Source organism: Marmota monax, unplaced genomic scaffold (assembly GCF_021218885.2).
Source record: "Marmota monax isolate L192 unplaced genomic scaffold, Marmota_monax_Labrador192_F-V1.1 WCK01_AAM20220418_F8-fsc00001, whole genome shotgun sequence".
In the NCBI taxonomy this organism is placed as follows: domain Eukaryota; kingdom Metazoa; phylum Chordata; class Mammalia; order Rodentia; family Sciuridae; genus Marmota; species Marmota monax.
Genome location: NW_026693777.1, coordinates 39,030,275 through 39,102,363, shown reverse-complemented (window position 1 = coordinate 39,102,363; position 72,089 = coordinate 39,030,275). Strand labels below are relative to the sequence as shown.

At 35.7% G+C, this 72,089-nt stretch overlaps 2 pseudogenes; one reads left to right on the top strand and one right to left on the bottom strand.

Annotated features, from left to right (window-relative positions):
* Window positions 1-24,594: 24,594 nt before the first annotated feature.
* On the bottom strand, window positions 24,595-24,671 carry LOC124104849 (U4 spliceosomal RNA; annotated as a pseudogene).
* An 8,937-nt stretch (window positions 24,672-33,608) lies between these two features.
* Window positions 33,609-45,640, top strand: LOC124104071 (translocation protein SEC62-like; annotated as a pseudogene).
* The last annotated feature ends 26,449 nt before the right edge of the window (window positions 45,641-72,089 follow it).

Genomic DNA, 72,089 nt, shown 5'->3' with positions numbered 1-72,089 from the left:
TATAGCTCAGTGGCAGAGTACTTTTCTAGCAAGCAGGGGGCCCTGGGTTCAATCCCCAGAACTGGAGAGGAAAAAAAAATGGCCTAGTACAGTTTAGCCATGACAATCACTCAAAACATAAGCAGTTTCATTAATATAGTAAAATCTATATGTCACAAACTTTGAGCAATAGAATAGCTACAATATCAATCTCAAATCTAGAGCATTCTAATCATTCTACACTGTATATGAAATCATTGCTTTGTTGATGGTTGGAAATTAGTAATATCTAGCTATACTTCTGTGGGCCCATACTACAGCTCAAAATCTTGAAGTATGCCTACACCAATTTTTATAATTCTGCACAATGAACATTGTTAGAAATCAAATCACACAGAAATAAAGCCATTTGTTTCTCATGACATAGATATGAAGTGTTGGATCAAAATTTGAACCTGGCTTCAAACATCAAGAAGCCTGGGATTGACAAGCTTGTGATAAACTGTGCTGGTGGTCTTCAAAAAGGAGTTTGGCTGAGTTCTACTAAACCACCACTGATGATTAGAGAGCCACCTAACCTATTAATGATTAGAAGGTTGGCAGATCATGTACATTTGTAAGGGTATGCTCATTCAAATCGCCATCAAAGTAATAGAATATAGTTATTAAGAACAGCAATTCTGGAGTCATTCAAGCTTAAACTGGGGCTCAGATCAATTTACAATAGAATTACATGATTATGGGCAAGTTACTTACCCTCAGTAAGTTTCAATATTCTCTTTAGAAAAATGGGTCTAACCTAACAAGTCTGTATGTTAGGCCTATAGCCTAATAAGTATGAGTATTGACATTTGTTGAGACAATGCATGTGAAGTCTGCTGTAAATATTTCTTGGTGTATATATAACACTTAGAGGTATATTGTTAATTATTATAGTAAACTGTAAAAGTTACAATATTCACTTATAAAGTCATTTATTTTATTGTAATACAAAAGATTGTTCATCTGAAATATTCTGAAGTGATACAGGATATACCACCAAATTGTCATCAATGATAATAGAATAAGAATGTTCAGGGTTGGGATGCCATAAATATAAGCAATAGGCCATGGTTCACAATGCATATTTTGTGCTCTATTCACATGATAGAAAGAATAGACTGCTGCTTGTAGTAGGTATTTCTGGTCACCTGGCATACACACTGGAAGACTTATTGATATTCAAAGACATTTGAAGAGAAATTAATACTTAATGAAAGTATCCATATTAAGCATTTACAGTATTCTTCCTTTTTCCAACTAGAAACGTGAATTTCAGATAGGGTGAACAGCTTGCCTAATATTCTGTAGGTGGCAGAGCCAGGATTCACCCTCAGGTTTATGCTGTCTCCATGACATTGGCTATGTAGTGCAACAATTGGAAAGGTTCAAGAAGCCAGGGTGGGTCTAGTCCTGCTCTACCACTTACGTGCCATGTGACGCTGGCCAAGTCCTTTTACTTCCCTGCGCTTCAGTTTCCTTTCTTTAAAAAAGAAAGGTTAAATTGACAGTGCTATTTTAATCTTTTGTCAGCTGTTGACTTTTTAAGTGTACTCTTATATTTTTGGTGAAGGCTTTCAATGCAGTCTAGGACAGTTTCCAGAAGAATGTTTAGTCTTGGTAGTCAAGCATTGTGATTTAACCCTCAAAGGCCCTTCAATCAGAATGGTAAAAGAGATGATTTTGGCCTTCTTTTTTTGCATTTCAAGTAACATACTTGAAGTCAACTGCTGGCCTTTTGGAGGATTTGGGCCTAAGATGAGGTCCACTATAAAAAAAAATAGGTAAAAATTGTGCAGTCCTAGAAGAATCAGTGTTGCCTGTTCAGTGATCTTGCTGCCCTGGGCTATTCCTCCCAGTGCCTCATGACTACTACTGAACTGGCCATCATTGAACTTGGTGTGGAAAATCCTGGAGCAGGTGATCCCTTGGGTCCAACCAATTCAAATGCTATCATTTTGTGGGACTCCTATTATTCTCCTAAATTCTTAGAATTTGTCCTTGCTAATCACAAGAAACTTGCAAAGAGATGGTGGGTGGATAAATGTCTTCAAAATGGCACTTTCAGATTTTCTTATATATAAATTATAATTTTTGATTAAAAATTAGGTGGAATCTTTTCTACTTCTAAGCTATTTCCTTAGAGAATACAATTAAGATGTCTAGGCCTCTTCTGGAAAAAAAAAGCTAACTTTTTAATAAAAAATGAGGCTAGACAGTTTTCTTTCAGTTCTAAAATGTATGATTTTAAAATTCTACAGGATATCCAATTTTAAAGTTTTAATACACTTTTAACCATCAAGTCTGCTTTCATTGTAGAAAATTTAGAAATTACCTGCAATTTTGAAGAAAATAAAAATCAAATATTTTCCTTCCATTCCTAGGGATCTATGGTAGCTATAAGATCTATTGTAGCTATAAGTCAGCACACAAACACATACATACGTGAATATATACTTTTAACATTAGGATCATATTTATAAGTAGCTTTGTATAGTTTCTTTTAAAAAATTTTTGTTCAATTTAGATATGCATGATAGTAGAGTGTATTTTCGCATATTATACGTACCTGGAGTATAAGTTCTTCTAATTAGAATCCTATTCTTGTGGTTGTACCTGATGTGGAGTTACCCTGATTATATATTCAAATACCAGCATAGGAAAGTTAAGTCTGATTAATTCAACTGTCCTTAGTCCCCTCTCCCCTCCCTTCCCTTCTTTCTCCTTTGTTTATTCAAATGAACTTCTATTCTTCTCCACTCTCTCCTCTGTTGTGGGTTAGCATCCACACATGAGAGGACACTTGGTTTTTGGATTTTGGGGACTGGCTTATTTCACTTAGCATGATATTCTAAAATATAACATTATTTCACAGTATTTTCCAATATTAATGACTATTTTAATTTTTTTCCTGCTTTTGGACACTGTTCTTATGTAACATCACTATATGAAAAGGTTACAGAAATCTTTGCTTGAATCTCAGATTTAGTATAAATTCCTAGACACAGAATGACTGGTTCCCAGGGAAGAAAAACTTTAAGTCTCTCAATATATTTTTTCTTTGAGAAAATCAGCAAGTTCCAACTAGAAGCACATAAGAGTGACTTGTTTTCTTCTTCCTCTTTCTCCTCTTTCTTACTTTTTTTCCTGCCCCCCCCCCAACATTTTAGTAGCAGTAAAGAAGGTTAAAAAGTGAAGCTTGTAATTAACTGGGTTGTGGAAGCCATGCCCCATATTTTCAAGAACTCTATTCTGTAACACTCACTGTGAACACTGCTCAGAGTTGACTTAGCTTTGTCTTTGCTACTGATGTGGGCCACAATTAAGATTTAGTGTTATTTCCTGGAAAGGACCCAATTAGGTTACACATCATAAAACCATTGTGAATTGGTAGAATCATGGGAAAGATTTTTTTATTCACATAGTTTTGTTTATTCTAGGCATTCTTTATTCTACATTCCTGAGCAGTCACCTAAGACTGACTTGACATGTGTACTTCATGACACAGAGGAAAGAGAAAGAGAAATGGAAGTATGACACTGCTTTTGGCAAAAGGACAAAAAAATAGTATTTCAATAGCAGGTGGCTGAACATAAACTACACCTATGGAGTTAAAAAATTTCCTCCACTCTTTAGAAAAAATACTGATATCTCATTTGGATGTTTTCTTTTTTATTGCAGTATTATGCGAGGAAAGTGGTACTTAAAAAGCCATAATCCATTGCTGAAGGCATTAGTTTCCTTTTACAGTTCAGGTGCAAATGCAATATGCTATGAAAGACAAGTTACATTCTTTAATGTTTCTTCTAATAAACAGGGTGAAATTGTGGTCCACGTGAAGTTTGAATCCTAGAAATTTTCAGCTAGAAACTGCCGTGAAGATAGAGATTGAAAAACCACAGCAGGAACTCAAAACCCAGCGGACACAGTCCATTATTAAAGGAGATACTTTCTTACATGAGAATAAACTTACTAAATGATCCTCTCCTTTCAGTTAGGTATTTAGGGAACAGTTTAAGTGCATGAAAAAAATGTTTTGTGGTATCAGAAAGCATCTGAATGTTTTGGGTGAGAAATTTAATAGCCACCTTTTCAGAGACGCTCAGGGATTTTCAGCAATTGGGTTAGAAACCTGTAGGCGCATGTCGTGTGGTTAGGCATGCTTTGCAGGCCCCAAGTACTACCCTCTAAACCTCAGTATTTTGTTTCTCCACCCTCCTTCCCTCTGTCTGCACTGTTTATGTATGTGGGAGAAGGCCTGTTGAGTGTGGCTGATCTCTCCCAGCTGTGGCCTCTCCATTCACCCTAATTTCTTTCTCCATAGCTCATTTGGACCCAAGCAGTGGTGAAATTGCTGACTGGCGAGTGTGTCCTGCCACAAAAGCCATAGGCAAGATGTGACCACAACCAAAAGAGCATGCAGGATGGAAAACACCATCTGGACCATGCAATTTAAATAGCATAAACTTCTCTTTTTTCATTTAAGAAAAATCAGCCATGCAGCCTTTTGTTGCTTTCTGCTGTGGCCAGAAACCACTTAGGTTGCAATCCTGTTAGTGAAAGAAAAAGTCCAAAGGGACTCTAGAATATGCACTGCCCGCTTTTCAAGTTTTATGCAGAGATTCCCACCCCCCTACATTTTTGTGGACTTTTATCCTGCTCGAAGCATAGAAAGTAGCTTCCAACTGTACATCTGTCATTGATCACCCTGAGAGGGCTCACTCCATGGAGATTTGTTTTCCAGTTGTTGGTAGACAAGAAGAGTTTGCTTTCTGTTTAGATACGACCCCAAATCCAAAACTGAGCAGGGAGTTTCAGATAGTACATGTTCATACATGGTTCAGGAAAAAAAAAAAGAAAACTTTTTCTGATTCTTCACCAAATTTAGTCATTTTGGGGGGCTTTTGTTCTGCAGCAAATATCCACTGAGTTATACTGGTATATTTTGATAGTAATGTTTTATAGTGAATGAATGATTTTGTTGGTTTTATTTTAATCAAGACCTACTCTCTTGCCAAGAGGGTGATTAAAGAATGATTTTCTCTAGTGATCTGGATTTATCACAAAGAGCATTCGTCTTGCCAAGGGAGATCAGAGAAATATTGCCATATAGTAAGCATGATACTGAACTGAGTCAGAGACCCAGCTCATGTCACTAACTAGTTGTGTAAACCTAAGCTTAATTCATCTAATCTTGTCTGCCTCAGCATCTTTATCCTGGATAGGGAGACAGAGATCCTCTCCTTTTTTGCAAACCCCATAATCTTATGTCTGAACCTTCTGTACCAAGTTGGGGAAGAAAGCAAAAGCTACTACCATTTAATGACATCTCCTAAATACCAGAACATAGAAAAATATGTGAAATGATCTACATTTATTGCTCTTTGCCACCATTAAAAGGAGCAGGTACTATTACTATGTCCATTTCTTTCTTCTTTTTTTTTTTTAGAGAGAGAGAGAGAGAGAGAGAGAGAGAGAGAGAGAGAGAGAGAGAGAGAGAGAGAGAGAGAGAGAGAGAGAGAGAATGTTTTAATATTTATTTTTTAGTTTTCGGCCGACACAACATCTTTGTTTTTGTATGTGGTGCTGAGGATCGAACCTGGGCCGCACGCATGCCAGGCCAGTGTGCTACCGCTTGACCCACATCCCCAGTCCCATATGTCCATTTCTTAAGTGATAAAATTGAGAACTAGTACCTTTAAGGAATTTCCTAAAGCCACACTTTTTCTTAAAGGCAGCATTGAAGTAAAAGCCCAGGTCTCCCTGATACCAAAGCCTGTCCTCTTCAAAATTGTTGAGCACTTATTATGACTGCAAAGATTCTCCTATATCAGTCCATTGCATCTTCAAAATAACTGTCAGATTGGTATCACTGTTTCTTTTATGAAAATACAGGAATTTTAGTTTGGGAATTTGAGAAACCTACCAAGAGTGGCATGAGAGACCTAGGACAGCAGAGCTGATTCATTCCTATTTTAGTCTAATTCTGGAAGCCCAGCTTTCTAATACCAGTCATTTGTATGGTATAATCTACTGGTAGATACCTAGGTGGCATTTTGTGAATTTTGAAATTTGATATTTGACATTCAGTTGGAAGGATCAAATTCATATTTCCAAAATTAGATAAGATCAAGCAAAACCTTGTTTTCATAATCTCTGGATATAGACCATACCGGCTAGACAAGGCAATAGGACAAGTTTAGGTGAGTCATCAGATGCCACACAATACCTAAGGAAGTCAGGAGTGGCTAGTTGTGGAGGGTGGTGTCACTAAGCTCAGATCCATGCTGTTCTTTTTTATTAAAAGGCCTTTTAAAAGTGAAATAATTTAAGAGCACAGAAGTTCTCTTTGGAAGAGATAAGTAGATGCTATCTTAAAATCAGGAGAATATTACAGAATATCTGATTTATGATTTTAAAAAATCTTAACATCACATTATTTGTTCATGTTTTTTTTTGGAGTTGAGGGTTGAATCCAGGATCTTACATATGCTAGGCAAGTGCTCTGCAACTGAGCCACCCTCTAGCCTTCCCAACACATTTTAAAATAAAGGCAAGACTATAAATAAACTGTATATTGAAATCTTATCAATTAAAACCTATCATAAAGAAAGTTTGCAGGAGTGGACATAATCAATTAGTATTAATCCAAACACGGTTAGCTGGCCAATAAGTAAAGTAGTACTCATCTAATACTGTTAATGGTGTCCAAGCCTGGTTTATCAGAATCACTTGGGAATCTTTTAAAAACTTCAAATTCCTGAAACTCCAACACAGTTATACTATGTAAATATCCCTAGAGAGTATGATAAGGACATATGCACTTTTTTTTTTTTAAAGCTTCCCAGATGGTTCTGATGTGTAACCAGGTTTTTGGGAGCCATTGAGCTGAGTTGGAGTCTGGTCTCTCAATAGTCCCTTGAAGGGAGTCTATGAAGAGGGATATCCCTGCTGTTTTCACTGTGTCTAGAAGGACTCTGAGGTCCTACAGAGGTATAAGGAGGAAAGCCACCTGGAAACTCATTTAGATGCTACTTTGTAACACTAAGGCCTCAGTCATGGAAAATCTCCGAAGTTTTTGTGATTATTTTTGGATTTGTGCAAGTGTAATTTTTTTCTTTTGAGTGAATACAGACATGAGGACAATTCAGTCAATGCTTTATATGTTCTGCAGTTAGAGAAGAACAGAAATAAACAAAACCTTGCTTTCATCCTGAAGGTATGTCAGACTCCTTTTGTGAAGAAACTTAGGTCAGAAAGCATTCCAAGAAAATTAAACCTTAGTTTTCATTAATTTCCTTGGGAAATATGTTTTAGAAATGTGTGCACCATATATCAGAATACTTTACTTCCTTTAAGTCATACCATGTACTTTGACATGCCCTCAATTTAACAAAATGCATTGATTCTAAAGGACAGCATTTCAGTATTGGTAATGTGCTTTAGATTTATAATGTTTTTTTTCCCATCGTGTATATATGCTTTAGGGTCCCCCCCCCAAGTTTTCTTTTAGCTGCAATTAAATAGGTTTGCATATGAGGTATTTATTTATTTATTTTTTGAAATGATGGAAAGGGCAAGAATTATATTTGGGTCAGCATGTGCAAAGGAGGAATAGAAATTTCCTGTGGATTATAAATGAATGAGCAGATTTAACAAAATGAAATGAGTGACCAGTATTGCAGATGTTCAGAGTTAAAACAGATTCTGGGAAAACCCTTAAATCAAAGATTGTAAGTTCTTTAAAATTTTCAAGTAACAATATACTTTATTTATAATGTTTTTTTTTCTCCCCTTTAGCTAGTTATGCTCAAGTTTTTCTTATCAGTTAAATTAGTCAGGGCAGGTAGATCCAAGAAAAAAATTCTCCCACCACTTTCCTTGTTGTGAATAATTTAGTCGATGTCAAGTTTTCTAATTGCTGTATATCCCAAGATCAGCATTTAATTTATGTGTGAGAAACACATACTACATTATTTCTTTTTTACAGCAAAGAGAAAATCAGAAGTCATGGGTCTCTTCCACTGATTTCAGAACAATTAACATACCTGTAGCACAGAACACTGCCAGAAGGGTGAGGGCTGATGACTGTGGGTCTGTGGCTTTCAGTCATTTAAATTTCATTAGGAAAAAGCACACGGGAAGGGACATGGAGAGCCAAACTGAAATTGTTATCTAAAATCATGTTATTGGAGAAAAAGACAGGGTAGACATCGAACTGTAAGTTGTGAATCATGTACAACTGATTCAAGTGCATTTCATACTTTCCATGAGGCCAATGATTTGGAATATCTTGGGTGGATTGCGCTCTGTTCCCAAAGCCCAAGTCTCCTCACACTTGGTTTGTGTGGCGACTCCCAGTGCTGCCCCTGGTGAGAAATACTGTATCAGTAGTCTGCTCCTGGTTTTCCAACTGGCCATAAGTACAGCACTGCAGGGCTCTGAGCTAGAAGAGAGCCTTTACTTTGTCCCGAGTGATTCTTTATTTTTCATTTCTGAGCAGTCACCTAAAGATGACTTCCACCTCTAGCTTGGATGGGGTAGGTATGTCCCTTTATATTTTAGTTCCATTTCCTGAGCTTAATCTAAGTGCTTTTTGATATGAGTTCCCATGCAAGCTAATTGACCTCACTGTGTTGTAGGTCCCATCTACATGTAATCACAAGTAGTATGTTTGAAAATGACACTGGTCGGTAAACTGTGTTAGAGAGCATGTTTGGCTAAGGAAAAATTCATCCGAGTTACCTGTACAATTCATTAGTTTATTTTCTGTTGTTGCAAATGATAATTTCATCCAGGGCAACATAGAAAAAGAACACTGTTACTACCTAATGAATGCTTATCAATCTTATAATAAATTTTTTTACTCTATAAAAGAACACTGAGGGTTGGGGTGGTGGCTCAGTGGTAGAGCACTTGCCTAGCACGTGTGAGGCACTAGGTTCAATTATCAGCACCACATATAAATGAATAAAATAAATGTCCATTGACAACTAAAAAATATTTTAAAAAAAGAACACTGAGTGAAATAATTTAGGATACTTGAATTCTCTGGGGCATATCTTCCCTATGTGTAGTGATTGGGATGCCCAAACACTATCTAATCAAACTTCAGCTACAAGTGAACAATCAGCACTTTCCAAACTTAACTCAGACCTTTTGGATGTGGTCAAAATCACTAATGACATAGCCATTAAGCTAATCTCTCTGTCAAATAAATAAGCCAATAAGCTTGTGAGAATGGCAACACCGACAAGGGTACAATCCATCAGACTTTGGGGTGAACGTCTATTACTGAGAAGCTCATTATATACATTATTATACACATTAAGAATTCTCTGGAATGCAGTTATAGCAGTGGTTCTTTAAGTTTTCTGGGAGTTGACAGTCCCAACAAAATAATTAAAATTTCATTTTTGCTTAAAAAAGCACATATGAGTTCAAACTATTACATTAATGGAAATAGATGTAGATGTTGAATAAGTTGCTCTTTAGAGAATTAAGTATTTATTTAAAGGAAAAAAAACTTAGATATGTCTCTCATAACCTTCCAGGAATTTAGGCAATTGGGGGGATGGGGGAGGCATTTCAAACGTCAATAATTCTGTCTTCATAAATTGATAATTCCACTCTCAGCTTGTTCAAGGGCATGTGTTCTTTTTTTTCTTTTTCTTTTTTTTTGCTTTTCTACAAGGCAAGGCCTGATGGAGTCACTATGCCTGTGTGTTTCATTATGTGTGACAAGAAGGGAGTCATGAATACCAACTGTGTGGCTAGCAGGAGGTGAATGAGTGTGGAAAGTGGCTCTTAAACTTAGTAATTAGAAAAAAAAATTAAGCATGAGAAAGACTATAGAAGTAAAGCTAGCACATGAAGGCTATTTGAGGTTTGTGAACAATTTAGAAATGATGAAACTTTGGGGAGTCCTATCTCTTGGAAACAAAAACAAGGCAAAGATTCAGGACCATATTTTCCACTTCCAACATTTTGATTTCCTTATTTTTCATGTAGCAAACTGTTATGGTTAATGCTTGGGTATTGGTATTAATATTTAAAGAAAAATGATAATTTTTCCTTTAAATATGTGATTTTAAAATATTTGGTGGGTGATTATGTATAATCTTATTATTCCAAGGGGCCATGTTTTGTTTTGTTTTGTTTTTTCACAACAGAATACATCTGTAATTGTTACCTAATGGGAAAATTGTATTTCCTTACCAGGACTTTGTTGTACAGATTTTCTGTTTGTAAGGACTCTGTTTTGTTAGATGAGGTTTTTATACAATGGCCTGATTGTTGGAGCAAATGTTCATTTCTTGAGTGACTGCCTCAAATTGGTATGAGAAAAACTTCTATAAATAGTGACCATATCTGAAAAGATATTCATTAAGATTACCAATATACTTAAAAGAAAGTAGGTGCTAAATTAATCTTCCAGCCCGAGTCTGCACATGCATGTCATGTGTCTATACACCACATCCATATAATACAAGGTAATATCCATGCCCTCTGTGTACTTGCAACATCAATGAATTTGCTTAGGAACAAAGGAAGTTTACAACAAATAATTTGTTCCTTTGTGTCCTGTATATGTGGAAATGTTCTTCAAGTCTGCCTTATTTTATATGAAAACATACCTAATTCTCCTTCCAAATGATCAGTTTCTCTTTTTCTTCCAAAAAATCCGAGAATAAAAAATCAGGCTGATTTAATCAGGGAGATTATTCAGGATTTTTTTGATAGGCCCAATGTAATTAAAAGAACCCTGAAACATGAAAATATGCAGAAGAGGAGGGCCGAAAGCTGTAAGGTGTGAAGAACCCTCCCCATCACTGCTGGCTTTGAAGATGGAAGGGGCCACGAGCCAGGAAAGTTGGGCAACTTTTGGAAGCGAAAAAAGACTAGGAAATGATTACTTGTTGTGTCCCTCAGAGCTTCCTGGAGAGAATGCCGTCCTGTTGACACATATTTTTAGCCCAGTTGAGACTCATTTTGCTCTTCTGATCTATAGAACATTAAGACAATAAATTTGTGTCATTTTATGCATAATTTGTGGTAGTTTGTTACAGCAAGAAAATAAATACAGGAGATATCAGACTTATACCCAGATCTGACTTTTCTGATTCATTTCTCTCTCAGATTTATGTGATTATGACTTAATTAAAGCAAGGACACTGGTGTTCGCCACAACCACTCTGACACTGGGCACATGTTCAGCATGGAGGCGCTTAGACTTGTTGACTCTGTGAACTTCACACAGTTCTTTCTGTGGCTACATGCTCTTAAGATTGGGCTACAAATTCAGTCACTTGGAAATCTGTTTGGTCAGTTTTACCTACACAAAATTGTAGAGACTAAATTAATTATCAAAAATATATCTTAAACAATTTGTTACAAATTTAGGAAGCTATGGCTGGCTCATTGGCTATTCTGATCAGCAAATTCCCATTTTATTGTTACCCATATAGACATAACAAATAAAGAGAGAGAGAGAAAGAGAGAGAGAGAGAGAAACGAGAAACTTCTCGGATTTGATAATTAATATCCTAACCCAGTTGACCTTAGTGGAAAAAGACTCAATTATGCAGTATTGGTTGAGAAATAGTTTTGCTGTCAAAAATCTTGTATTTGTTCTGATTGAATGTGATTCAGTGATCCCGGTGGGAGGGAAAAATCAGATAAAGTTGAGATTTGAGTGGGTTTGCATGACCAATAACCTTTCCAATTTAATAGACTAAATAGTGCTTAAGATATCAGCATTATCTAAAGCAGAATGAATTTATTTTGGAGCAATGATAGGATTCTCTGACTTCATGGTAAGGAAGACTGTTCTAGAATAGCATTTTGTCATCTGGATTCAGATGTACCACATGCACAGTGCAAAAAGCTGCTAGGACTAGCCCATGTTGCAGATGATAGTTCCACTTTGCTGTTTCTGCACTCTAGCATATCATATATCATCTCAGAGAGGTTATAGATTCCTTAAAGCACATTCATAAGCCTCCTAAGGTTAATAACCTATTGTTCTTTAAAACTTGTAGTACCAATGACTTGAACTTAGGTTCCTTAAGAGACTTCAGGACTCTGGTACTTTCATATTATAAGGGATGAATTAATATTAAATGTTAGCCAGTTTATGATCGTTTTAACCTCAGGTGAAGTCTGAATAATCATTTCTGTTTAAAGGCTGAGGTTTTATTTTATTTTGATTTAGTTTAGTTTTTTTTTTTTGTACAGAGAATAGGGGTGCACAGGGCCCTCTACCACTGAGCTACATCCAGCTCTTTTTACTTTTTATTTTGAGACAGGGTCTCCTAAGTTGCTGAGGCTGGCCTCGAACTTATGATCCTCCTGACCCACGCTCTCGAGTTGCTGGGATTGTAGGCATGCACTACTGTACTCAGCTAAAATTGAGGGTTTTAAATAAGCAGAAAGTTTGATAGAAAATGACTCATATGATTTAAACTTAAAGAAATCAGACAAAACTAAAAAAAGGGAAGCAGATTCTGAATTCCCTGACCAGATATCTGAGTGAAGTTTGAGAAAGGTAGGAAAGAAGTGGTCTTGACTAGCATATTGTAAAGGCAGGCAGGTTTACATGTTCCAGAGCTCTGGCTGGAGGTTCTAGAGGTGCAGAAGAGGAGGTCCTGAGAGCTAGGTACTGGAGTACTAGGCAAGGGATTTAGAGCATGATTGGGCAAGAAGTGCAGGGAGGAGAGTGACTAAGCAATAGTCTTGCATCTTGATTTGGAGACAGACATTTTTCGTGCATTTCTTTAATGACTGTTGGGACAAGAGGCAAGCTGGATTGAACTTGTGGGCATGAACAAACCTGCAAATCTGCCAAGGGTAGAAGAGTTGTGCTAAACAGGGCTCCAAAAATGTGGCACACCATTTTTGAAAAGCACATGAATTTCTCTATGAAGCCTGATTTTATATGAATAATGTCACATATATTAGTAGACAAATCCTAGCATGATCTAATGTCATTTATTCCATGGAACTCTTCTACATTACTCCCCTCATCTTAATCAAAATTATTAGTGATGTGGTTGAGACAAAGCCTCTGTTATAGTTTGGATGTGAGGCGTCCCCCAAAACCTCACAGGTGAGGAGTCCCCCAAAACCTCACAGGTGAGGCAATGCAAGAAGGTTCAAAGGAGAAATGATTGGGTTGTGATAGTCTTAACCCAATCAGTGAATTAATACCCTGACACGGATTAACTGAGTGGTAACTGAAGTGGTAGGGTGTGGCTGGAGGAGGTGGAAATTTGGGGTGTGGCTATGGGGTATATTTTTTGTTTCTGTAGAGTGAAGTCTCTCTTTGCTTCCTGATTACCATGTGAGCTGCTTCCCTCTGCCACACTATTCTGCCATGATGTTCTGCCTCACCTTGAGCCCCAAGAAATAGTACTGGCCTTCTATGGACTAAGCCCTCTGAAACTGTGAACCCTCAAATAAACTTTTCCTCTTCTATGATAGTTCTGGTCAGATCTTTTGGTCACAGCAATGAGATAACTCACTAAAACAGCCTCCACGTGGGCTGGCAGCAGCTCTGCCTGTATTTAAGGTCCTTTGACCACTCTACCATACTGCTCAGCTGTTCTTAAGAGCTCTGGGGGCAGAATATTGGCTCTGGAACACACTGGCTGTATGACAAGCTATTTAATCTATCTGTATCTCATTTTCCTCATCTGTAAAATAGGAATAATAAAGCTTCTACCTATTTTATAGGGTCATTGTGAGGATTAAATGACATCTAAGCATGTAAAATGCTTAGAAACAGCATCTTGCACATAGTGCTCAATAAATGCTTATCATTAATACTCTCCTAAATATGTCATTTTATGCAATGAATGACAATATTTTATTCATGCAATAAAATTTCCAGTAGTTTCATGTTACTGACAGAATAAGGTTCCAACACGTCAACTTGACATTTAAAGTCTGCTCACCACATCCATTCAGTTATATATCCCTCTTCTTCCACATGCCAGAAAGCCTCCACTTGATCTACAGTGGTTGGCTCACTTCAAACCCATCTTAATACGTTTCATCTGCAACTTTAAGCCTCCTCTCACATTGTCGAATACACCTGATTGTACAATTCACATGATACGTTTCAAAAGATACTTGCTGAATGCATGTGGAAGTCAAAGGAAAAAAAATCCTTTCCCACTAATGAGTTCTGAAAGAATAAAGGTAGGAAGAGGAGAAAGAAATCCAGAGAGCTTTAGCTGAAAGTAAATAAGAATTTCACTAAAGGGCCTTTATTGGGATTTTTATTTCCTTGGACTACATTGTCCTCACTGTAGCATGTATACCCATAAACAAAATTCCAAGGCAGACGCCTTCCCTGGTTTTTTTTCTCCTAATGCTTTTCACTTAAATCAAGGTGCCGATGTCTCTGTTGGAGATAGCAGATTTCAAGGAAGGATGAAAGCCTAAAATACATGGTGTTAGAAAGACTGACATTCTCGACTTTAAGTGAAGAATTAAATGTGCAATTTTTTTTCAAGTTGTCTTCAAATATCACCCTTTGGGCTGTTGCTTAATTGTAGGAACATGAGCATAGTTTGAATTTTAATTAATGAAAGAGGAAAATGAAAAGGAGAAAAGAGGAAGGGCATCCTGACCCCTAGTGTTTACTTTTCTTCCGTCTTCCCTGGGAATGGTTGTACTGGTACTGCAGCTATTTAATTGGTCTTTTTCCCCCATTCCTATGACCCAGTTCTTTCTGTTTTGTGACAATCACTTTGGTGAGAGAAAGAGGCTAAATGCCATTGATTTCCTTCTTTAATTTTGGTGATTATTTCCCATGCCCAGAGGAAAAAAATCATCTGAGAAGCAATCTTGAAAGCTGCTAACAATCTGGCAAGGACTTCAGAGAGCACATGAAGCTAGTGAGAAGTTTTTTAGGTGCCCATGGGTAAATTAAATGGTTGGGTTCTCTGACCTTTCGCTTTTGAAGCTGGCATCACCACAAAGCTTCACACGGCCAGGCAGAAGGTCTCTGTGGTCCTGACCAGGAGAGACACTGATCCATGTAGCTTCTGAAAAACCCTGGGCAGCAACAGAGACCTGTTTTCCATTCTGAGCTCTGTTGTTATGTCTTTCAACTACGCTGTCTTAGTGTTTCACCTATAAAATGAAGAGTCATTTATTGAAATATTTATTGAGCACCAGGCATTGTTTTAAGTGCTGGGGATAAGGCTACGAACAACACTAACAAGATTCCTGTTCTTAGTGTGTTGGGATGAGGCGTATACAGGGAATGGAGACTATCAATAGTTCTGTAAATTAATACAGAAGGAAATTCCAGATAGCTATGGAGAGAAGAAAACTGGGTGCAGTGATTGAAAGTGACTGGGGTTGATTAGGGACAGTCTCCCTGAGGAGACTGACATTTAGATATACTGAATGATGAGAATGAGCTATGATGTAGGGCACAAGTTCCCAGAGAGAAAGTAGAGTTGGTACAAAGAAAGACACTAAGACCAAAATCAGGTTTCTGTCTTTGAGAGACTGGCAAATGCCATGTGAAGGGATGAGAAGAGAGTGATGAGACATGATTAAGGAGATGGGGAGGGGCCATGGAAGACCTTGTTGGTATTATAAAGAGTTCTAATTTATTATTAGTTCTATGTAAACCAATTAGAGCAGCATTGTCCAATGGAAAAACAGAACAGGCTACATATGTGATTTTAAGTTGTCTAGTAGCCACGTTAAAAAAGCGAAGAGAAGCATATTAGTTTTAATGATGTGTTATTTAACTGAATATATAAAAATTATCACTTTGACATGTAATTACTATAAAAATTATTGATGAAATATTTTAAATTCTCTTTTTATATTAAGTCTTTGAAATCCAGTGTATATTTTACATTCATAGTACATCTCAATTTGGATGCTAAATTTTCATTGGAAATACTTGATCTGCTTTGAGATTTCATAAAAATTCATAGCTGAAAAAGTGGATTCACATACTTAAGTTGTTCCATGCATACTTAAGAGATGTCTAGTAATTGTGTTTTAAAATTTAAATTATATGAAATGAAAGACAAATAAAACTTTCATCTTTCACTTGCACTGTATGCTTTCTAAGTGTTCAACAGACACCTGGTTAGTAGTCACCATATTGGATAGCATGGCATATGATGGTTCTAAGCAGGGAGTAACAAAATTTGATTTGCTGTAAAAAGATTGCTGGTTGCTATGTGGAACTGACTATGGAAAAAAGTGAGGATATAGGAATTAATTAGATAGCATTTGGCAATTATTTCCTGTAAATGGCTAGGTAGTAAATATTTTAGGCTTTGTGGACCATTCAGTCTCTGTCCTATATACTCAATTTTGCATTTGTAAAGCAAAAGCAGTCATAGATAGTATATGAAAGAATGATCATTGTTATGTTCCAATAAAAGTTTATTGGTGGATATTGGAATGTGAATTCCATACAGTTTCACAAGCCATAAAATACTCTTATTCTTCTGAACTTTTAGCAATAATTTTAAAATGCAAAAACTATTCTTAGATTTTAGGACATACAAAAAGAGGCAGCCAAGTAACATTGTGAGCTGGTTTGCTGCCCCATGGATTTGGGCTCTTTGGTAGTGACCCAGGTCATAGGTGATGGTGCTCAGGAATCCATGGTGCAGCAATGGGAGAAATACATTTCCTGTGATGGAGCAGACTAAACTTGCTGATTGTCTGAGTCTGCGAGGGAGGAAAGAGAAAAGTAAAAAATAAAGCCAGCCACTAGGTTTCATTTTGAGCCTAACCAGATGATTTCCAAAGTTCTCTTCGTGCCAACAATTCGTAATCTATGATCTTTAAGTAGAATACACTTTTTTTTTTTTTTGGACCAGATTTTGGAAGGACACTCTTCTTCCTCCTTGAGTGGGTGCATTCCAGCATCTGGAAATTGCAAACCTGGAGATTTTCTCAGCTAAAGGAGTGTTACACTGTTTAGCTCTTCACTGACAGCCTCATTAAAGTCATAATTTTTTATTTGTATGTTGTGGAATTTCCTGGATCTTAAGACAGACTTTTGTATTTACCAGTGATACACTTCATTTCTGTACAGCTACAATCCTGTTTAAATAGGTTAAACCTGCTTGTTTTAAAGAGGGTTCTATGGGAATTCTAGATCATTTAGTCCTTCCCTCCCTCCTTTCTGTTTCATCTTATTGTAGTTATCTCCCAGTGAGCAAGGGTTTCATGGATTAAAACAGTAATTGATTTTGTTTTTAGCTTTTATTTGAATGTATCCTTTCTCTTCAAATACATTATGCATCTCCAAAGAAACTCATAAATTAGAGACAAAGCAAAAGTTAAAATTAGATCTGAGTGTGGTGTAATGCCCAAAGGAAACTATTTGAAAAGGTTACAAGCTGTCAAAAAACAATTTGTATGGTTAAAAGCCACACAGTTAGATGTTGTTAATGGAGTATCTGTAACGATTATTTGGACATTGGTTGCTTATTATGTCTCTGTGGCAACTAATCAGTGTGTTACTTTGAAAGCCAGAGAGACCTGGAATTCGGCACCTATTATCCTGGAGAAGTGTGTGGAGGAATGTGTTGTGCCACATCAAACAAACAGCGCCTCTTCTTTCTCCAGATTTTAATAATTCCCCACCCCCTCCCAAATTGTCATTGGTGCTGATTGCAAGAATAAAGACTAGTTACTTCAGTGAAAGGATCATAAAATCAATCATGTGGATAAAATTACTGAGCCATCCAGCCAGCTGGTCTCTATTTGGCTCTACTTTGGTTCATTAGTTTATGGGGTGAATTCACTCCATATTTAAGGAAAGCAAAAACGGCATCAAAACTAGTTTGTAATTAATTGCAGCTTTTTAGAAAGGAATGCATTTGCAAATGGAGAATATGCAATGTCAGTTCGTGCTTTCTGATTATGTTATGGACCTGTCTAAAATGCAACTTTCTTTTGTGTTTATGTTAACGCTGGATACAGGTTAGACCCTTTTTCAGATCCTAACCACTATTATACATATTTTAAGAGTTTCTCTTGAACAACTTAACATAACAACACATTGTTGGTTGGCTACAGCATGTGCATCTCCAAACAATATGAGAGTCATCTGGATGCCTGGCAATACAATCTTGGCCCCTGTCTTGTTGTATTGTCATTCAGGTGATTAGATGGGCCTGTGCAACTGTAAGCCGATGTTAAAATGATTGTACATCACAAAAACATTGTGGTTTCCATGCTTTGTTAGTAGTAAAATGGCTAGTGTTAATTACTTGGGCATTTAATGGACCCAGAAATAACAAATCCATGATTCTCTTGATTTTGAAACCTTTTATAAAAGGACATAAAAGCAGTCAAGCAACTCTGGATCAGTGCCCCTACGCATCTAACTCCTCATAACAAGGGCCAAAATAAGTGCAAGGAACACAAATGCTCTTAAACAAAAGGAAACCAGTAGGATGGAGCACTAATATTTAATGCTAACTCTTATAAACACAGAAAGGAAAAATCTGTTGAACAAAGAAGCCAAATGTCATAAATATGCCTCCCTGTGTCAAAGACTGGAACTAGTTTTCACAGAACACAACAGGCAAAACAGAGCTCCACTTGGCTAGTGATGGTGGAGACGTCTGTCTCAGTCAGTTGAGCTACTGACAAAAGCATTCATTTCTTTGCTTCTTTGGAAGTGATGGGTATTTCAGATGCAAGCCCTATGGCTCAAGACCATGAACTCAGAAAGTGTTTGGGGAGATGTCCAAGTACACAAATCCCTACCAGATGCCATGAGACTCAAAGGCCACAGATTTCACCATGACATTTGGGCTACCTTTCTTTCTTCCAAGTCCTGTACCATCTAAACTTGCAAAAAATGATCTATGAATTGAAAGTTAAAGAAAAGGTCAGAAAGATGTTAGTAGACCATCAGAAAAGTGATTTTATTTGAAATGAGAGAGTTTCAGTACTCTCCTCTGGCATTTGGAAACCAAATCCTAAATAAATGGAATAGCAACTTGCTCAGAATAACCTACTGGGATAATTCACATAGAACTTTACAAAATGTCTATATGTGTTTTAACTAACCCTCAAAAACCCTTAACAAGGTAGGTAGGAAAATTATTTAAAAATTTAGGGGTAAAGGAACTGAAATTCGTAGAGGTAAAGTAATTTGCCTCAGACTATCCAGCTAGTTAAGTTCTGATCTCTTTTATATATATTTGACTCTATGAACTTGTTATTCTTCTAAATTGTCTCCAAATTTAAGTTCCTGTTTCTCCCCATGTAGTAGTCAAGTGAAGTGAAAAGCTAAAGCATGAGGAAAGAAAAAAAGTACAATTTTCTTTGTATCTGATTCCACAGATGATAGCTTTCTCAATTATAGTAGATATGCTGAAGACCAACTGAGCAGCCTGGAAGGGAGCAAAACCAAGAAGTCTAGAACTGTGACTTCACAGATGAGCCAGGCTTTCCACTCTGAGACTTGTGTTCTTCTCCTTTAAGTCCCTCAAAACCTCACCCACAATATCTTCAAAATTAATGAATGTCAAAGAAAGTAAAAATACACTTTTGCTTAGGAAAACCAAATGACATAGGGCCTAAGAAATGTATCACATCAGAAATGCAATTTTAATGGCCTAAGTTTTATATATATATATATATATATATATATATATATATATATATATATATATGACACATAATAAAACATCATAATTACCTATTATTTACATGTGTGTTCTAAGAATTACTTAAAATTAATTGAGAGCAGGATTAACAATTTTAATCACTTCATGAAATATTCATGAACATTCATAAAAACCATAAGACATTTCTTTAATGAATTAAGGATACTTAATATTTTTTCACAGAATTTAAGGGCAGAAAGTCCCCATTAGATAATTCAGTGTATGTTTCTGAAGTTACTGTCTGTCTCCTTTAAAACAGGGCTCCCACACACTGTTCTTAGCTGTCAGATCTACCCATAGTCAAACAATTGATTCTCTTCTGCTTTTAATAATGATCTGGGTTCTCCCATCATAGCCAATTGGACATGACAACAACCATAACAAGAAGACCTTTGCAGATGGACAGCACTTGTACATTTCAAAACGTACATTCTGGTTTCTGGGGCAGGAAATCCATTGATTGGTTTTTCCAGCCACTGTGTAGGCCACACTGAGCTCTAGCTTGCAGGAACACCTCAAATTTCCCAACAAGATTTAAAACTGCTTTTTTTCTCTAGTGAAAAGGAATAAAAATCAAGACAAAATGGTTGGTTAGGATTCTGCTAGAGGGCACATACCATGTGCATACAGTGGTACTGAAAGGTATTCTTAAGTCCTAACTGGTGGTGGTCTCCACCTGCCTCTCCACCTGCCATTCCACCCCCACAACTTCCTTCAAATCTAGCAGAGAGACACCAATTGTAATGAAGACTGAAGCAAGCAAACTAATTAAATTTTAACAGGTTGTCAAGGAAATATTACTGAAAAAATGAGGGGAAGTAATAGTTGGAAAGGGACATGAAGAAAGGGATGGTGGAATGAAATCTACCAAATTATACTATGTATGTATAAGAATATACCACAGTGAATCTCACCTTTATGTATATATAAAGCCTTGATTAAAAAATATAATAAATAAATAGAAGACCCATAGAGTAGAGGAAGGGGAACAGGGTATTGGAGAAGGGGAAGGAAAAGTACTTGGGACTGAAGTGTAGCAAATTATATTCCATGTTTGTATGATTATGTCAAAATGAACCCCCATATTATGTATAACTATTGCACACTAATAAAAGCATTTAAAACTGGAGTAAAAAAAAAAGGCAAAGAAGAGTCTGATGTATAGACTGTAGTCACAAGGAATGCTTAGTAACTACTTGCCTCACCTATAATCCTCATTCACATGTCTCTAAGGCTATTTAAGGAGATGACATATGACTCTGTTGATTGAAACTTTGGCAGCTATGTTCTGAGGGTACATTAGTGAAACTTGTTTGGGATAATCTTTCAATTTTTAATGCTGAGTTAATTATAATCAGCTGCTCAGAATCCTATTACTCCTGAGTGAGCTTGGCATTTGGATTCCTGAAGATAGAGAGTAAATGACAAGAAGTTGGACTTCTGGGGATCACCAAGGGTGGACATTTAGTGAAACACCCAAGTGATCAAGGCTGCTATTCGCTGTTAGTACTATTACCTTTATAGTGGACAGAGATACTTCTCTTGCAACGGAGTTGAGGAATGTTAAGGGGCAAAATTATTGGAGGAAATTTACATTTTATTTTAATAATATATTTAATAATATATTCGTGTCATTATGACTCTATGAACTTGTTATTCTTCTAAATTGTCTCCAAATTTAAGTTCCTGTGTAGGTTAGAGAATTATAAAATATGAATTTTTCCCATTTTCAAAATCATCTTTGATGGCTCAATTGAAGACTTAAAAATTTAGTTGATGGTATTTGAATAGGAAAGTATCATGCATGGGAAATTTGAAAGCTAACAAAATGTGAAAAAAATGAGGTAGAAAATCATCCAGAATTTCTCCTACCTAGAGAAAAATCACTATTAATACTTTGTTGTATTTCTATTTTACTATTTTTTGTATTGAAACCTGTAAAACTTTAAATTTATTTTTTTTTTTAGGCAAAGTCATTTTATTTTATTTTATTTTTTTTTAAATATTATTTTTTTAATTGGTTGTTCAAAACATTACAAAGCTCATGACAAATCATCTTCCATACATTTGATTCAAGTGGATTATGAACTCCCATTTTTTACCCCAAATACAAGTTGCAGAATCACATCGGTTACACATCCACATTTTTACATAATACCATATTAGTGACTGTTGTATTCTGCTACCTTTCCTATCCCCTACTATCCCCCCTCCCCTTCCCTCTCATCTTCCCTCTCTACCCCATCTGCTGTTGTTTAATTCTCTCCCTTTTTTTCCCCTTTCCCCTCACAAACTCTTATATGTAATTTTGTGTAACAATGAGGGTCTCCTTCCATTTCCATAAAAACTTTAAATTTAAAGTAATATCTGGATAATTTAATAAGAATTCAACACATGTAGAAGAGTTTAAAGTAGAAAGAACAAATTTCTTTCTCTTTACCAATGTGCACTCTTGTGCTTCAGTGCCATTGTTAAGTAAAGGTCACATGAACACAAGCACTCAAGACCATGACAGTCTGTGTGAAAACTGACAGTTACTAAATGATGAATGGGTGAGTAGAATATATAGTGTGTATATTCTGGGCAAAGGGATGATTCATGTCCTAAGCGAAACTGTGCAAGATTCCCAAACTACTTAGAAAGGCACACAATTTAAAGCTTATAAATCACTTATTTCTGGAGCTTTCCACTTAATATTTTTGGACCACTGTTGACCACAGATAATTGAAACCTCAGAAAGTTAAACCATAGATTAAGGGGGAATACTTTTCAAATTTTATAATATATATACCTTTCTTTATTATTGACTATAAGAACCCATGCTTTGTTTGTGAACATAACATTTAAAAATTAATAAAATAGCCTTTATAACATTATGATTAAGTGACTACAATTTATTTCAGAATCACATAGTTTAAATGGATTCACAGAAAAAATTCAATCAAATTGATGTCATCAAACCCTTTTGAAGGAAAATATTCCCAGCATAATACGTGAAGGTATGCCAGATTTTCTGTTTAAATTTTTAAATTTTCTTCACTTCCTTTCATTCATACTTAATTGCTAATGTTTACTTTTATTAGATTATAATCTAACTTTTATTCCTTTTTTGTCTTGGGTGTACTTCTTAATGAATAGTTTTTATGGGAGTGGCTTAAGTGGTAAGTTTTGTATTAAAAAAATCTTCATAAAGAAATCACACTTTATTTTCCTCAAAGTCATAATGACTTTGGGTTGCATGGGGATGCATCTTTAAAACAGATAATTGAGAGATGGCGAGCACTGTGTGGGAGAGGGCTATAGACCTGAGACCTGATTCAGTAGCATATTAACTGATTTATTTTGTATCTGTTTCTTAACCATTCTGGGTTTCAGTTTCATTCTCTAAAATTATTATATAAAAATACTTATCTCATAGGTTTGAGAAAAAATATGAAGAATTCATGAAGTAATAAACTACATTCTTCTTAAAATAGTTGTGTAGTGACCAAATGTTTATTGAGTTCATTACAAGACTACCTTTAATTAGAATACATAACCAGCAGAGTTCTGAGAAACTGAATCACTTGAGAGGGTAATGCATTCTATAAAATATATGTACCATTCTGCAAAGTTTGGAAGTTTAATCATTACACTGAAATTAGAGTATGAAGAGAAGACAAGTGAAATGCTATGAGTAATGTTTTAGATTCTTAGGAATTTAACAGATTGTTAAATGGGATTTTCTTCCTATCTTGGACACTATTGTGATCCCAAACCTGACAAAGTATGTACTTGTATACTCTCAGAAAATGCACAAGCTTCTCCATCTTTTCAGAAAATTCTACAGATTTTCAAAAGAATAGAGTGAGAACATGCTTCTTAATAGCATGATTGACAACTTATATACTACACAATTTAGTGATGTAAAGTGTACAATTCAATGGCTTTTAATATAGTCAGATTTGTGCAATCATCACAAAAATTTTGGAACATTTTCATTACCTCCACAAAGAAATTACTTACTTAGTCATCATTTCTCTACCCATTTATAACTCCCTCCAATCCTAGACAAACTTTAATCTATTTTCTGCTTCCATAGATTTTCTTGTATAGGTCTTTCATATGAAAGGAGTCATGCATATGTGGTTGTTAAAAAACCTAAGTATAAAGTTTTCAAGTTTCATTTATGTTGAATCACATATCAGTACTTTGTATTGCCTGCTAATAATCCATTGTATGAAAATACTTTTTATTCATTTACAAATTGATAGACATTTGAATTAGGTTCACTTTTGGATGGTATAATGCTAAGGCTGCTATGAAAATTTGTGTACAAGTTTCATGAGCACATAAGTTTTCATTGCTCTAGGCTATAAATCTTGAGTTAGAATTGCTGGGTCATTTTATTTAATCTTTTTGAGGAACTGTTAGACTGTTCCAAAGTGGCTACATACTTTGCACTACCATGAGAAATATATATGAAGGGTTACAAATTTCTACAATCTTGCTAACTTTTTTTATGGTCCCGTCTATTGATGATAGCCATCCTAGTATCCCATTGTGGTTTTGATTTGCATCCCCAAGATGATATTGAATATCTCACATTTGCTTATTGACCATTTGCATATCTTCTTTGAAGAACGGTCAATTCAGATTCTGTTCCCAGTCTTTAAATTGAACTTTCATTTTGTCATAAAAGAAAGCTTATATTTTCCTTCCTGGCTTCCCGCATCATGTGAGATAGCTCCAATGCATGGTCATGAGAAGGATCTGCAAGAAGAAATAAATCATTTCTCAGCTGGGATTTGTAATCCAAGACTGCCACTGAATGGGAGCAGAGCCTGAAGAGAGTCATGTAGAAGTTACTTGTCCTAGAGTTTGAGGGACATTGATGCTGAGTTTTTCTATGGACCCCTAGATATCTATCTCAATTAGCAATAATCGCGCCTCGGATAAACCTCATTGGCTACCATACTGCCACTGCGCAAAGCTATCTCTATTACTAATGTGTAGAGCCATTCAGAAAAGATCCTGCACTTGAGTGCTGCCTACCAGGGATAAAAGTCCATGAATATAGCACCAAGTTAAAAGCTGAGGAGAATCAGAAATGATTAGGATGAGCATGAATTGCCTATGCAGCAAAGGGGTCCCATCTGGGAACCTCCAAAGAGCCCCCAAACCAGTCCATGAGATGAAGGATCTGAAGGGAGAGGAGCATATTACATAAGCATCAATCAAGCAAAGCTTTATCCTTCCATTTCTCCCACTCAGACAGCTCCCCCGCTCCCAACCTTGGAGGATCCTGAAACAGACAGGCAGCAGGTTAGGAGGGGGATCAAACAAGAGAAGACCCAGACGGCACTCTCTGCCCCTGTTTTCCCTCTTCGGGTCCTTGCTTGTGATCCAGGCATGTGCTGGGGCAGGGGAGCTAGCTTTGGAATGAATAGTTTTGATTTAGATTAGATTGGATATTTTTACAACTGAAAATAATACTGCTCAAATACCCTAAAGTGACCATAAAACTACAGGGAACTTCCTAAAACATTTTCCAAGAGAGCAGAAAGGAGATTTAACAGAATTTCTTAAAATAGTAATGGAGAAGAAAACTAATTTGGGGTCGTACTCTGTGAAGTCCAGCCTACTGAACACTCTCACACTCGGATAAATATCCACCTGTGTTCCAGGGCTCCATTCTTTCTATGCTGATGAACTGGCTTTAAGTCCTTTGGTCAATGCATCACAGAAAACAATGGGATGGAGTTGTATGGAATTCCCAATCAGAGGGCACAGGGCAATGGTGGAGTCAAGCCACAGAAGCCAAGTCTGTGACTGGCATTTTGTAACTAGAGTATGCAGCCCTATGGTTTGGAACTCTCTTCAACATTATTAATATTGCCAATGACTCTAATAATTTTTTAGATCACCTTATATGATGAAAAAATCTTCATTCTCCTGGGAGATCTCAAGCCTTTTAATGATAGTTAATTTCTTAAGTGAAAATATTTAGTCAAAAAATGGTGATTAAAAAATAGCAGCATATACAGAAACAATGGTCCAAATTAATATTAAATGTTTAATATTAAATGTTTATAATGTTAATATAAACAGCATGCTAAAAGAAGACACTTGGTTGTTTAGGTGGTACATTCCTTGGTTGCTGGGTTGGAGCAACGGTGTGGGTCAGTCCCGAGGGTCTCTGCATTTGGTCATGTCAAGCCCAAGATCAAGAGAAAGCTCATGTGCAAAAGAGCTGAGCATTACATCTTAGAGACCCAGAGCACGGAGGCCCTTTACACAAACAGAACAAATCCTTTTCAGTACTTTTAGACCTTAACAAACATGGGGTGATGTATAAAACCACACCCCCCACACAGTAGCCCCCACCCTGTGAGCCCATGCACTCTTTTCAGTATTTCTTAAATCTGCCCCATTGAACAATCTGCGTTCATTGTAACAAATACAACCTCATTGAATTGAATTCTGAAGACTTTATACTTGAGAAAGAAAGAGGACTGATCCTGTATTCTCTTTAGTTTCAACAAGGGACAGAGCATGGCAAATGAGAAAGCTTGGGTGAGCCCAGTTCGCTGAGTGGGGAGGGATGGGGAAGGGAGAAACTGGAGAGACTTGTACTAGGTAAGCAATCAATTTCCAGGTGTCCCATGAACAAAAGAAAACAAAACAGAAAACCAAGGAAAACAAAAATTGTTAATGTCAGTGCTTTAATTGTGTGATGATCAGGTGGCCGTGGGTGCATTTTTCTTTTCCTACTACAATATGATACATTTAATTTAAATTCCTACATGGGTAAGGTAAGGTTTGGAGTCAGAATCATCAAAATTATAAAGTGGGAAAGGAAAACATGCCAGTAGCTATTTGCAGATGTAATAAAGGCTTGAGTAATCTGAATATTTATAGTGTGTATTAACTTACCGGCCTTCACAGTCTGATAAACTTGCACTATCACCCAGGCACACACGATTCATCGTCTAGTATCATTATGATTATCTATGGCCCTCTCATTACTCACCCATTGCTTCAGTTGTAGCCAGAGTAAAAATAATAAGCCATAAGCTTCCCTGCTGCTTAGCCTAATAACAAATCATTCCCAATTCCAAGCCCAATGTCTATTATTCAAAGCAAATTAGGATCATGCAGACAGATTTCTTCTTCCTTCACCAGGGCTGCTGACCCCTCTCCCCTGAAGCTGTCGACCCATGCAAATGTTACATTTAGGAACTCATTCTTGATTTTAGGGAGCTACAAATCCCTAATAATGTAACAAGCCAAACAGAGAGTTAGCCTTGTAATGCTTCAGCCCACAAATTACCTAGACAAATAAAAAGGATTAAAAGAATCTTGAAAATAGCACTTATCATCAGTCTCCCATTCAGAAATAATAAAGGGAGATGGTTTATACAGATTTAGTAATAAGATACGACATAAATGTAAATATAACATGTTATGACCTTTCTTCTGGTGAACAATAAGCATTTTGTTCATTATTCAGAGACTCTTTGTTTACAATGAATGTGGTGATGAATCGAAGTTATGACATCAATTAAATCACAAGTTTATATTATTTTCAAACAGACGAAATGCAGATATTTTAAGGTAAGGTAGGAAAAATGATGAGATACTGTCTGTTCTTAGTCTCTAATGAGTTATACATATTCAAAAAAGGAACATTAAAGACACTCTCCAAAGCCAGGATCATATATTACTTTTACCCAGAACAAAGATAACATTTGTAGAATCCCATTAGCAATAAATCTTTTAGATTTTTTCACTTAAAATATCATGATCCCAATGGGAAGAATAGATGATCAGTAAATAGAACTCTGATATCTGTCAGGAATTTGCCTGAATTAGAGCTGAACTCACTTGACAGGAGGATGGAGAAAAAAAGATTACCTTAGCATTCTGATGAATGTACTGGAGTTTTTCTTTAAATGCATCACTAAAATGCAAACAAAAGTACTTACCTTGTCACTTTTGAAAAACACAGGACGTATAATGTACAATTACAAATGATATAAAGTAAATATCCCTGGATAAAAGATAGTCACAGACCATAGAATAGCTTCGAAGAATATTGAGCTTTAATATGTTTTTAGAAGTATTACATAATAAAATATAAATAGTTTAGTATTATGCATCTTTCCTTTTAGTGATTTCAACATGAGAGAGAAAAATAGATGAAAAAAATGTTTTATAAATTCTCTCTTTTCTTACCCAACTTGTGGTTGTGTCAGGAAGAAAAATATGGTAAGAGAGGACTCAACACATTCTGGAACATTGTACATAACATGGAAATATTATATTATAGGAAGACATGATTAACATTGACTCTTTGGAGCACTGGGGTATCTGGCACTGAAATGATTTGCTATGGAGCCCTTGTGGATTAAAAGACCCATTTCCTAGCGTAGGAGAATTAATATCTTTCCATTAACTTATTTCTCTGAGAGAAAATGGCCCTGAAAAGGGTGGATCATACCATGCTGAGACTTATCTTGAGATAGAGGTCATTTCATTAAAATCTCTGTACAGAACTTTACTTGCTTTCTCTTTAAAAGTGAATTGGCTATGAACTTGGATAGAGAATGCTATCTTGGATAGAGGATAGTATCTTGGGCTTCTTTGTGAGCCACCAGAGGATGATGGGACATGACTAGAGAAGTGTTGTTGGTGGTAACATCAAATAACATCTATTCTCTCAAGCCAGTGTGTAAGGCCACTTGAAGTGAATCCACCAGAAAAGGCTGCTTGCAGTGAATCCATTTAGAATTGAAACCAGAATTTCATTAGCAATAGTGGGGAAAGAAAAGATCTGGTTGGACTTTATCTACAAACTTTAAAATAAATGAAAATATTTTAAAAACCAAGTTTAAGTTGCAATAAAAATTACTCACATGTTCCTAGGAAAAATGGTATAAATTTTAAAGTAGGTTTTCTGGTTATTTGGCTTTTAAATTGTCTTATTTGAATCTCAGCATCTTTTTCATTTCCCTCCTTTACAATTGCTTCACCTACAGAAATTTTACCTCTTAACTGGTTGCTCTGCATTTTGAAAAAGTTATTCACTTTAACTTTTTAATTTGTATTTCTATTTGCATAGAAAGCCTGTAGTCATCAGATTATTAGTAAGATCAAGATGTTAACTCTGTGGAGAAGATAGGTGCTATGCTAATTGCCAAGGAGATTTTGACTTGGTACTAATTTTATAAGTGGTCAGTTCACTAGTGAATATTTTCATGCTATGACAACTTTTGATTTCCTATGGACAATTCCTTAACTGGTGAGACCCAGAATGAATACTCGAATGAGGAATCAGATATTTGTATCTATTTGACAGTCTATTGGAGATCTAGAGCAAACAGTGTAGGTGTTAATAATAGCTAAACAGCTAATATTTTTGAGGGTGAATTATGTCCTAACCACTTAATAGGTATGGTTTGTGTCTCAGAATTCCCACTGCCTGTATAAGAAGGAGGGGCAATTTGACTTCAGTTTGCTTATTTCATTAATGAATCTCTTAGACTTGTTACTGCAGATCTTTGTTCTATTCGGTTATTACAGGAATTTATGTGAATGCTCACTGTGTCAGGCACAGTAGTAGGTTTTGGAAGTATGAAAAATAGGTTGTATTTCTCTTCCCTTGAAAAGGTGAGGAACCAGGAGAAGTGTCAGAATGTACAAGTACAGTAGAGTGTGATCTAAGAAGAAGAAAAAGGAGTAGTGCTTATAATGTGTTTATGATGTGTTAGTCCCTGCACTAGATGCTTTACTTAGCCCATTTCATTTAGTCCTAACAACCTAGTTGGTGGCTGAGGCTAAGGTTCTATACTACCACAGTCCACTGCCTCCATGTAGGAAGTGTAGACAAAGGCTTATGCCAGGAACATTCAGGAAGGTTCCCAAGCATAGACTTGGGAAAACGTTCCCAGAGGAGCTGCCATCTGAGTTAGATGCTGGAGGAAACGTGCAGAGCCCCTCAGTAAGGCAAAGCAAGAGGGAGATGTGGTGGAGGGACGGGTGGGATTCAGGAAATTACCCTATCTTTGTTTTCTTCAGTATTATAAGCATAGTTATAGTATAGTGCATTTTACACTACATTACCTAGAATATAACAATGTAATTTCATTTACAATCACGTTTAGTATTCCTGACTCACACCAGAAAATTCCAAATGAAATCTTATGTCTAATCATTGTCCCCATTTTTTTATAAAAGATTTCAAAAGCCTGCTGCCTCAGGCGGTGTACTTAAGAGGGATTGTTACTCAACTGATCACCGCTTCTTCTGATTCCATTGACAATGTATATTTACCAAGAAATGTCACATGGGATTTTGCATTTATATAATGCTTTTTAGGGCAATGAAAACCCAATAAAATCAGTCGGCTTATTTAATGTTCAAAGTGTTTAATAAGCTTTTTTTTTGAATGAACCATTTAAATGAGTTTTTTTTTCTTTTTTTCATTAATTAACTCACCAGAGCACCAAATACGTAGCAGATAAATGAGTTGATAGGGTCCCCAGTTTAGTTGAAGATGCAATACGGAAAGCACTAATTAGGCAGGCAAGAGCTCTAGATAATTAAATAGTGATTAATAGATTTTCGTGCTACCAAAATTAAAAGTAACTAATTGGTTGAAAAAATATTTAAAACTGTATGCTTCAAACTTACATGTGGAACACGATTCTGAGGGATACTAACATTATTTTGACTTTGTTAAGAGTGAAACCTTTGGTTTTTTACTCCTTTTTTTCCCTTCTGACATTTTGTGTCAAAGTGTTCCCGTGTTAATAGTAGAATATAATGGAAGTTTATGCAATTAAATACAGCAAGAGAGTTTATAGACCATTTATCATTGGATATGGGTCATATACTGTGAATTTCAGAAAATAAAAGGGAATTCCATTTGTAGCCCACTCTTGCCTGAAGCTTACCTAATGAAATCTTTCTCACTCATAGAATTAACAGTGTATCCAGCTGAAAAGTATTTAACATTCTCTGTGCATACTAAGCATGTAAAAGTAGAATAAAACCTTGCATACTTACAGGGGATTTTTGTTGCTTTTTCTTCAGCCTAAATTAGGCAGCTCTTGTTCATTTAGTGCATTTGAAAGGAGCTGAACTTTTAAAATTCTGAACTGTCAGTCCCCATCATTTCATTTGACAGCTGACACTTTGAGAGTGAAGAACACACAAATCATGTGAGTGGAGTGAAACGCTGCTAATAAATGCTATTGTTTTTCCCAATGGAAAGGAGCACCTTAAACAACTGTTTGCAGATCCATAGGGTTTGTTATGATGCAACATGCATGTTTGGCTGTCACCATTTCTGTTTACTACCTGCAGAGCATAAAATTGCTGGTAAAAAAAAAAATTGAAGAAACATAAGGCCAGATTCATTAAGAACCATGCTTTTCTCCTTTATTTCCTCATGATCCCTTAGCTTCCCATTTTAATATGATAAACATTGAGTCTTTCTTCGTTAAGGCATGGGACCAAATAAATAATGTATGGCTCTTGAGATAATTACAAGATCTCTGTATTTATGGGAAACAAGAATTCTGAAACATTTGCTTGGTTGCTTATTCTCTGTGCCTTGTTTTTTTTTTTTTTTTTGCCATCTAGGGAACTTGGGAAAATTGGCCCTGCCATTTTGGAATATAGTTTAGAGAATATCCATGGTAGTTTTAGCTTTTCTTTTCCACCATGAAACTTCTGAGACCAGTGTTTGTGGACAAGTTAGAAGGAGCCACCTTCTGGATACAGAAAATCTCTATTAATCCCTCAGATCTGTTCCCTTGACCATACCATACAGTATGACACATTATATTTTATTGAAACCTTCATTCTGCTAATATTTAATAGTCAACAAGAGGATTGTTGCCATTTCTGTGGGAGAGGAGAAACAGTTTGAGAGAGAATGTGTTCTGTCTACCTTATGGCTTGTTGCCACTTGTAATACTTTACTTTTCAGTCTTTTATGAATATGGCTATGAAACATACTGATACTCTTTGATTTTCTTATTAAACCACAGTAAGAAGTCTACTAGATTGAAAAAGGTCTGACCTAAATAATGAACTAGAAAGGTTACAGTTTGAGGTTTAAATTATGGGCGGGGGGGCGGGGGGAAGCATAGAAGTGTGAAAAGCCTTGGAGTGAAAAGCATTTCTTTTTTTTTTTTCTTTTTACACAATGACTTTTACTTCTCCATGCAAATAGTAGGAAAGGAAATTATTTTCAATATTGTTTCTTGCTGATGAACTGACAGAGATAACTCACTTAGCTGTCTAGACAGGAAACATACACACATACGAAAACATTAAGATACTCATTATCACATGGCCTCAAATAATGTTAACATCTTCAGCACATACTTATGCATGTATGCACAAAGTACAGTTGGTTGAGAAAGAGTTCAACTGAAAATTAGTTCTAGCATTATTTTACATGTAATTTTTCTGTGCCTGTATCTGGGAAATGAGTGAAGAAAAACTCACTACTCTAAATAAGAAAATGCTTTGGACTTTTGTGGAAAAGTGCCCTTTAAATGCAAGGAAATGTATATGCAAATGTTGGATATGTAATCTACATGGTTTCCTAGGAAAGTGTGGGAAATCCACAAGTCCCAGGAGGGAAATGGAAGTTCTTCCTGGAGAAGCCATTGCTTTGCCTTCTCTTTCACTGCTCTGACCTCTCCTCCAGGTTTTCCTTGAATTGTGCTTAACTTTGAATCATCATCCTACTGTTTGCTTATTCACCTTCTCAAAACCAACAGGTCAGAGGTCAATGGGTACTTTTTAAAATTCATGACTGTCATAGGAGGTATGATTCCCCAGACAGCTATGGCAAACAACCAGTCTCACAGATGGGTAATACTCAGCACGTTATTCTGTGGCTGAGATTTTACAGAGTTGCCCCCTATGCCCACAAATAGGCTGTTTGCTTGGTCTGGCATTCCCTTCCAAAGGCATTTAGGAGGGGTGGGAGCCTAGAGTGGGCAGTTAAGTTCCTTCATGTGAGAGCACAGTGAATTAAAGTTCCAGTGACTCAAGTCTCAGAGGCAATTACAGAGGTTTTCAGTAGTTAAACCAAGGTAACTTGCAAAGAGCCCAATTCCATTGCTGACTTGATCTTTAAATCAATATGTTTCCACGGACATTATATATGATAGCATATGTAGGCTGAGAAACAAGGAATTGAGGCCCCAGAACAGATTTAAAGAGGTGAAAGCATGGCTTTATATGTGGCTGGATTTTCAAGTATTATCTAGGGCAAAAGTTTTTTTAAAATCTTAAATTACCTGTCACTCTATAGCAGAGAACAGTTTCAGAGCCTCGACTTTGCTCTTACACAGTCACTCGGAATAATGTCAGAGACCCCTAAAAGAGTACTTGGAAAGATATATTGCAAATTGTTATGCAATTCCCTGTTCCTCTGGTCAGGAGAATTAGGAATTTGGGAGGTTTTTTTTATGTCGGGTAGGGGAAAGAGAGGGTAAAGAATTGACATGAAAATTTATTTTTAAGGATACTAAAACCTGGGCAGTTTTTACTGCATAGCCACAGGACACTGGCTAAAATAATTTGAAATAAGGTAGTAGAGAGACTGACCAGATGACAACAGAGAATATGTTCTGGAAAAATCCTTTCAATATAATTTAAATGGAGAAAGGTATCACTGGTCTCAGATTCTTTCCAATTCCATTGTATGGCCAGAGGAACAAGGACAGAGCAATTGCTTAGAGGCCAGTGTCATTGGTTTGATTGTATGGCTTGTGCACAAGGATAAAACAGTCAGAAATGCCATCGGAATCTGACTGGGACTGAAGGCCCTTTGTGGATATTGCAGATTGGTCAGCATCTTTGTAAGTGGCTCGTGTGGTCAGAAGTTTGACTTTGGAACCAGACATGGCTGGTTTCAAATCCCAGGTCTATTGTTACTGGGTAAGTGTTCCCAAAGATATACCAAACCTCTTTAGGCCTCAATTTCTTCATCTGTTAAATGAGTTTAATAATTTTGTGTCCATCTCTTACAAAAATTAGATTAAATGTGCAATCTGCTTAGCAGAAGTCCTAGCACTTCACAGTACAGTTTAGCTAATTAGTTACAGAAACTAGGAAAGGGCACCTGATGTGATCACAATAATCAGAATGCAAAATATTAGAGGAAGGCAGACCTGAAAATCTCAGTGGACTTCCCACAACTAAATGCTCTATTGTTAGCAATTGAGTTAAAAAAAATAACAATACCAATAACAAAAAAACTTGAATTCTTCCTTATTTTTATTTATTTATTTTTTATCAGCAGTGAGAACATTGCAGAGTCCCCATTCTAAATGTTTTGTAGTAGTGGTAGCTGAAATGTCATTAAGAATGAACAACTGTAAAACATTGATCTTGGGCAGGAGTGATTAACTGAGTGTTTCTCATATGTGAACATGTGTTGCTATCTTCATAATTTTAGACAGAACTAATAATGAGACATTATGGAGATTCATTCTCAAATGACTTTAGGTTGTGCAAATGAACCTTTTTGCCAGTGAAAGCACAAGGAAGATGTGATATCTCTTTTCTATTCACAAAGCCTAAGGGGAAAAATCCCCCAAATATCAGAAACATATGGTTTTAAGTTTCTGTGTCTTTGCCTGCAACATTGATGGAGTTTTATGTAAAGAGATAAAAATCTGTGCATGGACTGTCACAAGCTGTTTGGGTGAACAGAGTCACTGTTGCTAAACCACTGTTGATATTCTTAAATGGGTTGCAATGAGAACCACCTGTAAGCCAGACAGGTTTGGACGTAGTGAAAATCGTCAAGAGATCCAGGTCAAAATAATGTAAATAAGATGAGTAAAGAGAGGTGGAATAGTTGTCACTGAGTTCAGTGAGGAAGAAAACCTCAAGAATAAAGAATGCAGAAACAGGTATGACTTCCATCAAAAGCTTGGCAGAGGTGTGCTTCAGAGAGATGAGAATATAATTTATCTGATGATAGTCTAGAAAATTGGGATTTCTGGATTCACTCATATTTTGTATTATTTACCTTCACTGTGGCATGCATATAATGGTCAGGAGCCTACTAGCTTCAGCAAACATAAACAGTATTGAGAAATAGAGCAACCCAATCTTTTGAGATAAAGAGCTTACTAGATAAGATACTTCTTAATGTCCATGACTGTCTTGCTGGAGCAGGGTAAGTTGCCGGGGTGGGGTGGGGTGGGGAGAGGTAAAAGAAATTTATCAACATTTTATGCTTTCCTAGATGAAATCTTATGGCTTATCTCATTTGACCTTCATGGGAAGGAAGGCAGGGTAAAGGAAGCCTGGATCAGGTGAAAGGTTTATCAAGTATATCATTCTAGATGAATCTGATGAGGTGTAATGAAAATACAGATAAATAGAGATGGATGAAATTGGATCTCCCTCTTCTAAGGATTCTTGTCATATTCATATTAATAAACTTGCTAGATATTTGTTAAAGGTTAAAGCATCATGGATATGTGTTGTGTGTGTATGATCTGTGATGTTTCCTAAACCCAAAGAGTTTTAGGGATAGAGAAGAAATGCATGTTAATAATTAACCTTAAGACAAGCAAAACAATGTAATGGCTGAGTAGAGCAGTGATATCTCATGTGGGTCAAGCACATGAACTCTAATCGATGGGCTGGCTCTCCAGCTTATTAGTTGGGTACCCTCCAGTAAGTTGTTTCACTTTCCTAAGCCTCTGTCTATCCTCCTTGGTAAAGCAGCCCTATGATGTGTCTTAAAGCCCTTAGCACACTTCCTGGCACATATGGAGTATTTGAAACCAGTAAATATTATTATTAATCTTTATAAGTTGAGCACTAAGATAGAGGACATTATGGAGGATTTCATGGCATGTCAATGGATCTGGGTTTAGAAAGGTTGAGGTTTCAACCTTGGAAAGTATTGTGTAAAAACAATTAAAAATAATCTTGGCCTCTGATGTTACAAAACTTTTTCCAGTTGCCTATTTCTGGCCAATCCTTATTGACCTTCTACTGTGTATCAGTTACTGGTTAGGTAATGGTAAAGTTCACACAGGTTAGGTGTGAACTTCACTGTCAGGATGATAAAGCTCAAATTAATAGTATATCTCTTTCTCAAGATAGCCACATGAGGAAGAGATGTAATGGTGCTTGAGGAAAGCATACCATGATTTCTAAGTTGTTATTATTCTTACAACTTTTGCTTTGCAGCAGACTGAAAGAGTAGGAAAGGACAACTCAGCCCAGAGATCAGCATGAATTAAAGGCATGAAGATTTAATGGCACATAGAATGTTCAAGAATGACCACAAGGTAGATGTGACTGGAAATCTGTAGTGCAGAAGGAAGTACTTCCATGGATTCCTTTATGTTGCATTATAGGTTTTGGGCTATATTTCATGTCCAGCAGGGAGCCAGTCAATATTTTGAAAGAGTGCAATACATTCTAGAAAGATCATCCTCCATACTGGAAAAGTGTCCTTGGTACATAATTAGTGAGGCAGTCACAAGATAGTGACATCTTTAAGCACAAGCCATCCTCACTTTTGTGCCCCCTCTTCCCTGGCCTGGACTTGCATCTTCTCTGAATACCCCTGATAATTCTCAGCCTGTGGTGTACATCAGTAATGTCTATGGAATTTTAGATATTAATGTTTAGGCTTCCCTCCAGCCTATGAATTAGCATCTGTGTGATAGGGCCTAGGTTATGCATGTGAAAATCAGTACAGGTGATTCTGATATTTACATAGGATTGAGAGCCAGCTTTTGAAATCGCTCTGTGCCTTAGCTCCCTCTGATTTAGTGACGAGGCTTTTTAAATTTCAAGCCATATTAATACATCATGGTGGTCACTCATTAACATGTAAAGGAGATATGGCCATGGCTTTAGTACACAACAAGAGGACACAACATGAGGTCTTATAGGACAAACAGAAAACACAGTAGCCTTAGGAGATAGGAAGACCACTTGGATCTTGGATCTAGGTGTGTAACTAAGTAAGCATCAGGGGTCCTAGGATCCCTTCTCTTCGTCTGCTGGGAATAGATTCAGAATTTTACCAGTCCCTGGGGATTTCTCTGTGTGATTATTCTTTCACCTCTTGCTACCTGACTGCCTTGCCTACTCTCTTCTATATCCTCATTGGAAATTCCAGAGAGGGATGATTAGATTCTTCCAGTTGCTTATGGTGGAACATCTGCTTTTGGTTAGGTGCTTTCTTTCTGCTCAAGCCAGTGATGATTGAGTGACAAGGTCTTGTAGACTGAAATATGTGTAAAAATTCTTGCAAAAGAGGCCTGAGCTTCCTAGAAGGGGAACGTTCAGGAATAATAATTAAAACTAATTTTCATTGAGCACTTGAAGTAGAGATCTAAGCATTTCACTTATGTTTAAATTCATTTAAACTTCATAACATACATAATATATTTTAGTTATTTTAAAGTATAAAGGTTAGTTTGTGCTGAATACTGTTTAAAATACTTTACAAATATTGACTCATTTGATTAGTGATGAGGTAGCTACTATAATTTTCTAATTTTACATGCAAAGAGACAAAGAGTTAAAATGTTTTCTGAGGTCCTATAGCTAAAAGTAACAAAAGTGGGATTTGAATCTAGGTACTCTGGGCACATATTTTACGAGCTGTGCCACTTATGAGATCTGTTTCTTTACGCAGTGGTAGACCACAGAGTTGTGTAAAGATAGGCAGGTAGCCTGATGTCTACCCTTCAATGATCCTCTAAGTATATATACAATCCTCTTTCCTTCCATACTCCTTTAATTTAAACATCTGTGTATTTGGTACCCAATAGATGCTCAATAAATATCTCTTGAATAAACATGGTATGCATGAATGAATAAATACATAAAGAGTTAGATTTCAACAAAGTCACAAACCACTAGAGTTTGGAGGGCAATAAAAATCTTTGGTGGAGTAAAAAATTACTTTGATCATTTAAGAATTAAAATTTGTTTTGTTTTGACAATGGGACTCACTATGTTTCCCTGGCTGGCCTGGAACTCCTAGACTCACGTGATCTTCCTGCCCAGTCTTCTGAGAACCACAGGTGTGCACCACAAGACCTGGATGAAAATTATGATATTAAGTAAGAATTATACAACTTGACATTGCTTTATACCTTCAGAGATCTAAGCAAGTGTTCAAAAGATTTCATTATGAGAATCAATCATCATTTATTATTTTGTGGTAAATCTTGAGCTATAGAGAAAGAGAACATCAAAAGGTGAAAGGGGTAAGTAAAATCTTATCAACTTTGCAATACTGGGCATATTGACATTTGATTGAATTTTATTTTATTCTTACATTTTAAAAAGGAACACAGTAATGATTAAAAGAAAAATTACATACTTTCTTATATTGAAAAGTTGAAATGTCTCAAAAAAAACAAATTTTGCAGGCAATGTATTTTTAGTTAATCAGCAGGACAAGGGTAAGTTCATCAATGAAAGTAGGAAGTACACTACAGAGGCAAGCAGGAGGATGTCAGCTTAGTTCTAAACATGGAAGAAGCAGCAGACAGAAGAAAGGAAATTGTAGCTGCCTATATGCAATAAAGGAGCACAGGGAACTAAGAGCTTAATGTCAAATTAAATGTGCTTGTGAAACTTGTTTCCTTGCAGTTAAGGGGAGACACCACCATTCATATAGACATGCTACATAAAGAAAGTTACATTCAAACTGAAATCTGTGTTTTCCATCAGAAAAAGATTTTGTGTTTTTTTTTTCCTATAAAGAACTATAGCCCCTCCCCCTGCACCGGCAAGGTAGAGGGAACCGTGACCACGCACAGAGCAGGCCCAGCGGCCTGCTGAGGGGCAGAGCCGCCCCACACCCCCCGCGCCTCCCAGGTAGGTGGAACGGTGACCACCGACAGAAAAGGCCCAGTGGCCCGCGGCGGGACAGAGCTTCCAATCACTCCTGCAAGGTAGGCGGGCCTGTGACCCACCGGCAGAAGAGGAGCAGCGGCCTGCTGAGAGGCAGAGCCGCCCCCTCCCCCCCGCGCCTGCAAGGTAGACGGAACTGTGACCACCATCAGAACAGGCCAGACCTGCAACCGAGAGACAGAACAGGCCCAGTGGCCTGAGGAAGGGTAGAGCCGCCCCCCCCCCGCGCCTGCAAGGTAGGCGGACCTGCGACCCACTGGCAGTACAGCCCCAGAGGCCTGCAGAGGGACAGAGCCGCCGCCCGCGCCTGCGAGGGAGACTTTGCAACTATACAAGACCAATATAAATATATAGGGGGAAAATTCAATAGCACAACAGTTTCACCAAGTAGAAAGGAACGCGAACAGTATGAAGAGACAAGGAAAGAAAGGACCACAAGCATTGCAGGTCAACTCAACGTTAGAAGAGGTAATAGCTGCAGCAGATGGAATGTCAGATAAAGAATTCAGGATTTACATGCTTCAGATGATCTGGAGTCTCAAGGAAGACATCAGACAGCAAAATCAGACAATGAAAGATCACTTCAACAATGAATTACATAAACAAATCCAAGAAGCAAAAGATCAACTATACAGGGAAATAGAGGTTATAAAAAACAAACAAACAGAAATCCTAGAAATGCAGGAAGCAATAAGCCAACTTAAAAACTCAATTGAGAATACTACCAGCAGAGTAGAACACTTAGAAGACAGAACATCAGACAATGAAAATAAAGTATTTCAACTTGAAAAGAACATAGACAGCTCAGCAAGACTGTTAAGAAACCATGAGCAGAACATCCAAGAAATATGGGATAACATCAAGAGACCAAATTTAAGAGTCATTGGGATACAGGAAGGGACAGAGTTTCAAACCAAAGGAATGAGCAATCTATTCAATGAAATAATACGAGAAAACTTCCCAGACTTGAAGAATGAGACAGAACCCCAAATCCTAGAAGCCTACAGGACGCCGAATGTGCAAAATCATAAGAGACCCACACCTAGACACATTATAATGAAGATGCCCAACATACAGAATAAGGAGAGAATTTTAAAAGCTACAAGAGAAAGGAAGCAGATCACATTTAGGGGTAAGCCAATCAGGATAACAGCTGATCTTTCAACACAGACTCTGAAAGCTAGAAGATCCTGGAATAACATATTTCAAACACTGAAAGAAAATGGGTTCCAACCAAGAATTGTGTTTCCAGCGAAATTAAGCTTCAGGATGGAAGATGAAATTAAAACCTTCCACGATAAACAAAAGTTAAAAGAATTTGCAGCTAGAAAACCATCTCTTCAAAACATCCTTGGCAAAACATTACAGGAAGAGGAAATGGAAAATAACAATGAAAACCAACAGTGGGAGGTAGGACACTAAAGGGGGGAAAATAATCAAAGAGGAAAACAAACCATGTTTAGTAACATAAATAAACAAATATGGCTGGAAGAACAACCCATATCTCAATAATAACCCTAAATGTTAATGGCTTAAACTCACCAATCAAGAGACACAGGCTAGTAGAATGGATCACAAAACAAGACCCAACAATATGCTGCCTACAGGAGACGCATTTGATAGGAAAAGACATACATAGGCTGAAGGTGAAAAGTTGGGAAAAATCATATCACTCATATGGACTTCGGAAACAAGCAGGAGTATCCATACTCATATCAAATAAAATAGATTTCAAGCCAAAGTTAATCAAAAGGGATAAAGAGGGACACTACATACTGCTCAAGGGAACCATACACCAACAAGACATAACAATCATAAATATATATGCCCCAAACAATGGTGCAGCTATGTTCATCAAACAAACTCTTCTCAAGTTCAAGAGTCTAATAGACCACCATACAATAATCATGGGAGACTTCAACACACCTCTATCACGACTGGACAGATCTTCCAAACAAAAGTTGAATAAGGAAACTATAGAACTCAATAACACAATTAATAACCTAGACTTAATTGACATATATAGAATATACCACCCAACATCAAGCAGTTACGCTTTTTTCTCAGCAGCACATGGATCCTTCTCAAAAATAGATCATATATTATGCCACAGGGAAACTCTTAGACAATATAAAGGAGTAGAGATAATACCATGCATCCTATCTGATCATAATGGAATGGAACTGAAAATCAACGATAAAAGAAGGAAGGGAAAAGAATACATCACTTGGAGAATGAACAATAGGTTACTGAATGATCAATGGGTTATAGAAGACATCAAGGAAGAAATTAAAAAATTCTTAGAGATTAATGAAAACACAGACACAACATATCGGAATCTATGGGACACATTGAAAGCAGTTCTAAGAGGAAAATTCATTGCTTGGAGTTCATTCCTTAAAAAAAGAAAAAACCAACAAATAAATGATCTCATACTTCATCTCAAAATCCTAGAAAAAGAAGAGCAAAACAACAGCAAACCAAGTAGAAGGCAAGAAATAATTAAAATCAGAGCTGAAATTAATGAAATCGAAACAAAAGAAACAATTGAAAAAATTGACAAAACTAAAAGTTGGTTCTTTGAAAAAATAAACAAAATCGACAGACCCTTAGCCATGCTAGCGAAGAGAAGAAGAGAGAGAACTCAAATTACTAACATACGGGATGAAAGAGGCAATATCACAACAGACACTTCAGAAATACAGAAGATAATCAAAAATTATTTTGAGTCCTTATACTCCAATAAATTAGAAGATAGTGAAGGCATAGATAAATTTCTTAAGTCATATGATCTGCCCAGATTGAGTCAGGAGGATATAGACAACCTAAACAGACCAATATCAATTGAGGAAATAGAAGAAACCATCAAAAGACTACCAACTAAGAAAAGCCCAGGACCGGATGGGTATACAGCAGAGTTTTACAAAACCTTTAAAGAGGAACTAATACCAATACTTTTCAAGCTACTTCGGGAAATAGAAAAAGAGGGAGAACTTCCAAATTCATTCTACGAGGCCAACATCACCCTGATACCTAAACCAGACAAAGACACTTCAAAGAAAGAAAACTACAGACCAATATCTCTAATGAACCTAGATGCAAAAATCCTCAATAAAATTCTGGCCACTCGGATACAAAAACTTATCAACAAAATTGTGCACCATGATCAAGTAGGATTCATCCCTGGGATGCAAGGCTGGTTCAATATACGGAAATCAATAAATGTTATTCACCACATCAATAGACTTAAAAATAAGAATCATATGATCATCTCGATAGATGCGGAAAAAGCATTCGACAAAGTACAGCATCCCTTTATGTTCAAAACTCTAGAAAAACTAGGGATAACAGGAACATACCTCAATATTGTAAAAGCAATCTATGCTAAGCCTCAGGCTAGCATCATTCTGAATGGAGAAAAATTGAAGGCATTCCCTCTAAAATCTGGAACAAGACAGGGATGCCCTCTCTCACCACTTCTGTTCAACATAGTTCTCGAAACACTGGCCAGAGCAATTAGACAGACGAAAGAAATTAAAGGCATCAAAATAGGAAAAGAAGAACTTAAATTATCACTGTTTGCAGATGACATGATTCTATACCTAGCAGACCCAAAAGGGTCTACAAAGAAACTATTAGAGCTAATAAATGAATTCAGCAAAGTGGCAGGATATAAAATCAACACGCATAAATCAAAGGCATTCCTGTATATCAGCGACAAATCCTCTGAAATGGAAATGAGGACAACCACTCCATTCACAATATCTTCAAAAAAAATAAAATACTTGGGAATCAACCTAACAAAAGAGGTGAAAGACTTATACAATGAAAACTACAGAACCCTAAAGAGAGAAATAGAAGAAGATCTTAGAAGATGGAAAAATATACCCTGTTCATGGATAGGCAGAACTAACATCATCAAAATGGCGATATTACCAAAAGTTCTCTATAGGTTTAATGCAATGCCAATCAAAATCCCAATGGCATTTCTTGTAGAAATAGAGAAAGCAATCATGAAATTCATATGGAAAAACAAAAGACCCAGAATAGCAAAAACAATGCTAAGCAGGAAGTGTGAATCAGGCGGTATAGCGATACCAGACTTGAAACTATACTACAGAGCAATAGTAACAAAAACAGCATGGTACTGGTACCAAAACAGGCGGGTGGACCAATGGTACAGAATAGAGGACACAGAAACCAATCCACAAAACTACAACTACCTTATATTTGATAAAGGGGCTAAAAGCATGCAATGGAGGAAGGATAGCATCTTCAACAAATGGTGCTGGGAAAACTGGAAATCCATATGCAACAAAATGAAACTGAATCCCTTTCTCTCGCCATGCACAAAAGTTAATTCAAAATGGATCAAGAAGCTTGATATCAAATCAGAGACACGCCGTCTGATAGAAGAAAAAGTTGGCTACGATCTACATACTGTGGGGTCGGGCTCCAAATTCCTCAATAGGACACCCATAGCACAAAAGTTAATAACTAGAATCAACAAATGGGACTTACTCAAACTAAAAAGTTTTTTCTCAGCAAAAGATACAATAAGAGAGGTAAATAGAGAGCCTACATCCTGGGAACAAATCTTTACTCCTCACACTTCAGATAGAGCCCTAATATCCAGAGTATACAAAGAACTCAAAAAATTAGACAATAAGAGAACAAACAACCCAATCAACAAATGGGCCAAGGACCTGAATAGACACTTCTCAGAGGAGGACATACAATCAATCAACAAGTACATGAAAAAATGCTCACCATCTCTAGCAGTCAGAGAAATGCAAATCAAAACCACCCTAAGATACCATCTCACTCCAGTTAGATTGGCAGCCATTATGAAGTCAAACAACAACAAATGCTGGCGAGGATGTGGGGAAAAGGGTACACTTGTACATTGCTGGTGGGACTGCAAATTGGTGCAGCCAATTTGGAAAGCAGTATGGAGATTTCTTGGAAAGCTGGGAATGGAGCCACCATTTGACCCAGCTATTCCCCTTCTCGGTCTATTCCCTAAAGACCTAAAAAGAGCATGCTACAGGGACACTGCTACATCGATGTTCATAGCAGCACAATTCACAATAGCTAGACTGTGGAACCAACCTAGATGCCCTTCAATGGATGAATGGATAAAAAAAATGTGGCATTTATACACAATGGAGTATTACTCTGCATTAAAAAATGACAAAATCATAGAATTTACAGGGAAATGGATGGCACTGGAGCAGATTATGCTAAGTGAAGCTAGCCAATCCCTAAAAAACAAATGCCAAATGTCTTCTTTGATATAAGGAGAGTAACTAAGAACAGAGTAGGGTTGAAGAGCATGAGAAGAAGATTAACATTAAACAGGGATGAGAGGTGGGAGGGAAAGGGAGAGAGAAGGGAAAATGCATGGAAATGGAAGGAGACCCTCAGAGTTATACAAAAGTACATACAAGAGGAAGTGAGGGGAAGGGGAAAAATAATATAAGGGGGACAAACGAATGTCAGTAGAGGGAGCAGAGAGAGAAGAGGGGAGGGGAGGGGAGGGGAGGGGAGGGGAGGGGGGATAGTAGAGGATAGGAAAGGCAGCAGAATACAACAGACACTAGTATGGCAATATGTAAATCAATGGATGTGTAACTGATGTGATTCTGCAATCTGTATATGGGGTAAAAATGGGAGCTCATAACCCACTTGAATCAAATTGTGAAATATGATATATCAACAACTATGAAATGTTTTGAACAGCCAACAATAAAAAATTAAAAAATAAATAAATAAATAAATAGACATGCTGGGTAAAAGTAAGATAAAGGCATAAAAAATGGAAAAACTGAAAATTAACCTTCACGTCACCTTGTATCAGTGATGTAAAGGTCAATTTATTGTTCATTTTTATGGAATTTGTGCCAAGGGCACAGGGAAAGACATCCATTATGATGAATTTCACACACTTGGGGATGGATCAATTAAAAGAATAGGAAAGAAAATATAAAGGAAGAAAAGACAAAAAAGGAAAAAGAGAAAAATAGAGATGGTGAAAAGGAAGAACCCCAAAAGGAGGAAACTCCAGGAACTCCCCCAAAGAAGGAAACTAAGAAAAAATTCAAATTTGAGCCACCTGCTGATCAAGGTTTTCTGAACAGAAATGAGGTTCATGTGTGGATCTGTGACCCAGTTCGAATTAAAACATTTGTCATGGGATTAATTCTTGTGATTGCAGTAATCAGCCTTCCCTCTTTGGCCAATAGAAATGAAAGCCGGTGCCTATCACCCCACTGTGGGCACAGGCTGTTTTGTAGCCAGCATTCTTCTTGCCGTTGCTCCCTGCATTCTCTTTCTCATCATCTGGCTCATAACTGGAGGAAGGCATCACTTTTGTTTCTTGCCAAATCTGACTGTTGATGTGGCCTTCACTGACCCCTTCAGGCTTCTGTACACACACGAATACAAAGGACCAAAAGCAGACTTAAAAGAAAGAAGAGAAATCTGAAACAAAAAGCAGCAGAAATCCGACAGTAAGTCAGATAGTGAGAAAAAGGAAGATGAGAAGGGAAAAGTAGGACAAGCAAATCAGGGAACAGAAGGCTCAGGTGGAGCCGGGCTCATTGGCTCACACCTGTAATCCCAGTGGCTCGGGAGGCTGAGGCAGGAAGATGGAGAGTTCAAAGCCAGCCTCAGCAAAAGCAAGGCTTTAAGCAACTCTGTGAGACCCCGTCTCTAAATAAATACAAAATAGGGCTGGGGATGTGGCTCAGTGGTCGAGTGTCCCTGAGTTCAATTCACAGTACCAAAAAAAAAAAAAAAAAAAAAAAAAGAAGAAGAAGAAGGCAGCTCAGGTGGAAAACGCATTCAGACACAGTGACAGGAGGGAAGATGACTGATTCCAACACAGTAATGGAAATGGGAATGATTTTGAAATGATCACAAGAGAACTGGAACAGCAAACCGATGGAGATTGTGAAGAAGAGGAGAAAGAAAACAATGAAGGAGAAACGCCTAAATCTTCACATGCAAAAATCATAATCTGAATAATTTGGGGAATGAATAAGGGCAAAAGGTTGGATTCTCTAGGTTGGCCAATCATCATAATGTACACATCTTTTTTGTAGCATTCTTTATATCCATTTACTAAAATCTATTTGACATCCAAAAAAAAAAAAAAAAAAAAAAGAACTATAAAGACAGCTCTGTTGCATTAAAGACATTTGCTCTAATTGGGTAGAGAAAGAGAGCCTAAGAATGGTCACACAAAATATCCTAGCATTGTCACATGATGCCTGAAGATTATGCTCTCATTTTAAATGGAATGAAAAGGAGATTTCCCCCATCCAAGAGCTGCTTCTGATTATTCTAGGTTTCTGGTGCAATCTTACTAACACAATACACAGGGAAACAAGATACTCATGTAACAGACTTATGTTATATAATACTCTGTATTGTTTATATTCTTATTCTTTTTCAATAAATCAAGTTTTACTTTTAATTCTGTGAAACACAGTCATTCCAAGTTATTTATACACATTCCCTTAAAAGGAAATAATTTGATCCTGGAGAGCCACTTAATGTCTTACTAAACCCCTCCTTCTTACTTTCCTTCTCTCAAATTTTCCCCCCATTTTTAAAAAACCCAACTACAGCCAAGATGAAGGATATGACTAAATGGAAATATGCAATAAATTTGGTTTGCAATTGTGTTCTAAAGAAATTATGTGCTCATAAATTTCTTTGTAAGATCTTAATAACAAAATATATACTGAACATAGGGAAAGAAATAGAAATCTCTATTAAGAAACCCTCAGAACCCATTTATGAATCTGACACAACTGTCCTATGTACATTTGAATATAACAGTGAATTTCCACATCATATACAACCACAAGACTGATCCCAATTAGAATATGATATATTCCATGTTTGTCTAAATATGTCAAATATGCTCTACTGTCATGTATATTGGGAAAAAACAAATAAAAATTTAAAAATAAATTAATTCAAATAGAAAATTATTTATATTGATTAACTTATTTTCTGCTCTATTTTATAAGAATATCATGCTTGTTATCTAAATCATTTTTAAGCCTTCTATACTGCAGCTGAGCATCATAGTCAAGAACCATGCCATACCTAGGGGAGGCCCTAGGTATTCTAGGTTATATTTTATAACCTGAGGAACAAGCCAGGAAGAGGATGATTTAAGGATAAATTAAGTATGAAGAAGGATAAAAAAGGATTCTTTTGGTCAATGCTCTGTTAGATATTTCTCATATGCCAATTTCAAATACTCTTTCTCTGGTAAATGTGTTTATTGAAAACCATCTTCTATAGTCTGGTACAGAATAAAAATTATTTCCTCAGTGATGATGTATCAGCCAATCTGTAAGAGGAAACCAGTTTTAATATTTTATCTATTTTTTCTTTCTTTCTTTTTCTTTAAGATTATCATTTTTTTGGTCGGACATAGTGTCAAGAGTTAAGTTCCCAAAACTGGAGGTAGGTCAAAAAGGACGGTGAAGTGAGGCAGACATTTGGATGAACTTTGGTCATAGTACATGTTAGCTAGCTTTTCATCACTAACTTGTTCTTACCAGGTATCTCAGTATAGAGAAAGAAAAGTTTGTTGGGCTCACAGTTTCAGAGATTCAGTCAGAGAGAAGGAGGGAAGGATAGATATTGGGTAATCCCTAGAAGATTTCCAAAAACAAAGGCACCTTAGTTTCTAGATATCTTTTTCCTTTTCCTTTTCAATTATTATATTAAGCAGAGCTCCTTCTCTGTCTTCTTATCTTCACTAAAATATGACATTTATAATGACTAGCCCTTTTCATATTCAATGAAATAATTTGCAGTTTGATAGGGATTATTTTTGTCCCTGTTAATGAAGATGGCAAAAAATGGTTTCATTGAACATGTGGGATAGGAAGAAATTACATTATCAAAAGGTGGTGACTGAAAACCACTTTCCTGTGACTTGCCTGCTTTCCTTCTCCTCTTTTCTTTCTTGCTTCTTTTTCTTCCTTTTTTCCTTCAATATTTTTTTTTTCTTTCAGTACTGGGATTTGAACCCAGGGAGCTCTACCACTGGGCTACATTCCCAGGCCTTCTATTTTTTATTTAGAGACAACATATCGCTAAATTGCCTACACTGGCCTCAAATTTGCAATGCCCCCTGTTTCAGTCCCCCAAGTTGCTAGAACTGCAGGCATCACTATGCCTAACTCCTTCACTTCCTTCTTTCTTTTTTATCTTAAAATATTTAATAAATATGCCAAACATGGAAGGCATACATTGATGATTTCTTAATAAATAACATGGCAGTAATTGATGTATGTATCTTAAATTAGTTGTCTTTTCCTTGTTCATTGTTTCAATGTGGAACTCATTCTTACCGTAGAATTTTACTGAATTCCTAGTTTTTACCAATACATATACTTTAGCTGAGATTATTTTGTGTAGAGTCAGCATGTATAATTCATGATAATAATGATGTGGCAAGATTTTGAAGAATGTTTGGAATTGTGGAAGATTAACTTTCACTCAGTGTGGACATTGTACTATAATCATTTATTATATTATAATCATCCAAAAATTGGAGATGTTAGGTCAGACATGTAATGACCACACAGATGTTGATTAGAATTCCCATTATCTATCCGTGCCAGACAGCATTTTCTTATGAAGATTTTTGAAGTCCTTTTCAAAAGGTAGCATTCTCTTGTCACTTATAGATTACCCATGGTGCTAAGCCAGATGCCTAAGCTAGGTTATAGTTAGAGAAGAAAGAAGATTCTTTTCCCATTTTTCTTTATCACCTTAGTTTCCATTACTTTCACCATCATATTCCTCCCTTGATAATCACTCTAGATAACAAGTTTTGAATGATATTATCTTGTTAGATGCTCTGTCATGGTGGAATAAGGAAACTTTCACATGTAAGAAATGATGCTTCTCACGTGCACTAGTTTGGTCTTGGGATAGTACGAGCAATAATTATAGTCAATAAATATGGAAAGTAGCCTGATAATGCGAGGGAGAGATATTAAAATTTGTATCTTTAAGGCTAGTAATGATAAATTAAATGTATTTCTCTGACAAAATAATTTAAAAATCACTTTATTACTGCAGGCTGTATGCTTTTTGTTATTGTAATAATTCTATAAGTTTTCAAGTGTGCGTGTTGCTTCAACAGCCTTGCATATTTTCTTGTTTTTTGCCTGAAACTAAATTAATTACTTTGTTTAATTTCATGAACATGCCAAACCACAGTTATGAATAGCTAGTAATATCAAGTGTTTACATAGAGAGTATGGGATGTTACAATAAATATCTACTCAACAACAAATGCAGCAGCCGAGAGCAACAGTGTTTCTAGGTAAGCTGCACAAATGATATGTTTGCTATATTTAACAGAAAATGAAACAGTTACAAAGTCAGCACTGAAGTTTTGTTAAAATACTATGAGGCCCATAATGTCAAATTAAAGTGTGTTAAAGAAACCAATTTGCAGATACTGCCTTGTATAAGATACATTTTTCTTAAAGCCAAAGAGTCTCAGTGAAAACAGACATACCTTGAATATCCATTCTCCTAGTTCTTTATAACTTTTTGACAGATCTTCATGAAGTGGAAAGAAATAAGCATGGGAGGGCAGTTCAGCATTGCACTATGCTCTGTAAGACTATTAGCCTGGAAAAAGAGATAAACACATATTCTAAATACAAAATAAAAATAAGATGTCCCTGTATCAATGCTTTAGCTTTTAGGTCCACATTTTATATGTCATTTTATTGAATTCTTAAGCAATCCATGGAGAAAGTTGGAAGAATTAATATTTTCTAAAAGGTTTCCTATTTTACAAATGAGAGATACTGAGCTAGAATTAGAGAGGGGATGAGGATGGGGCTGATGGTTAGAGCATGCCAAGACTAGAATTGGGTGGGGCCTGGCCTGTGCACTGGACTGGCCCTAGATTCCCTTCACTTAGCAGAGGTGTACCTATTCCCACTGGGATGACTAGGGAGGTATAGACCCTCTGATTTAGGGCTGTTTTTACTGTTTGGCATTGAGCTTGAGCATAATTTATCCTGAATCACAGTTATTCTTTAGCATTCTGCTAAGCCAGAGTAAGGAAAATGTATGAATGTCTGAGGGACTTGGTTCTGTGGTGAATACTGCATAGTTATTGAGGGTAACCCCTAGCTGCTAACCACTGTTCCCAGAGTCTGTGGCTGCCTTTATCCTCACAGAATCTTGTCTATCAAATCTTGGCTTCAAACAGCTTTTGTTATTTATAATCACTGTCCTTTCTCATTCCACTTTGATTTCAGTGTGAAAAGACCAAAACAGAGACACCAAAAATTGCTGAAGTCACTGTTTCTGCTGGGATCCTGGAGTCGTGGAAGGATTTCTATTCTTAAGATTTTTTTTTTTTTTACTTTTTATGTTTTTATTTTATTTTTAATTTTTATTATTAGTTGTTCAAAACATTACATAGTTCTTGACATATCATATTTCATACATTTGATTCAAGTGGGTTATGAACTCCCATTTTTACCCCGTATACAGATTGCAGAATTTTGAGACTCTCCTAGAATTGCCTGTGGCTTCCTTTGATGTTCTTTTTTAAGTTTGGGACTGTTAGTGAGACTTCTATTGGTTCACTTTTTTCTGATACTACCTCTAGGATGTACAAGTGGGGTTTAGAATGGTACCAATCTCACTAGAAAATTTGTTTCTTAACTTTGTCTTCTCTTTTAACAAATTTTAGTAATGATTATACCCCCTTTTAAATTTGGTCGCTGTTAGTGATTCCTCTCTCTTTTTAAAATTACAATTTGTAGCTTTGTTGGATATTGGAGAAAAGAGATTTCAATATATTAATTTTAAAAGTATCCTCAATTTTTTTTCTTTCCATATTTTTTATTGGTACATTATAGTTGTGCATAATGATGAGATTTGTTGTTACATATTTGTACATGCACAGAGTATGACAATATAATTTGACAAATGTCACTCCACAGCACTTCCCTCCTCCTTTTTTCCCTCTCTCCCTCTGGTCCCTTTTCTCTACTGATTCTCCTTTTGATTTTTCATGAGATCCCTGCCCCTCCCCCACCTTTCTTTTCCTCCCCCCCCCCCTTGCTTCTACATAAAGAAAACCCTTGACCATCTGAATTTGGCTTATTTCATTTAACATATTGGTCTCAATTCCATCCATTTTCCTGTAAATGTAATAATTTTATTTTTTAAAAGACTGGATAAAACTCCATTGTAAAAATAGAACACATTTTCTTTATCCATTCATATATCAATGGACACCTAGGCAGTTTTCATAGTTTGGCTACTGTGAATTGTGTTGCTGCAATCATGGGTCTGTATGTATCACTGTAGTTTGATGACTTTAATTCTTCAGGATAAATACTGAGGAATGATATACCTGTATCGTGTGGTAGTTCCATGCTTAGTCTTCAGAAAAAACTCCATACTGATTTTCACAGTAGTTGTACAAATTGAAAATTTCACCCACAGTGTAAAAGTGTTCTTTTTTTCTCCACATCCTCTCCAGCATTTATTATTTTTGTATTCTTCATGATTGCCATTCTGACTAATGTGAAACATAATCTCAGTGTAGTTTTGATTTGTATTTTCCTAATTACTAATGATATTGAACATTTTTTTCACATATTTATTGGCCATTTGTATTTCTTCTTTTGAGAAGTGTCTGTTTATCTCATCTGCCCATTTTTAAAATTGGGTTATTTGGCTTTTTTTTTTTTTTTTGCTTTTTGCTTTTTATATAGTCTAGATATCAACTCTCTGTCAGAAGAGTAGCTACCAAAGATTTTTTGTACAAAAGTTTTTTTTTTTTTTTTTTTTTTTATCTTAATGTCACCCCATTTATTAACACTTGGCATTACTTCCTGAACTTTAGGGGTCCTATTGAGAAAGTCATTGCCTGTGCCTATAATGCTGGAGTATTTACCCTACATTTTTGTGTTTTTCACTTTTTATTTTTAGGAGTTGCATAGTTTCTGGTCTAATTCCTAGGTCTTTAATTCATTTTGAGTTGATTTTTGTGCAGGGTGAGGGATAAAGTTTAGTTTTATTCTTTTACATATGGATAACCAATTTTTGCAGTACTGATTGTTTAAAAAGCTATCTTTTCTCCAGTATGTGTTTTTGGCAAATTTGTCAAGGATCTGATGACTGTAGATGTCTTCTATTCTGTTCCATTGATCTACGTGTCTGTCTTTATACCAGTACCATGCAGTTTTTATTACTATAGTTCTGTAGTATAATTTAAAATCAGGTATTGTGATGCCTCCAGTATTGCTTTTTAGTTTTAGTTAAAGTAATTATTAAAACACAAAATAGTGCTGGGATGTGGCTCAAGCGGTAGTGCGCTCACCTGGCATACGTGCAGCCTGGGTTTGATCCTCAGCACCACATACAAACAAAGATGTTGTGTCTGCCGGAAAAACTAAAAAATAAATATTAAAATTCTCTCTCTCTCTCTTAAAAAAAACACAAAATATGCACTGATACACTTAGTCTATTACACTTAGCTTTTATATTGGAAAGTACTTTTCTATGAATGTTGTTGTCACTGTTTATAAAGACTTTTGATGACCAAATGTCTGTGCCTGAGGCAAGTGGCAGATCCTTTCTGGAATCTGATTAATGAGCTCCTCCTGCTTTGTGGCATTTTACACTATTGATGATTTCCTCTTTGCAGCCCTATCCTTTGGTTCTATTAACGTCTTCTGAGTCAATCTCATTTGATTTTGTTGTTCCTTCTTGGTGGTTGGTGAGAACCTGTCTACCCTTCATACATTGTGCTCCCGAGTTTCATCCTTGGCCCACTGTCAATTTCAGAGAATATGACTACAGGCATAATTTTATGTTTTGCATGTAGGAATAGAAAGAGATTGAGGGGTAGAGGGAATTTATATGCTCAGGTATGATCATGCTGGATATAATATAACTATGAATTTTACAAAAAGGGACACTGCAGGTTTTTAGATCAATGTGTCAAGATTAAGTTAAAAAAATCTATGCTAGAAATTCAGGTACAGAATTACCCTACAGCCAACCAAATATTAAAGTTTGTATTCTTGTCTGCTCCATATCTTCTCATATTTAATATCTGAGGTCTAGGACATAATACATGGAATCATCTGAATGTCTCAAAGAAACATGAGTATTAACATGTTCTAATATGTCTCAAACTTCATTAAGCATTCTTCACTTCCCCTCCCCCTCTACTTTTTCTATATCTCAGTCCTCTCTGTAGTGTATCATGTCACTCTTCAGTAGGGTCTAAGTCTCTTTGATCTAAATGTCTTGGAAGTCATCCTGCACATACTCCTTTTTCTTGTCATCCATAGTGTACCATGTTCAAGGATTCAGTAGATTCCTCCTTCTGAATAATGAATTGCCTAACCTATTCACTCTGCTTTAATAATAATACTTCTAGCTGCAAGCAGTAGCAAATCTGACCAAAAGTTGTTTAAACATCAAGGACTTTTGTCATTTCATATAAAGGAGATTTTGGAGTTAGGCTGTTTTCTGGGTTCAGAATGGCAGTTTAGAGCTGTGGGACAGCTTTTCTTTAAATCACTTTGGTCTTCCCCCTCAAGGTTGTATATAGCAATGTAGCAACAAGCATCATTTTCTCGTTTAATAATATCCAGAAGCCAAAGTGATGGGGCTTTTTCTTGAATTGCTCAAATTATTTTTAATCCATGCAGAAAATCTTTCCTAGGAAAGCCTCCCTCCCTCTCTTCCCCACTGGGACCTCCAGCTTTCCTACTGGGTAAGGAAAGGGAAGGATTGGGTCACACTGTCAGGTCTCTGGGCTCTCTGGCTCCCTAGGCTTCCAGTTAGGAGGTACGTTCTGCCAGGATGAAAACAGGTTGGGAAAATGGCTGTTGGATGTCGGTCTTATTCTGTAACTTCCCTGCAGGTTTCTCTGCTCTTGCTGGAGTTCAGGTGTTTTTGCCTAGTGAATGTTTTCATAGATTCTTAAATTATCTCTGTGCTGCGTCTGTCATCAACAAAAAGTCTACTGTAGTTAGCTTCCTAAAAGGTATCACAAATTTTAAGAGCAATATTATTTCTCTATATTTTCCATTCTGACAATTCCCATTTTTTGGATAAAACAATTTTGAACAATTTAAACTTCATTAATTCATTTGGAAGAAATATCTAGAAGTTAGAGCCATGGTTAAAGTTTGCATGTAAAAATTAAAATAAGAAGTTACATCTGCTGAGAATCTGAAGGATAAGGGGGAAGAATTGCCTGGGTAGTATTCTTTTTTTCTTGTTCAGTAGAAAAAGCACAGGTAGGCTGTTTAGTCCTAGGCTACTGTGGGAGCAACTGCCTCCCAAGTTATTGGACATAAATCTAGTCACTATATTTTACAAGCAAATAAAGTGGATGCCTAATGTATTTTCATGTTGGGTATGTCTGATGACTTAAAACTTACATTTTTTAAAAAGATCATGAATTTAGAGAAGAATTTTTACTTTAAAGGAATATTGCTTTCATTCCTTTAGTATAAAGACAATTTTTTGTGATGTAAACAAGTTCAGATTAAGAAAAATTGCCTTCTGAAATCAAGGAACATCTGGATTATATATTCTTAATAGAAATTCAATAAAATATAGAAATGTGACATAGCATGCTTTTATGCAAATAAAGAAGCTCCTAAAATAACATGAACATTTTTGTCTGGAAATCTTTTGAAAAAATAATGATAGCCTTGTTTTTGCTCTTTCTATGTCATGAAGACGTCATTTCAGTATCACACTTTATTTAAAGGACTTAAGATTTACTCTTGAATTACTTTATGTACAGAAACTAAAAATGATGTTAATGTTATAGATATAATATTTATTACTGACAGTATTTCAATATGAACATGTATAGCTATGTCTGTCTAAAACATTAATAGATTTTTTTTAACAAAAATGAGATCATAATATTTATATTGTTCTATATCTAAATTTTCACTTATATTATGCAGATTAGATTACATTTTCTGCTATATTTTTAAAAATTTCAGTATTTCTCAAGGACTTTTTTTTTTAGTTGTTTTTTAAAGTTAATGTAAACACTAATAGTAAGGGTAACTATGTTGACCATTTAGATCTATTTTGTTGAGCTGAAATACATAGTTTATAAGTTTATCCAGGATGGAAAAGGGGAAAGCATGGGCAGTTTGGGAAAAGAGATCAAGGAAGAGGCTAGTTCTTCATTCAGCAAATAGTCGCTTCTTTTTTACCCAAACTCCTAGTTTAAATCTTCCAGTAATAAACTATGGTAACTGAGAAAACTTCATAAAGAGGGGCTGGACTCTCTAGCCTGCTTATCAAATGTGGTTTTAGGTGTCAATTTCTCCTCTGGGACCTGACTCAGTAGTCATTATAAGAAAACTTATTGTTCTGATCATTTTTAAAGGATGTTCTGGTGTTAGAATCCTAGCAAAGACTTAAGTTCATTCCCAAGAATTTTAATTCCATTGGTCTGGGTAGGGACCCAGGAATCCAGTGTTTTAAGATAGCTCTCTGTACTTCTCCTGTGCATCAGACATTGAGAGGGAGTGATCTCTACAAAAGAGCTAACCTGAATCGAGTACTTATTTTGTCACCAGGCTATGTGCTACACAATTCACAGTCATTTGTTCTCACAGCAACTATGACAGGTTATTATCCCCACTATGGTGATGAGAACACTAAAGTTCAGGGATATTAAGCAGCATGTCCAGTGCCATATAGCTGATTAATTGCTGAGCTAGATTTGAAGCCAGAATCAGGGTATGTAGTAAAATAGAATATCCAATGACTAAAGAAGAATGTTGAAAGCTTCCTCACAGTTTCAGCTGCAGCGAGATCTAGCACAGAGTGCTAGAACATGTTTGTTATTGTTTGGATCTTAAATATCCCCAAAAGATCCATATGTTAAAGATTTAGTTGCTGGCTTTTGGCACTGTTGGGAGATGGTAATATCTTAGGAGGTGGGGCCTAATGAAAAGAAGTTAGGTAATTGTAGGTATGTCCTTGAAGGCTCAACCCCTCCTCTCTCTTTGCTATTTGGCTGCCATAGGTGGGCAACTTTTCTTCACTAGGTGCTAAAAACCATGGTAGAGTGCCTTGTCACATGCCCAAAGCAACCGGGGCAACAAACCATGGACCGCAACCCCTGAAACTGTGAGCCAAATGAAAATTTTCTTCCTTAGAAATAGATTAGATCAGGTATATTGTCACAGTGACAAAAAGTTGACTAACACAATGTCACAGAATTAGTTAATAAGCCAGAAAGGAGATTGAATACTAGAGAAGAGCAGTTGTTTCTGAATGTCAGAGGCAAAACTTAAGAGAAAAAAACTTTGGCCTTCACTCTGTATCTGGATTCTAAGTTACAGAAAGTTCTGGTACATCTCTGAGATAACTGCAGTTCAGTATTTTGTGGTCTGATAAATACTTAAGAGGGTAAAAGAGAGTGTGTTTAACAAAGTGCTTACTAGAAATGAGGATTTGTTCAAAGTGATCATTTTAAATTTGCCCAAGTCAATTTTCCTTGATTTGGTTATTAATTTGACTTTTCTGTTGTTCTTCCATTTTGGTAACTCTCTGGTCTACTATGAAGCTCTCAAATACTCCAGTTATCAGGAGTAGACTTGTCATCACAACTAAATGTACAGTCCAGAAGTGTTATATGCCTTCATAGGTTGGATATAGGGGAGGTTGGGTAATCTGAAAAATTTAAGTGGCTATACAACATCTTAAATGTGTTTGTATATTGAAAAATCTTTTACTAATTACCTTTTAATTAGAAATACTCTTGAAACCCGAATTTCATAATTTTTCTAGGAATTATTCTTATTTTTAAAAATAAAATATCAATTTTAGAAAATAAAAATTATAAATGGTTTTGAGAATAAAGCTCATGGAAAGAAAGGAAACTAATTCTTATTTTTAAGACACAGCTGTTTAGAAGAAGGTGTGCATTTTTTATGTATACTTCCCAGCTCTATTTCCTTCTTCTTCCCTTACACTGGAAGATCATGCAGGATGGTCTGAGTGTCCCTAAAGATCTGAGGAGAGGCTAACAGAGACAGGACCCAGTTTCCATAACTGGTACTATCTAGTGGAAAAATAATTTGGGCCATGGAGAGATAACATATGTAATTTTAAATTTTCAAGTAGCCACATTACAAAAAGTAAAGTGAAAGAATGGAAATTAATTTTAATAATTTATTCAAATTATATAAAAATGTTTTTGTTTCAGCATATAATTAGTATGAAGATGTTCAGGAGAAATTTTATATTTTTTGTACTGAGTCTTTAAAATTTTGTTGTATGTATTTTATTCTTTTTGTTGTTGTTGTTCAACAGATTGTGGTATTTTCAAAAAAAATTGGCTTTTTTATAGTTATGCTTACACTTTTTTTCATTTCATTCCACCATCTTTCCTACCACATGCCCCTTTCCATTCCCTCCTTTCTCCTTGCTTAAAGTTCCTCCAATCTCCCTATGCCCCCATGTATCCTCTCCCCCCTTATGGGTCAGCATCCACTTATCAGAGAGAACATTTGGCTTTTAGTTTGGGGGGATTGGCTTACTTCACTTAGCATGATATTCTTCAGCTCCATCCATTTACCTGCAAATGTCATAATTGTATTCTCTTTTAATGCTGAGTAATATTCCATTATGTATATATACCACAGATTCACAGTAGAAATATGACTACTACAAAATAATTCAGCAAATAACTGAAGAAAATTTTCTTGAGTTGAAGAAAGACTTGAATATTTATATTGAAAGTGTTCATTTAGTTCCAGAGTATTCACAAAAATTAAGTTATAGCTAGATATATCCTGGTGAAATTTTAAGACTGAATCAATCATTAAGAAGAATCAGTCTAGTATAAACCATTTTATCATTTTTTATAAAGAGAAGAGAATATTCTTAAAAAAAATAGAAACTGCTAATCAGAGATTCTTTACTTATCCAAGATAGCACTTACCCGTCAGGATAAGAGAATGTCATTTGATAAGAGAATGGCATTTGAGAAAATATCACTCAGATATGTAATTGAGGAAAATCTTTGAGGACTGCTTCTCACCTTTTCACAATGGAAATCAGTTCATTTATCTCAAGATAATGAGAAATAAAGAAGAGAGTAAAAGTGATAACAATTCTTGCAACATTTAAGACTTAGTGTTAAAAATTAAGTGGAGATTTGTTATTTAAAAGGGGACAACAGGGGCTCGGGTTGTGGCTCAGCAGTAGTGCGCTCGCCTAGCATGTGCAAGGCACTGAGTTCAATCCTCAGCACCACATAAAAATAAATGAAATAAAGGCATTCTGTCCAACTACAACTAGAAGTAAATAAATAAAGTGATACAACAAAGAAATCATGAAAAGAATAACATAATAATAGTTAGAAATGAAAAATTTTAGACTACCTGAGTAAACTTCTATGGCAGGACAAAGCATTCTAAAAGCCACTTCTCATTGGGGAAATGGAGAGAATTGGGGAATAAGTGATGCTTCTTCTCTTTCAATGGCAGAGACAAAAGGAGAAGCATGACCAAGCAAGAATATTGGTGGGAGGCAGAGTTATTATTTAATGATATGTTAATGGAACACATGTTTTAAATTATCATTATTAGGAATGGGAGACTAAAATTACTAGGGACATCAGTAAAGATAAATTTATTTCCAAATTAGCTAGAGAAGAAAGTAAAGAGGAATAATGAACAGAAACATAAGTAAGCCATCAAAACTTAAGGACAGGGCATAGAAGAAATGATAATAACTTAAAATAAATACAAGTCAGATACAGCAGGGTACTCCTGTAGTCTTAGCCAGAATATTGGAAATTGGAGGCCAGCCTCAGCAATTTAGTGAGACCGTCAGTAACTTAGCTAGACCTTATCTCAGAATAAAATAATAATAATAATAACATAAAAGAATAGAATCAATCATCCCAATAAATGCAATTAGGATAACATATTGGGCCATATGCTAGGTTTTAGCAGATAATAATACTTCTTTTACTCTCTTTTGTTTAGTACCTTTAATTGTATGGCATAAATCTTTAAAGCATAAATTATTAAAACAGTTTTGGTTTATTTGTATTTAGTACTGAAAAAAAAAAACAACATATTTTAGATTCTATTATTTCTTTACTACATTCATATCAAGGAAACTATATATAATTTTCTTTTTCCAAATGTTTAGCTATTAAATTGAATTTTAGAGCTATAAAACAAAGGATTATTTAAATTTTGTATTACAGATATTAAAAGTATGAAATTATTTTCTCAAAGTTAAAGGATGTATCCATTATAATTTATTATGAAACTTTATATACATTATTGAAGTTAGGAATTTAATGTCAAGTTATGGTTTCTGAATTTTATTCATTATTGAGCTTTACAAAGGAATTTTATTTGAAAATGAGAGAATTAATAAGTGGTTCCTGAACAGTAATTAGCAACCAAGTTCATGTATCTGGATTTCAGCTCATATATTACAGATCTGAACCTAAATGTCTTTTTGTGCATTTGACTTCTACTTCCACTTTTTAAATCAACCTTTTTTCTTCTCTTTTCTTTTTTTTCCCCCTTAAATCTTAACATTTCTGACAATTTTTAAAATTGATGACCAGGTTTATAAATTGCTCATGAGGAAGCATTGTCAAAGAAAGAAGTCAAACCAAGCTAACCTCTTTCCAGTAGTTCAAAACCATTGTTTTCTGGGTTTCTAAAAATCTTTTTTTTTTTCTATAACCAAAAAGGGTCAAAATATCTTCTCATATTCCCACTTCTCTCTGCTTTCCAGAACATAGCACCTAAGCCTTTGATTTCTTTTTCCCCTTGCCAGTTGCCATTCAAAGAATTATACAGCTCAATAAAACAAAAGATTCAGCACTGTGTGGTTCATACAAGTGGCTGAAGGGATTTTGAGACGGGTTAATAGTTTTGATTGTTTTCTCATATTGATTTATAAGATCATTATATTTTATTTATGGGGGGAAACTTGGACTTGCATGTGAACCGCCTTGGGAGTAAACTAGGTCTCTTACAGACTGAAGAATTTTATGTGAATTTGTAATGATTTGAAGGAAATAAAAACAGAACTGTGCTGATAAATACTATTTTTATTTTTATTTATTTTTTTACAAAATGGATTCTTATTTTAGATAGGCTCTCTGAAATTGGTAGTTGGAATGAATTGGAATAGTATGTTGACGAACTGACCATTTTTAGTAGCTTAGTCTGTTTTCTGTTGCTAATAACACAATATTGAAGATTGGGTAAGTTATAAAGAAAAGAGGTTTCTTTGACTCACAGTTCCAGTTGGTGGTCTAGGGGTTGTTTATCATAATGGCCTTTGCAATGACAGTCTTAAGGCAGCTCAGAGTCTCACAGCCTGAGACAAGGAATGTCTGTGCAGTGTGTGTTGTGTGGTGTTGTCTCCCTCTTTATATAAAACCACACACTAGTATGCAGTCTTGGAGGCACCACCCTGATGACTATATCTAATTCTCATTATCTTCCAAAGGCTCCACCTCTAAATGTCATAGTAGAATGAAGTTCAACATGAGTTTTGGAGGGGACAAACCATAGCAGTAACCAACAAAAGCAGAAACAAAAGGTGATCCTTTTTGGCTCTAGCCCAACAAATTATGGCAAGAGTTGGAGTGGTATGAGGGTGGGAAAAATACTGAATTCCAGAGGATGGGAGAACTGGTGAAGTCCTTGCTGCTTGATTTCTGAGATTACTTATAGCCTTTCCATAGGTTGTTGCTGATGCCCCTCATATTAAAGCAGGATTGCTACAGTTCTAAAAGCCTGAGATAAATGCATTTCTCTCTTTGCAGTACTGGCTTGAATTCTTTGGATCTATTTCAAGTATAGCAGATGACTAATCACCCCCTTCTGCTGGTTGATAATGGGTTGTCTATAAAACCTTGTTTTTGTATGGTTACCTTATTGTGAAGTTCACGTCTTTTGAGGAACATTCACAATTGAAAGGCAAAGAAAGTGTCCACTCCTGAGTGTAGTAAAGCTGACAGGGAGGAGAAGAAAAAAAAAAAAAAACACACACACTAAATGACTTGGCTCTGTTGTTTTTTAGTTTCCTGAGAGAAAGTGGCCTTGACCCCCATGCATTACTGCTTTTGAGATTGTAAGAGCAGATGGTACAAAATGACAGTTGGTGAAGACAACTGAAGGTGTTTATAACATTGCAGGGTTGTGCAGGTGACTTTAAAAACAAAGGATTTGGAAGTGATAAAACGTAGAGACTGGCAGTAGAAATGGTAATAAAGCCACTAGCTATTTGAGGCAATGTCTTTTTTTTTTTTTTAATTGCATCTGATTGCAATTAAAATGGAAAAAAAAATTAACCCCAGGCAGAAAAGCATACTCAGCCCCTGCCTCAGTGGCTTTCACAACAACAAAAAAATGTAGTCTTTGATTTTTAGATTTGATTTTTTTCCCTTTGCCTGCTGGTTGCCATACAAAGAGATATAGCTCAATAAAATGAAAGATCCACAGCACAGTGTTTCATAGCAAGGGGCCTGGAGGGATTCTGAGCCAGGTTAATGGATATGATGGTTTTCCCTTCATTGATTTTTAAGATGATTATATTTTATTTATAGGCAAGAAAATAATAGTTAATCTTAGATTTATTGAAAACTTATTGCAAGGCTGCACGAATTGATAACAATAACAGTACATTTAAGGCAACAAAACTAGACTTGTCTTTAATCCCTTAAGTGCTGATGTGCAGGGAACCTATTGACTTGAAATTAAATGTGTTCTAACCCATGACTGAATCCAGGTGGGTAGCAGTTATATTTTTCTGGTTGCTCTGAAAGATTTCATTACACAAAGCTTTGGTATACCTGAGGTGTTTCCTTTGTAAAAACTGTGTGAAAAATCTAAGAGCTGAGAGCTCACGGATATCAGTGTGTGGCTCTCAGGAGGCTCTAAGAACTGATTTCCAAGTCAGCTAGTCATTTGTCAGCTAAAAAGCCAACTGGTCAACCATAAATGTGTCCAGAGGTTTGAATCTTAAGCCAGGCTGCATGGGTTGTAAAATGGAGAAAAACCTCAAAACATTAGATTATCATAAATCAGAATTCCACTGCCTTAAAAATATTATAACTCAGTTTGTGATTTAAATGAGTTCAAAAACACTTTCTACTTGGAACAAATAAATCCTCATTAGCCAACTGTGAATGGTAATTTTGCACATAGAAGAGAACACTGGGTCTTTGTCTAAGGATTGAAGAACTGTAAACATAGGTACTCTATGTCTGTGGCTTAGAAATGTCAGCTAAAGGCCCTTGATAGGCAGTGCTAATCTGGAGTGAGGGGCCAAAACCATGCTTCCCAACAATTTAGTGAAAAATTTCTAGATAATTAAATGTTTATGGGGGAGAAAAGAAAATATTTCCATATTCAAAAATGTCTTCAAGATACAGGAAGTTTTGACCATTATAGTCACCCAAAATGACAATATGGCATTATTTTAAAGTATTTCAAAGTTTAGTTTTATTTAAAAAACTTTATATTAACCCATGATTTATCTAATATGGATGATTCACATTGACTTTTACCTGTGAAATTTACATCCATTTTAAAATTACACTATGGTCTTATTCTCCATAAACCTTGATCTGAATGTTCACTTGTTTTTAAATGCACTGACTGGGTACAAAAGTAGCTTCCTTCCACAACTGGGTATATAAGTATCCCCAGCAAGGGTGAACGGCCATTCTAAATTGGATGTTGAAAGTCATCAACTTTTGATCTGTTTTCCTGGACATATCTGAAGGAAAGGAACAAAGAAAAAACAGTAATCAAAATAATGAGATCCCCCCTTTTATTTGATTCACCTATAATACTTAAAGTTATATATTTAAGAGGAAAGAGACTAAAGAAATTTCCAGAATTTGGAATTTGGATTCATAAAACTCTGAAAACAAGGGAGAAATTATTTTTTAAAGATATTTCTATAAATGAATATCAATCAGTAAAATTTTATATTTACTTTAAATTCTTACAGCATTTTCTTTCTAGGAAAATGAGGAAGTTTATATGAACCTTTATCCCATATATGGAGACAAAAACACAGAGGAGTTATATTTAAGAAAGATTTAAAGGGAAATCCCAAGAAAAACTTGTTTTAGATATGAAGCAGATTTGAAATGAAGCAAGACATAACTCACATTTTTTACCCAACTAATTTCTGCACAGCATTTTTGAACTCACACATATATATGCGCAATTTCTGCTATTTTCTATATATGGCACCTTTCTTCCAGGTCCCATCTTTAATTGCTAACAAATTTTCCAGAAAAATTCTCCAAAAGCAGCTTTAGTTAAAATTTTCTTTGAGTTAGGACAATAAAAAACATGTAGATTCTCTCATGAGGAATCATTTTCTCATGACTTGGTTTATTTTTTAATATTAATACAATTGGAATAATAATGGTCATGTGTCATCAAAATGTGTGATGCTTTTCTGATTTGTGTTTTTAAAATCAAATAATGCCGTATTCTTGTTCTTTTGGCCAAATCATATTTCTATTAAATTTCATAATTTTTCATTTTCACATGTTTTAGGGGTGGGAATTCAACTGGACCCAAACAAATGTGTGTTGTGTGAGGTTAAACTTATTACCTTTAAGTTTTATTCCTGTTTTTGGTCTCTTTTCTTATCCTCATCTAGCAAAGTTTTTCAATCTGTACTTATCTTACATAGTCAGTGGACTTATTAATTTTTTTTGAGTAAATGATATGAAGTGAACATTCTGAATAATACTTACAACTCTCAGAAGCCTCATTTTAACTTTAAGTTGACATATAACATTAATATTTCAAGAAGAATAAAAGTATTTAAAGTCTGATATATGAATTTCCCAATAAAATACTTTTCTGTGCCTGAGCCTAATATATCTAAATACTATTTTTTCTCATTGGTTCACTATAACCAAGTATTATAATCACTAAAGTGATCATTAATTCTCAAGCACATCAACCAAAATGCTCAGGATTTCTTAGAACCTATTCAAATGATATAAAATTGCTTTTCTATATAACCAGAAACAACCACTTAGGAACCATAATGAATATTTAAATTCATAATAACCTCAATTACATAAAATACATGCAAATGCTCTTTACATTTTTATTTTTCATCTGTTCTTTCCACATTTTTAATTGGTGCATCGCCCCTGGTTGTTTTCCTCTATTCATCTCCATTTTATTTGAGATCCCTGCCCTGCCCCACACATTTCTTTCCCTTCTTCCTCTCTAGCTTCCTCCTATAAGAGAAAACATATGACACTTGACCTTCTGAGTTTGACTTATTTTGCTTAACATAATAGTTCTGTCCATTTTCCTGCAAATGATATAATTTCCTTTTTCTTTATGGCTGAATAAAATTCCACTGTGTATATTTACCACATTTACTTTATCCATTTATTTATTGATAGACACTTAGGATGGGTCCATAGTTTGGCTATTGTGAATTGTGCTGCTATAAACATGAATATGCATGTAACGTGAATAATCTTTAATAAGAGTAATCTGTTATTGGTTGTGTACTTGAGCAAATTCTATTTTTATTCCCCATTGGCCTCAAAGCAGGACTCAGTGGGTATTCATATTCTCTCTACTGGTAATATACTCTTCAAAGTATCTAGAAACTCTAGAATTTACTAAAAATGTCATTGAGTCTTGGGAGGAAGGTTTATATGGCTTCTTGCACAGCAAAATATTCTCTTGTATTGCCCCCATCCTTGCCTCTTTTTTGGCTTAGTCCAATCAGGGGAGGTCTTCCTTTGACCTCTCCTCCATGTAGCCTTTAATCTTGGAAACTAATAGAACATGCAGATAGCTATGATTATTTATATGTGAAGAACTCTTAGAAATAGTAGGAAGAGCATTTTTCAAACATTTAAGTGAAAAAGGCCATAAACATAAAAACACACAGCTAATAAATGACAGAAGTATTCAACCTTAAGAAATAATTCATGAGGGGGGGGGGGCTTGGGATAAGTGGAGGAACTTTGGATGGGCAAAGGGGAGGTGGGGAGGGGGTAAAAGGGTAGGAAATATGGTTGAATGAGATAGACATAATTACCCTAGGTACATGTATGATTGCACAAATGGTGTGACTCTACTTCATATACAACCAGAGGAAAAAAATTCTCCATTTGTGTACAATGAATCAAAGAGATTTCTACTATCATGCATAACAGATTAGGACTAATAAAAAATAAAAAATTAAATAATAAAAACCATTTTTACTTAATAAATTTTCAAAAATAGAACAAAAAAGATGAACACACATGCTAAGTTTTTATACTCTTGGTGGTGGGTGAAATTGTTAATATTTTGACAAGAAATTTGGCTATATTATCAAGAGTCTAAAATGAGCCAATCTACTTGACTTAGTTCTGAGCCTCATCATCTTAGTTGAAATGTTCTCCCAACTAATCTTGACAGCTTCAATCTTACCAGATCAGAAAAAGCTCTTCCTGAGAAACAAATCTTATGATGCCAGATGCCCTGTTGGGTGGGTCCTCAATCCTTGGTTAACACTGCTGTTGTTCCTTATGCAAAAACTTTCACAGTCTAGCAGCTACAGATTCTATTTATTGAACAATTGTATTTTCGTAAGTTTTACAAGCATTTCTGCTAATTTATCTCAGTTAATACTCATAAAAACTCAGTGAGGTTGAGACCAGTTTTTATCCCCAGTTCAAGACAGTTAACTAGTTTTCTCAGGGTAATTTAGGCAATTTGAGACTAGGATTGGAGCTTTAACCTCTATGTTTTAATGTCTATCAAAGATTCCCAGTCTTATCCTCACCTACCACTTTCCCCAGCATGCTACTCGCCAACTACACTAATATTCTTCCATTCCCCAAATGTAATTGGTTTCTCAATTACTTTAGACATATGTTAATTATTCTGTCAGGATTTCTGTACTCAGCCAACCACTGATAAAACTGACACTGAAAATCCAGCCCTAACATACTCATCACATAGTATTGTTAATTATTATTTTATTAAGTGTGGCAGAGACTCTTCATTGCCTGGTCAATATCCATCTTCTTCTTTTCAATAAAAGATTCTTAGGTTTCTTTGCAATTAGATGTGGCCATATTTCTAAGACCTCTCCAGTATAAGCTGTAGTTGTCACAGTGAGTTGAACAGAAAGTTTCCTATGTTGGTAGTGGGAGAGGGTTTTTTTCTGCCAACATCCCTCTTACATAGCTCCAACAGACAGATCTTGACCTTGAGGATTATGGATAGTGAAAAGGTCCAAAAGAAGTCTGAGTTCAGAAATCATCACACCAACCCTGGGCTTCTCACTCATATATGTACACCTACTTTTTGTAGCTGGAAGCAATTCTTAACTGATAATTTGTGAAGTGTGGAAAGAAAACTTTTCTTCTTTTTTCTTTTTTTTCCTTATTTTTCTTTTTTAGTACATTTACTGTCTAGATCATAGTCCCTAGCACAGAGTAGGACACACCCTTAAAACTGTTTGTTCAACATGTGGAATATTTTATATCAGGGAAATGTAAATAATAGTATCATAAAATTCAACATAAGTAAACACTGGTAACTTAGAAAACATTTTTTTCTCTTTAACCTGACCCTGTAATTACATTTAAGCAACTGTCTTTTACATCACAAGATATCAACTATAAGCATATAATTTTTAAATTTTTATACTCCATTTTTTAAACCTGGTTTCTGGTGCTTGATGGTAAAAATGGAAAATTGAGATGGCTCTTCCCTGATTCAGGTTAAGAATGTCTCTACTTCTGAGCAGAAAGTGGATAACTATGTAAAAGTGGGATTTATATTTGAATGATTTGGTGATTGTCTTAGCAGTCCTCTCTAATTTTGAGCTTTTGAATATGGATATGTTTGCATTTGCTTTAGAATATTTTCTACCTTGAGAAGGATTATATCTAATGATTTGTATAGTATTGAACAAAACTTTATTTTTGAAACATTGAGTTAATATTTAGCCAATGGTGCCAATGATTTCCTTTGTTCTACTGTTTACTGAACTCAAGGAGAAAACACGAGGTTATTTATTGCCCAAGTCAAGTGTACAAATAACCGATTTGGAAGGCAATAAGAGATTGCACAAATAAAATAAGAATGCTATTTTAAAATGTAATATCCTGAAACACACCTGATTACATACTTATGATCCTGGATAGATTGAACCAATAAAATCCAAGGAGCATTTTATTTCCACAGTGTATGTATGCAGCAAACTCTAAGCGATTATTTTAAAAGGCTTATGGTGAACGACCCATTTCACTCTATCCCTGGAGTTCTCCCATAGAGACACGACAATAAAAATAGACACTCCTACTAATGTTTTTTTCATAATTCCATGATGTTTGTGCATTTGAGGGAAGTTATTGCTTATCCCAGGAAGCCCATCTGATTTATCTTTCTAATAAGAAATGACTACCAGGACGTTTCGTTGAGGTGTTCACTCTCTCTTCTATTGAGACATGCATTTTCTTCCTTTGTTTTCAGCTTTACTCTTCCTCAACTCTCCAGTAAATCTATCAGGGAGCATTAGTTACAGATGATCCTCCGTGGCCTTTCTCAAGTCTACCAGTGTAAGAAATACCAAGAAGAAATTCAAGCCAGCTGCTATTTACTTCATTTTTCTCCTCTTTTATGTTTCTTGCTTTAACTGTAAACCTTCAAAGTCATCATTTTTGATCTGTAAAACCCTCTGTTTGTCTTCCTACTAATGGATGACCTTGGAAGGTATGGAGATTTTGCCTCATTCTTCTAGTGTAAAGTGACACCCAGAGCTACTTTCCTAAGTTGTGACTGGAGATACAGCCAGAGTTTTCAGTTGTCATCTAAAGTGGGCAGGTGTGCTCTATTCATGAATTCGAGATCTCTCTCAGTTCAAGGGTAAAATTGTAGGTGATTGAACTAGGCTTTATTTCTGTTGCTGGTCTGGTTTTGATAGAGAATGATGACATCTCTCGGTTTTTGGTTTTGGGTGGTTAGGAAGTTGTGGCTCTGTCAGAGTGGCAGCATCCCCTGGGAGCTCTTGCTTGGGGCTCTGTAGAGATTCTGTTCCTTCTGTTTCATCTCATTTCTATGGTGCCTCATTTCTCCTGGATATTGCGGGAAGCGTCTTACTTCTCCAGATGCATGTTGACTCTTGCCCTCCATCACATTAAATTTCTTAATACTTCTAATATTTTTAAGTGTTTATGTACCTATTTATTTCTGTAATCTTAACTATGAGATATGATGATTTTATAGCTTCTGAGTTCTCAACCCAGTAACACACACTTTACATATTTTCCTATTTAATTTAATTATTAAAATAATCCTATAAGGTAGGAATTATTATCTGCATTTATAGAAGCAACCAAATTTTGCATATATACTTATCATAATAACTATTTATTGAATGTCTAATATGCAGTAGGAATTATATTAGGAAATGCACTTATTTTTATGTGATTATTTATTGCCTTGTTTGAAACTGAATTTAAGGCATTTTAATTTAATTGTTCTCTAATTTCCATAACAACTCTGGAAATGGAAATCCCATTTAGAGATCTCCTTACAAAGTTTTATTTGTACATTGAATATTTACATAAGCAATCCATTCTCCTCTTTTGGGGAAGTGTTCTTATCGCCAACCTTGCTTCATTCTGTTTCCAATAAACCCTTATAATAGCCAGAAATTTCTCTTTATAACACTTGTTTCACTTTATATATTTATTTGTATTATAAATGTTACTATCTGTATAAAACTAGAAAATATAGCTAAACAAAAATTGAGAAAAAAAATTCCCTCTTCATGGAATAATTTCCCATTCTCTATTGTCTGGTATCTTTCAGCTAAAGACTAACCTATTAGGAAAACTTCCTGATTCCTAGGTTAAATTTCTCTTTCAAATGATTCTCGAGCTCTTTGTATCTCTTTTTCAAAGCATTTAATAGGGGTTTGATTTTTAAAAATAACATTTTAATAGCAAAATACTTTGCTTTAAAGAAAAGTGTTCCTTCAACCAGCACATTTTCATCCCCGCCTTCTAATGTGCCAGACTCTGTGCTATGGAGTAGTGAGTAAAACAGACACTTTCATTTCTATTGTTCCTCAAAGAACACAGGCTCATTGAGGACGAGGAATATGCCTAAGGTGTTCATTACACATCCACAGAATCCAACTTGCTTCTGGATATATAGACCCATGAGACACAGTTACAAGAGTGCGAATGAGAAAGGATAAAAGTAAAAGGATAAGCAAAGATATATCCGATGAATGCAAACAAAACCAAGCCAGAAATCAGCAAGGTAATACCAGATGCCACTGAGTCAAATGCAAGACATCTTAGAATGGTAAATTTATAAATTTCAATGATATTCTCATATCAAAAGTTATATGCTATATAACAAGGCATCAAGTTAATATTTGTTGACTAAATAATGAACCCACTGAGAAACCTTCTTCTTAAATATATATATGTAAAATTTAAGTTTCAAAACCATATATATGGGGCTGGGGATGTGGCTCAAGTGGTAGCGTGCGCCTGGCATGCGTGCAGCCCGGGTTCGATCCTCAGCACCACATACAAAGATGTTGTGTCCGCCAAAAACTACAATAAATAAATAAATAAATAAATAAATAAACAAATAAATATTAAAAAATTAAAAAACCCCATATATATGATGTACCCCCCAAAAAAAATTTCTTTTTGTAATAAAATATGTATAATGTCATGAGAAACATCTGGCCATCAGCTCTTGAAATTTAAGTGGAATTTTGCTTATGACTCAAGAATATAGTGGGGAGATTAATGGATTATTGTGGTATATTAAAATAATGGAGGATTTCTTTTTCTGGAGTTAACAAACCCAGGTATCTGCCCTATTTTGTTTTCCACTTCTGTATAAGTACTCTTTAATGTTCCATCCTACATCTCCATGACTCTGAAGTCTTGTTCCTTTCATTATATGTGGGTTCCCTTCTCACTGCACTCTTCCCCATCCTCCATTTCCTCTTGTATCTCTATGTGTCAATTGGAACTTGGGCGACAAGTAATATAAAAATCCAAATAAGGGGGCACAAAGGCAAAGGAACACTTGTTTCCAAATATTGAATTCAAATAATTTTAAGGGCTTGGGATGTGGCTCAAGTAGTAGCGTGCTCGCCTGGCATGCATGAGGCACTGGGTTTGATCCTCAGCACCACATAAAAAATAAAATAAAATAAAGATATTGTGTCCATCTAAAACTAAAAAATAAATATTAAAAAATTTTAAAACTAGGATTTTAAAAATCCAGCTTATTTTTCATTCAAATGTGAGGGTGTCATAATAATGGTTTCATGCATTAAAAAAAATTGAAGGGGCTGGGGATGTGGCTCAAGTGGTAGCGTGCTCGTCTGGCATGCGTGCGGCCCGGGTTCGATCCTCAGCACCACATACAAACAAAGATGTTGTATCTACCAAAAACTAAAAAAATAAATAAATAAATATTAAAATTCTCTCTCTCTCTTTCTCTCTCTCTTAAAAAAAATCGAAAATACATCATGCGAAGACAATCTTCAAAAATCTAAATATACTTTCTGATAATAAGAGAAATAAATACAGGAGGTTTTAACAAGATAAATGGAAAGAAAAGTGTGAGTAAATAAACTATAATAGGCTAGTCATTTTTTTAAAGGGATGAAAAATAAAACTAACAAAATAATCTTTGACTGATACAGAAGTAAAAATATAGACATGCTAACCATTGTGGTAATGAAGGAGGAAATTATGAACATGTACCATTTGTGGGGAAGAAGTAAGGATACAGGTAACATTTAATAAATTATTAGAGAAAAACAAACATAACATAAATGAGTAATGACTGGAAAAATAAATAGTAAGTGCATGATTTTAAGACTAGATGAAAATTTGTACTAGCTGATAGAAAGGAGAAAGGAAGAATAAGGGAAAAAATGAAATAAAGAGAAGAAATGTTCTAATGTAACAGAAATGTATATAATTGACTGAACAAACATAGAAACACTGATTTTATTTAAATATTCTGATAGGTGAAAAAGGGGACACCACAAATAAAGATGGATAGCTGGTACTCAGGAAATTTTCTCTTTAAATGCAGAAAATTAAGGCTAAATTCATGTCTTATACCATACATATCAGTGCATGCCAAATGAATTAAAGACCTAAACATAAGTGGCAGAACAATAAAGAATAATATATAAGAGAATATCTTTGTGATTTAGGGATTAACAAAAATAACTTCTCATGCAAGATTAAAAAATTAAGAACCCAAAGATGAGAGAGAGAGAGAGAGAGAGAGAGAGAGAGAGAGAGAGAGAGAGAGAGAGAAAGTGAGAGAGAGGGAGGGAGGGAGGGAGGGAGAGAGAAATGTGACAATATCAAAATAAAAGATTCCTATTGAATGAAGGACACCATAAACACAGACACATATTGTGGAAAGATATTTGAAACTGAATCTAAAACTTGAAAGGTACTCATACATAAATTAGAAAATAAGAATGGAAATCTCTCAAGAAGACATAAACCCATTAAGAAAATGCTCGAAAGTTATATAGACTTTCACATTCAGAAAAAAAAATACTAACAGATTTTTAAAGCAATGCTAAATATTAATAGTTATCACAAATGTTAATTAGGACAATAAATGAGATAGGATGCAGCACCTGGCAACATATAGAATATTAGGAAAGAAGAGCAGTAAGTTTCAGTGAGTACTGAAGAACTCTTGGGATCTGTGCTGGGAGGGCCTCTCTAGAGGGAAGTATATAACACTTGTTAAGATTATGTCTCTGTTTAACAGTCCAGTGACTGTCCCAGAAAAATTCTTTCCCTTTGCTCCAAGGTAATGTGTTAAAAATTTTTTTTTTCAGTTTTGTTTGGTGGGTAATATAGAATAGGGTGAGCATAAAAAACCACGGGCTAGATGCAGAAATAAAAATGTAAAGTTTTAAGAATAGTGTGATACGACAAGTGTATGAAGCAGGACAGGATTTACAGGATAATGTATTTTGTGTAATTTAAACTTGCACAGACAAAAAAAAAATCACTGCATATTTTACAAGGACATGTCTGTATTTGAGGAAATGCAATAAACATATTTATGTTGATGCCTGGAAAGGAATGCAGGGAAATGGAAGCTGAAGGTGAACCTGAAGAGAGAAGGTAAGGAGAGAGAAAGGGAAGGCTGACAGTGGGCCAGAGGGGAACAAGGTGACTGGGAATCTCCACGCCCTCCCACTTGGCTGGTAGCAGCCCTCTTTATATTTTTGTACTGTGTAAGGTGACTTCCAGGTAACATTTCACTTGAGAAAAAATTTCAAGAACTAAAATGTAGTTTTCAGGATACTGACCTGCTGGATAAAGTT